The sequence below is a fragment of the Lycium barbarum genome, chromosome 11 (genome assembly GCF_019175385.1).
Source record: "Lycium barbarum isolate Lr01 chromosome 11, ASM1917538v2, whole genome shotgun sequence".
NCBI lineage: Eukaryota > Viridiplantae > Streptophyta > Magnoliopsida > Solanales > Solanaceae > Lycium > Lycium barbarum.
This window is the reverse complement of record NC_083347.1, coordinates 931,072-992,019: the sequence shown is the minus strand read 5'-3', so window position 1 is coordinate 992,019 and position 60,948 is coordinate 931,072. Positions and strand designations below refer to the sequence as shown.

At 34.5% G+C, this 60,948-nt stretch overlaps 8 protein-coding genes across 10 annotated transcripts; 3 read left to right on the top strand and 5 right to left on the bottom strand.

The window, feature by feature from the left end:
- The first annotated feature begins 3,683 nt into the window (after window positions 1-3,683).
- Window positions 3,684-6,501, top strand: LOC132617425 (uncharacterized). Its single transcript, XM_060332428.1, has 3 exons — window positions 3,684-5,486; window positions 5,670-6,220; window positions 6,323-6,501. The coding sequence occupies exons 1-3, from the start codon at window positions 4,834-4,836 to the stop codon at window positions 6,499-6,501; spliced, it is 1,383 nt and encodes a 460-aa protein (XP_060188411.1). The 5' UTR covers window positions 3,684-4,833.
- On the top strand, window positions 6,456-7,972 carry LOC132619056 (uncharacterized). Its single transcript, XM_060334033.1, has 2 exons — window positions 6,456-6,933; window positions 7,365-7,972. The coding sequence occupies exons 1-2, from the start codon at window positions 6,583-6,585 to the stop codon at window positions 7,803-7,805; spliced, it is 792 nt and encodes a 263-aa protein (XP_060190016.1). The 5' UTR covers window positions 6,456-6,582; the 3' UTR covers window positions 7,806-7,972.
- Window positions 7,973-9,851: 1,879 nt separating this feature from the next.
- Window positions 9,852-12,263, bottom strand: LOC132617415 (uncharacterized). Its single transcript, XM_060332416.1, has 4 exons — window positions 12,204-12,263; window positions 11,983-12,108; window positions 11,100-11,309; window positions 9,852-11,016 (listed from the first exon to the last, which is right to left on the bottom strand). The coding sequence occupies exons 1-4, from the start codon at window positions 12,261-12,263 to the stop codon at window positions 10,708-10,710; spliced, it is 705 nt and encodes a 234-aa protein (XP_060188399.1). The 3' UTR covers window positions 9,852-10,707.
- An 84-nt stretch (window positions 12,264-12,347) lies between these two features.
- LOC132617414 (uncharacterized) lies at window positions 12,348-15,695 on the bottom strand. The gene is made up of 5 exons (XM_060332415.1): window positions 15,411-15,695; window positions 15,256-15,320; window positions 14,963-15,174; window positions 13,225-14,052; window positions 12,348-12,857 (listed from the first exon to the last, which is right to left on the bottom strand). The coding sequence occupies exons 2-5, from the start codon at window positions 15,290-15,292 to the stop codon at window positions 12,348-12,350; spliced, it is 1,587 nt and encodes a 528-aa protein (XP_060188398.1). The 5' UTR covers window positions 15,293-15,320; window positions 15,411-15,695.
- An 8,196-nt stretch (window positions 15,696-23,891) lies between these two features.
- On the top strand, window positions 23,892-27,220 carry LOC132617412 (uncharacterized). Its single transcript, XM_060332412.1, has one exon. It carries the CDS (start codon window positions 23,892-23,894, stop codon window positions 26,817-26,819), a length of 2,928 nt encoding a protein of 975 aa, XP_060188395.1. The 3' UTR covers window positions 26,820-27,220.
- A 379-nt stretch (window positions 27,221-27,599) lies between these two features.
- LOC132617403 (PRA1 family protein G2-like) lies at window positions 27,600-28,007 on the bottom strand. Its single transcript, XM_060332395.1, has one exon. It carries the CDS (start codon window positions 28,005-28,007, stop codon window positions 27,600-27,602), a length of 408 nt encoding a protein of 135 aa, XP_060188378.1.
- Window positions 27,959-29,094, bottom strand: LOC132617711 (PRA1 family protein G2-like). Its single transcript, XM_060332784.1, has one exon. It carries the CDS (start codon window positions 28,958-28,960, stop codon window positions 28,376-28,378), a length of 585 nt encoding a protein of 194 aa, XP_060188767.1. The 5' UTR covers window positions 28,961-29,094; the 3' UTR covers window positions 27,959-28,375.
- A 10,948-nt stretch (window positions 29,095-40,042) lies between these two features.
- On the bottom strand, window positions 40,043-46,680 carry LOC132618428 (uncharacterized). 3 transcript variants are annotated; one of them, XM_060333483.1, is made up of 4 exons: window positions 46,546-46,680; window positions 45,215-45,592; window positions 43,674-44,736; window positions 40,043-43,168 (listed from the first exon to the last, which is right to left on the bottom strand). In XM_060333483.1, exons 2-4 carry the CDS (start codon window positions 45,370-45,372, stop codon window positions 40,364-40,366), a joined length of 4,026 nt encoding a protein of 1,341 aa, XP_060189466.1. In that variant the 5' UTR covers window positions 45,373-45,592; window positions 46,546-46,680; the 3' UTR covers window positions 40,043-40,363. The 3 variants fall into 3 exon arrangements, with proteins under 3 accessions (XP_060189466.1, XP_060189467.1, XP_060189465.1); XM_060333484.1 differs by having other exon boundaries at window positions 46,661-46,680; XM_060333482.1 differs by lacking the exon at window positions 46,546-46,680 and adding an exon at window positions 46,313-46,513.
- Window positions 46,681-60,948: the final 14,268 nt, after the last annotated feature.

Here is a 60,948-nt window from a genome sequence, read left to right as displayed (position 1 = left end):
CAAGTCGGGACAGGGCCCCCGACATACCCTTAACACAATTTATATATATATATATATATATATATATCTGTGTGTGTGTACCCAGACTCGCAATGCTCCAGGAAGAAGTGGAGCCACCACTCAAGACCAGTACCTGAAGGTAGCCTACAATGAAAGATCCTCGTCTAGTCTATCTACACCTGCGGGCATGAACGTAGCGTCCACAAGAAGGGACATTAGTACAAACAATGTACTGCGTATGTAAGGCATGAATAGTAACATGATATAAAAACGAAGATAGCAAAAGATAAGGTAAGTAATTATACCTCGTACACTTTCTCACACCTCTGTCACGTAAATTAACTTGTCTATGGGAAAGAAAAAAAAAACATTTCATACATATCAATACACAATATACACACATTTGCAGTTACATACATTTACTATACATACATTTGTCATATCCGTACCCGGCCCTGTCGAGACTCGGTGTCATCCGTACCCGGCCATTTCGGGATTCAGTGTCATCCGTACCCGGCCCTTTCGGGACTCGGTGTCATCCGTATCCGGCTCTTTCGGAACTCGGTGTAACACGCAACTGATCAGTGGGATGCAATGCATACATACATACATATACATAAGAATACATAAATAAAATCAACATCATCATTAGCATTAGCATTATCACTATATCATTCCTTGAAGGATCAACCATCGTAAGATGAAATAGATAATGTCATGAGAGTATCGAGAGCCATGAACTTAGATGGCATTAGAAATAGAATCGCCATCGCTATATCTCATCTCGAAAGAACAAGTATTATGAGGCAAGATCAATCACAAAAAATAGTCTCAAAGATCATGAATAAGCTCAATAATATCGTAAGGATCATGAGATTCATAGGCTTCTATCATTTGTGGAGGCAAGGATATTAGGGATATGGTACAAAGGTTTATATCATGCCTTTAGAAAGAAAGGGTTTAGCCATACATACTTTAACCTTGCTGCGTCCTTAATACTTCTTGAGCAATCCATCAAACTATCCAATTCCAATCTACACAACATAAGGAGGCTTCTAATCAAGGCTAAGTTTAACTCACATATTAAACTAGTAGCTTGTTTACGAGAATTCGAAAAGCATCTCCCTTGTAACATTCACTTCCACTCAAGTCAACTCAATCCAATACAACAACAGCACATCAATCCTAGTGCATATTCACGTTGCCACTAAGTTAAATCAAAAGTCATCTGAGAGATTCTTCCAAAACAACCCGTATGCATAACATCTTATTCTATATATATTCTATTTCAAGTTTACTTCCAAGTTATTCCATCAATCCAGCCATAAATTACCACAAGAACGCAACCCCAAAACAGTCCACAATATACACAATATTATCAACAGCCACAAGGACAATATACAATAATATAAGCAAGTGAAAATCTCTTCAAATTCAATCCAAAATCAATCCATAAGATAACCATACCAACAACTCACTTTATGTCTTGCAAAACATATTTTCTTCACCTTAAAACCAACAATTCTTTTACACACAACTTAATAACAAAGTTAAGATCATATTCTTACCTTGAACTCCTAAGACTTCCAGGAAAAATCCTCAGTTTTCAACTCAAATGAGTAGCCACACATCAATCATCACACTTACTATGTTACCCCTTATTAGTCTTTTGATTTTAGGATGGTTTCTTGTCAAACTTTGATGGAAATAAATTAGGGTCACTTAGAGAAGATTTGGAAGAGTCTAGAGAGAGTTTAGGGATGAGAGAGGCGTAGGAATAGTGGGAAAAAAATGCAGATTTTCCCCTTTTATTTTTCTGGTCGTCACTGTTCACCTGAGTATTGTTCACCCGTCAAACTTTTATACACTGATCTCTTTATTTGCATACTTGGATATAACCAAAATTCCATACAGTCTGTATAACTTGTTCAACATCCCAAAATTAACAAAACTTATGTTTTTTCTCCGATTCGTTTTAACCTCCAACCTTCACGACACTCGCTTATCTCTTGTTAAACATGACATAAACACGTATAACTTCAAACATAATCCTGTCCTTTGAGCCTATATGACTAACTTACGATGCAACTTAACGTACGAAAATACGGGATGTAACAACATAAGCTCCGTGCGACGAGCTCGACCCAGAAGGCAAATCCCCGGCTTTTTGTAGGTAGAGAGTTTCGAACCTGAAATCTCCATTATGGAAGTCTCATGCTCAACCAACTAAATCACCCTTGCGGGTAACTAATATTTGTAATTTTGCAAAGCTTAAACTGTGGTTAGCTAAAAATCATCCAAAGAAATCAAGTTCTTCTTAAAAGCTACACCAGATCAGAAATACCTTCAGTTCTCCGAATACAAAACGACCAAAAACATTTATGACAATGTTGTTATTATAAAAATAAGAAATCGGATTAATGAATATTGTTTAATCACATTAAGCAAGATGAGTTATTCTGTCAAAGACGAAAAATAAGAGGGAAAATGGAGAGGAAAAGGAAAAGAAAACAGGAAGAATAAAAGGAAAAGACAAAAGTTAAAGAACAGTAGACTTTTCAAACATATAATACTCAAGAAAAGTTACACCCTATCAACATTTTCTTTTTCTTCGTACAACTTTTTATTAAAAATTTGAAAAAACAAAGCTTTTCGTATGACCTCGCATGATTTTTCAATAAATACTAAACAAGTTACATTATTCAATGTGAAGTGGCAATCACGATGATAGGGAAAAGAATTAAGATACTTGTAAATTTAATTGTTAAATTACCAATAATTTGGACTAACAAAAAACTTTGACAAATGAAGGGCTTGAAGCACAAGGGTTAATTTGCACGATTGCCCTTCGTTGGGGGTGGTCTTTAGTTTTTGCCCTTAATTCTTGTCTTTCGCCTAAAATACCCCGAGGTTCTGGATTCGAACCCCGGCTTAGTCATAAAAATAAAATAAAAAATCGCAAAGCAAGACTTTGCAAAAAGTTCTACCTTATGCGACAAACTTTTCTTAAGGCATAACTAAAAGTCTGCCGGAGAGGGCCGAACTTTGTCTTATAAGGCAAACTTTTAGTTAATGCATGGGGCAGACTTTGCCTTAATGCATAACTAAAAGTTCTGTCTATGCCTTAAGGTAAAATTTGCCGCATAAGGCAGAACTTTTTGCAAAGCCTTGCCTTGCGAATTCTTTATTTTTTTATTGAGCGGGGGTTCAAACCCAGAATCTCAGGATATTTTTTGCTACCTTTTTAAGCGAAGGACAAAACTTAAAGACCAGCAATTTGAGGGGCTAAAATTCATGACCACCCCAAAAGAAGCGCAATCCGCGCAAAAAAAAAAAAAGGCAATCTTACAGGAATAGCTACCATAAGATTGGATGTAACCAAATATAGCTACCATTCCAATATTACAGCTCGTAGCTAATATTATGGCAAAAAACATATTAATTTTGGTGTATTTGGAATTCTTCAAATACACGGATATGTGGCATGTAACGTGTATGATAAAAAAAAATCCCTGGATATTAGGCACTAGTCATGCGTTTAATATGGAAAGGTGAAATTAAATATTTTACAATCTCTTCCAGCAAATTAAAATCCCATTAATCACACGTTTCTCCTTCTCTCTCTCCTTATTCTTCTTAGTAACGTAAAATCAATCTTCAAAAAAATTCAAAACAGAGGGAACTCAAAAAACAGAAGTTTTGATGACACAAAAGCAAATTTGGAGAAAATATTTTACAAATCAAACTCACTGTACAAACTGTTGAAGTACCGCTTTTGGTGAGTTATGGTTTTGTGGAATTTGATTTTCGTTTTTATGTTTTATTATCTCTATTGTTATGTTTTTATATTTTAGGCAGTGATTTGTTCATCTCTATATGTAGTGCCGTCAGTTCATCAATGTGAAAAAAAAAATACACAGACAGACGACTTCGTGTATTTTTTTTTTGTGAATCAGAGATGATCTACATATTTGTTTGAATGTTTTGTTACAGCTTTTTTTAAATGTTTTGTGAGCTTGTATTTGAACAAATGAAAACGGATTATCATTTCTGTGTTTTTTAACAAATGAAGAGATGATTATCATTAATGTGTATTTGAACAAATGAAGAACTGATTTTCAGGTATTTGAACAATTTTGGGTATGTGTTGTTACACCGAGGTGTGTATTTGAACAAAGGAAGAACTGATTTTGACGTTTCTGAACACTGGTTTTGTATTTTTTGTTACAACTAACTGTGTATTTGAACAAATGAATAACTGATTTATTTGAATTTGAATACTTTTGGGTATGTGCTGTTACACCTAGGTGTCTATTTGAACAAAGGAACAACTGTTACAGCTTTGTTTGAATGTTTTGTGAGATTGTATTTGAACAAATGAAGAACTGATTTTCATGTATTTGATCACTTTTGGGTATGTGCTGTTACACCTAGGTGTGTATTTGAACAAACGAAGAACTGATTTTCATGTATCTGAACACTGGTTTTGTATGTTTTTTTACAACTAACTGTGTATTTTGAACAAATGATGAACTGGTTTTCATGTATCTGAACACTGGTTTTATATGTTTTGTTACACCTAACTGTGTATTTTGAACACCTTTTTGGTATGTTTTGTTACACCTAACTACATACAAGTAAATACATATAAAGATTTGAGCGTATATGTATTGTCCTGACATATGTGTTAATGTATTTGAAGCACCAATGAACTGCGTGTCCAATAATACGCATATATTCAAATCTTTGTGTCATAATTTGTATATATTTTGTATGTGTTGATTTTATCCATTGTTAGTTGTTTTCTAGAATAATCCCATATTTTATTTGATAATGTATTTCAGGAATTTACCAAGCATATTGAATTCGGTTGCAGGAAAAATGTCGTATATCTCTTCGTTAATTAGACACTGTGGTACTTGGAATAATGAGAACCGTTATGTGAATTTTAAAATCGATGTTGTTGTTTTCAAGGAGTATTCAACATATATGGATTTGTTACAGACAATTGCAACACAGTTGAAGTTAGACACGTCCAGAACAGAAATATACATCAAATACATGGTGGAGGGTAGTAATATGCCGATGGAAATACACAATGATATGGGTGTCAGAGTTTACGTGGATTTGAAGAAAGAGAATAAACAGTTAGCAATGTATCCTTTGTGCATAACTTGTAATGATAAACGCCTTGACAACTGTGTATCTGATGAAAGTTGTATTCAAGGGGAGATTTTGCAACTTGGATACACAAGTCAGTTCGATTCTATGAAAACAGTCGGGTGTGTAGACTTTGCGTCTTCAAGTTATATCAAGGATGTTGCTATATTTGAAAAAGACACCAATCTAATTATCGAAGACAAAAATCAAAAAGAGGTTGTTGTTGATCAAGTCTACAAGGACAAAAATACATTAAAGGCTGTGATGGAAAATTATGCAATTTCACATAGGTTTAATTTTCGTACGGAGAGGTCTAATGCAATAAGGTACGGTAAAAGGTCTTATAGTGTGTATAATGTTATGTATTTATATTGTATAAGTTGATTTATTCAAATATTTTGTTTTATCCGAAATTGTGCTATGTATTTAACTGTTCTATCATATTATATGCCTTTTATTGACTGATGTTTTTTTACTTAATTTATTTATGTTGATCTGTGTATTTGTAGCTACACACTTGTGTGTGTGTCCGAAGAATGTAATTGGAAATTCAGGGCATCAAGTGTTGGGAAATCAGAAATGTTCTTAGTCAGGGAGTTCTGTGACAAGAATACATGTCCGCTAAAGGATAAAGTGTATTCGCAACGGCATGCCACAAGTTGGTTAATAGGAGGGATTGTTAAACCCAAAGTAGCCAACCATAAGAGGAAATACACACCTAATGACATAGTGGATGATGTATTGAAGGACTTTGGCATGGATGTGTCTTACATGGTCGCTTGGCGGGCTAAAGAGAGGGCTATGAAGGACTTAATGGGTGAGCCAGCAGAATCATACAATAAGTTACCCAGAAATCTATATATCATGGATAAAACATATCCTGGGTCGCATATACGAATGCGCAAGTCCCATGACAACGAGTTCCTTTATGTTTTTATAGCATTATATGCATTTATCAAGGGCTTTGAGTGTTGTAGACCCATTGTGATAGTAGACGGGAGCCACCTTAAAACAGCATACAACGGCACATTCGTTTCAGCAAGCACACTAGACGGTGCAGGTAAGCCAAAAACACATATATATTATGAAAATGAAATATTGTATTTATTAAATTTATAAATACATACTAATTTCTTTTGTTTAAACGCAACTGAATGTGCAGGCAATATACTTCCCTTAGCATATGGTGTGATAGATTCTGAGAATGACAAGTCTTGGACGTTGTTCTTTGAGCGGTTCAGAGAAGCCTATGGAGTTAGAGAGAATATGTGTATCGTATCTGATAGGAATGAAAGCATAAACCAAGCTGTATGTCTAACTTATCCAAATGTTCCGCATTAAGCGTGCATATGGCATTTGTGGGGTAACGTATGTAAGAATTACAAGAAGAGTAAAGATGTATTGAGTCCAGTGTTTTATGCAATGGCAAAGGCATACACACAGGATGAATTTGATGAGTTGATGGCGAAGGTTGTTAAGGCAGATATTCGGGTGGCAGAGTATTTGGATTTAGCTGGAAGAGAAAAGTGGGCTAGAGTGTATGCATCTGTTAACCGAGGGTGGACCATGACTTCGAACATAGCAGAGTGTATCAATCGTCACCTTGTAGCGGCAAGAGAACTGCCTATATTTGATTTTCTTGAAGAAGTTAGGAAGATGTATGGTAGATGGAATTACACTAACCGGAGGAACGGTACATACACGTTCACAACACTCTCTAAGAAGTTCCAGGAGAAGCTATCAATAAATGAGTATCTATGTTTACGTATGACGGTACGTTTAAATTAAATTCATTTAAAATATACTTTAATGACCTGCAGTTATCGTTAGCTGCGTGTGATTTATTTGGCTGTATTTGGATGCTCAAATTTTTTCATCGTATCTGTTCTATTATTCTGTAATTGTCGGTTGCAGGTTTGTCATGTATTTGATATGTTTTGGCTGTATTAGTCAGGTTCTATTTGTATATGTGTGCAAGCTATTCTTTATTTTTTTTCTTTTATTTATTACACATCCTATACTTTAAATACAATGTTAATGTAGCCTGCATCAAATGTTGAAATCTTAAGGTTGATTTGTCTTTGTTATTTTTAAAGTTCAAGCATGTTTGAGGATGTATTTGTATGTATTTGTGTAAAAGCATATTGATGTATTTGTATTTATTTTACTGCATACTCAACAAATACAACTAATGACTTTTGTAGGTGGAACCATCAACCGAATATGTGTACACAGTCCATGATGGAAGAAGGCGTTTTGTTGTTTGCTTGAAAAACAAAACTTGCAGTTGTCGTATGTTTCAAATAGATGAAATTCCTTGCCCACATGCTTGGGCTGTATTAAAAAAGAAAAATCTAAAAGCTGATGATTATTGCTCAGAATTGTTCAAACTGGAGACTGTGGTGAAAACATATGATATACCTGTGGATCCTCTCCCTGACGAGCGTGAATGGAAGATTCTCACATACATCTTGGAGGATGTAGTTTTGCCACCAAGATACAAGAGACCGCCCGGTAGGCCGAAGTTGAAGCGTGATAAGCCGTTAAGGGAATTGCTTATTGGTAAAAAAAGATATGCTTGCAGCACTTGTGGACAGCTGGGACACAATAGACGTTCATGTAGTTTTGAGCCTCGGAAGAAGTGATTTTTTTTTATTATTTATTTATTGCCATTTGCATTTGTTATTAAAAATACGTTGTTTTTTTTTTTTGCGATATTCGAATAAAGGTAGTTAGTTTAAATAGATTACTTAGTTCCGAATAATATAACTTACATGAAATACACACTCTGAATGATGACATAAGTTCATAATCCAACATAAGATATAAAAATACACATCTATCTCGTGTATTGTTATATATTTAAATGCAATAACATCTTGATATGTTCATAAGAAAAAACTGCACATGTATTTATCTATGTTGGAAAACTGTGTATTTGGATAAACTTAAAATATATTAAAAAATGCTCAACTTGATGGAATACATAGTGTGAATGATATAACAAAATGTGGTAATTTGAAACTTGAGTGTATTTGGATATACTTAAAATATATTTAAAAAAGCTCAACTTGATGTAATACACAGTGTGAATGATATAACAAAATGTGTTAATTACAAACTTGAATCCCACTAGATTGTTAGTTGGTAATCCAACGTATGATAAACTGCACATGTATGTTGTGTATTTGTATATATTTGAATGCAGTAACAACTTGGTAAGTTCATAATCCAACATAGATAAAACTGCAAAACATATATTGTGTGTTTGGTCAGCTGTGTATTTGAAAATAGACAAATATACTCAAATTACTCAACTTGATGTATTTTGAATGCAGTCATAATAGCTGAATATTGGTAAATTAAAAATTGAGTGACACCAAATTGTAAAATACTTCTAAAACCAAAAAATGCGTGCCAAACTAGGTTCACTTAAAACTAATCACAAATCCGGTATTGATCTAAAGTTATAAATCAGTACTAATCAAACATCGATTGCATCAACAGATGTGTAATCTATGGCTGGCCTAATTGGTCTTGGTGGCACCTCATTATCGCTCTCAGCGTCGTCCGCTACCTTTCGTTCTGCGTAGTCCCATAGGAGTGCACCATATCTAATACGCATCATGTTTGCATCAATTGTAGCTGGAACCACTCCACCCGAGCTCAAATACTCAGCAAATAATGCCACGTAAACACCACAATCCCTGGAAAAAAGATGTATGAGAAAAATTAAGAATACTGTACACTTTGATGAGGTAAAAAAATATTTATTAATAAGTACAAATACATATGTGCACATATGTATTTGAAAAGTGTTTGAGCTTGATTTTTAGTTTATCAATTGTTAGAAAATACATAAATACTTTTAAAAAAAAATACATGAACAACTTACATGCTGCCACTGGCCTGCTGAGGCAGATTTTCCGCATAGACTACTTCAAGACTATCATTTTGTGCCTTATCCGCATAAGCCGGGTTTTTGACCAAATCTATGCTTTTTTGGTCTACGAAGAATCCACCAATATGTAGGAAATGTGGTAGAAGTGTAGCAAGTTTTTGTACTTCATCCCTAACAACTGCATTATGCCCTGCTGCTTGATACGAGTCATACACGTAAAGACGCTTGTCCATAAAAAATAAGGATACCCAAAGACACAAAAATACGTGCTTAGAAAAAAGGTATCAAAATCTTCCTTCAAAATACAGCGAACACTTATCTTAACAAAATATATATATATATATATATATATATATATATTATATTAAATTACCTGTCCTTGAATGAAAGCACAACCAATATCCAGTGATTTTGTTCTTGTATGTTGATTGGAATCAACACATTGTCAACCGTATGCCACGGGACATTTGCAAGAATCCTGTGCCCCTTCACGTACTCGCATAACACTTGCTCTTCGTTGGCCACATTGGTTTGAGTTTCAAGATTGTGATAGGCGCTATAGACAACATCAACCTTCTGCCTGAATACACAGTCCACCGTGGTGAATTTGTAATTGATCCTATTGTCATACTTGTCTTTCTTTCGAAAGTAGTAGAAAATGACGTCAATGTGCTACAATCATAAAAATACAGTAGTTAAAAACACAAAAAAAAATACATGAACTATTTAAAAATAACTAAGTGTATAGTTCAGCTATATTGCACCTCATCATTCCATAGTTGGCAAGGCATTGATAAAAGGTAGAACCAATTTTTATCGGCGACAGTTGTGATGCCAAAATTGTACTCGACCCCATGCTAAAAAACTGCCATCTTCTTTTTGTAATGGTCTTCCTTATAGTTTCTATAAAAGAAAAATACATAAATACTCATCATCCATTATGTTTTGGGAGTATCTTGTTGTAGCTTCTGTGCAATATGAAAAACTGTTTGAAAAAACAAAATCCTCAAAAATTGTTTTCATCTCAAAAACACATACACATACAGAGACAAATGAAAATGGTATGTGTGAAAAAATAATAAATATGACAGTATAACACACATACAGAAAGATACATACACATAGAGCGAGACAAAAATAAAGCAGTATGTATGCCAAAAAAAATCAGTATGTATGCCAAACAAAAAATCAAGTTGAACATGAATGCAAAAAAAAAAAAAATAGAACAGGTCAAAAAAGATATACTAGTAAGTCTTACAAAGAACAAGATGACCAAAAAAAACAAAGAAAACTTATGTTATGATATCTCGAAAACACATACACATACACAGAGACAAAGAAAGGGGTGTGTATAGCAAAAACAAAAACAAGATGACCGGTATTGATAAAAAGAACAAAATGACCAAAAAAACAAAATCTGTACTTGTGGATAAAAAAACATACTTGTTATCGTGCCTAACAAGTAATCCGTGACGAAGCCACACACGGTATTGATCAAGAAGCTGTACATCAAGTGGACCGGTAATGGGATCTTGCTCAAATGGAAATTTTTTGTAAAAAATAGACACATGGATCTTCGACGAACTGCTTCCTGTGTAATGCATAATGAAGAAATAACATATGTTTACATAAATACGTGAAAAACGTTAATAAATGTGAATAAAATACATACCTGAAGCTGAACCAAAATCTGTCATGTATGGTGAACTCTTGTATCTACTGGGACGAGTGGCTCGAGACATTGATGGATGCAAAATCACTTGTTTTCCAGGAGTCTGGCTTGGTAAAAACTCGTCGGGCAACAACCACTGAGATAGAGGTTTTGCGTCTGTAACTGCAATATAGGGCTTCTCAGATACAATATGATCAATGTGTTCCCCGGCATCTTGTTCTTTAACTGATTGTGTAGCTATGTCTGAGGCAGCTATATCAGCTAGGACCTGTGCTATCATGCCCTGATTGAACAAAAAGGTACATTTTTTAAAGTCGCTTGTATTTTTCGTACACTAAAACATTTGATAAAATCCATATAACGTACCTCACTATTGTTCGATGAATCATCTTGTCGAGTGGCATCAGATTCATGGTTTCCTTCATCTTTATCTTTCCGTGATACATCACAAGGGAACTGGGCTGAGCTCTTAGGTTCTCCTGAAAGATCACCTCCGTCATTAATCTCTTCAGTCGAAGCTTTTAGTGTATCCCCACTCTCGTTGCAATGACCGACTCCAATATCTGGCACATCTCCCTATCCTGTCTCCACTCCCATAAAGATATTTTATAAAAAAGATAAAATACATAAATCAATTAATTCAAATAAAACCAAATGAATCGATAAAACCCGAACATTGTAACTGAAATATACAAAAATACATCACAATAAAAAAATAGTATAACAAGTTATGTGCCCAAATAAACAGTAACCCAATTAAAAACAAAAATTCTATAAATACATGCTCACCGATATTTAATCGTAACTGTGTACGTTCATGATACTTGTAACTATGTATTTGACCAAAAATGAAGAACTGATTTTCATGTATTGTTACACTTTTTTTTTAATGTTTTGTTACACATATTTTGCACAGAATTGTACGTTCATGCTACCCGTAACTGTGTATTTTGAACAAATGAATAACTGATTGTTATGTATTTGAACTCTTTTTTTGCATGTTTTGTTACAACTAACTGTGTATTTGAACAACTGAAAAACTGATTATCATATATCTTAACACTTTTTTTGTATGGTTTGTTACACCTAACTATGTATTTAAAAATCAAGCAACTACAATTTTATGTATTTGACAGACCAATTATATGCTTTGATTTCTATTTTCTACCCATATCAACTGCACATGTATATTGTTCCTTACAATATACTGGTGCACGTTATAATTTATCTGCAGATACATAAGACTTACAATTGCTGAATCTACATGGCCTGTATCCGTCTCCATTTGAATGTCATCCCCATGGTCCAAGTAGTCATCCGCTGGCTGATGTATGTCAGCATCGGGAAGATGAACCGGAGCTTCGCTGTCAGCACCCTAAGAACAAAAAGGTGTATTTGATAAATATATTCATGAATTGTGCGGATATACTAAAAAAACAATTGTCGACGTGTTGATTTTTTTTTCCAGACCTTTTCAAAAGTTTGATGCCCTTTGATAAGGTCAAAAACCCTGTCGAATTTTGCATCCATGGCTTTGCGAAGATCCTTTAATTCAGCATAAACCTATTTTTTCATAAAAAAAACCGTTAAAATGCATTGCTTATTAATACATAACTAAAATAACATAAGTAACATCATAAAAATACTTACATTGTTCTTAAACTCGTTAAGTTCCTGCCTCAAAGTTTTGATGTCATCTGATTTGCTGGTATTTGGAGCATCATCAGAAACACGGTCGGGATGGAGACGGGGGGCGCTTGGACATGACTTTTCCTTTTCCTTTGTTGCAACAGACTTGTTTGATGCCAAAATAGGACGTCTGGTAGATCGTCCACCCCTAGAATGAGTAACAGTACTTGGGATTGGAGTTGTTGTATTGTCCACTGTCTGTGGTACAGTTCGCATCTGTTTCGGCTTCTTGTGTGGTGGAGATTTTGATGCATCCTTCTTTTGAGGTTGTTTTGCAGCAGCCAAGTGGGGTGGTGTGGAACTGAAATCATCATAATCATCTGCAACCTCATGTGTGTTGGTGGTTGCTGCAGTTCTGTTGCTGAGATATGGACGTAGTCCAAGAGTCTCAACCTCAGAAATGACCGGCACAATATTATTATATGTAACATGGTCCTGCAAAAATGAACATATGTGAGTTGACCGTTACATATATTTTGTGTACAAATACATGCTTTAGTTAAAATATTATTGAAACTAGTACTTTCATGAATGTGACAGTGAAACTGATTTTGCATGTATTTGAACATAACAAAATACTTATAACTCATATGTTCAAATACATGATAATGATCATATGTACAAATACATAAAAAATATATATACAAATACATGATAATAAATGGTTCAAAGACTGTGTATTTGTGATAAAAAGGAACAAAGACTGTGTATTTGTGATAAAAAAGAACACCTATGATAATACAGTTCAAAAAACACATGTTTGCTAATGTATAAAGCCACTTCAGTTAGGATAGAGACCTACCTCAGATACGTCATCCTTGAACATCCCAGTCATCAGGTGGTTAAATGATGGTGTTGGGTCTACTGTCTTCCAATTTAAGATCCTGGGGAATCGGTCTCCATTTCTTACGGCTAAATCTGGGTCCACATTGGAACAACACTCATATAACCATGCTTGAATAGCAAATGGAAAACCCCGAAGACAGTAATACTGTTTCGGCTTGTCCATCTTATTGTGAATGTTTTTAATCAAATCAACAAATGCTTCCTTGCCCCATGTGTAGTCCTTGTACCGTCCACTGTCTACCAGGTCAAAATGAAGTCTTGGAATTACGACGTTCCTCTTCTCACCTGAAAGTATGTAGTTATGAATGAAATACAACACCACAATCTTTAAAGCGTCTTGATCTGCATCATCATCTACACCCCAATTCTTGTCATTGAAGCACTCATTTAGCTCCATCTTTTTAACGCTTTTTTTGGAACCACCAAAGTATTTTTCCAACAGTCCATTTTTACCCTCGTTAAAAACGATTTCTTCACCATAACACTTTAACCCGGACATTAATGCAAATTCAAATAGAGAAAATGTCAATTCAGTCCCATTAATGTTAATAACAAAAGCATCAGGTGTGCTTTTCTTCAGCTCTCTGACCATTAAACACCGGAACAGCTGCCCTTGGACTTCACAATGTTGCATCTGCAAGTATTTTCCAAATATAGTTTTAGAAAATAGTTGCTGCTGTCTTTCTGTAAGTTTGTCCTCCAAGTCCTTTTTTATATTGTAGTTCATGTACGAAGCATATCGTATAGGATGAGTTGGAGGAAATTTAACAAGGAATTTAGGGTCCTGAAAAAAAGTCATATGTAGATAAAAATGAGTATGTAATATAGGAAAAAAACAACAACATTATGGCAATGTATATGTAATCAAGTTTCTGTGTATTTTATGCTCGAATTGGCTCAGATACATGATAATCAGTTTTTCAGTCGTTCAAATACACAATTAGTTGTAACAAAACATGCAAAAAAATAGTTCAAATACATGATAATCAGTTATTCATTTGTTCAAATACACAGTTACAGGTAGCATGAACGTACAATTCTGTGCAAAAATATGTGTAACAAAACATTAAAAAAAAGTGTAACAATACATGAAAAACAGTTCTTCTTTTTAGTCAAATACATAGTTACAGGTATCATGAACGTACAAATCTGTGCAAATACATATAATTCATATGTTCAAATACATGATATTTAGTTAATCATTTGCTCAAAAACACATTTAGGTGTAACAGAACATATAAATGTTTATAAAAAATACATATGACACGTGTTCAAATACATGATTGTCAGTTAGGTGTAACAAAACATACAAAAAAAAGTGAAAAAATACATGAAAATCAGTTCTTCATTTGTTCAAATACACAGTTACCTTTACCATGAACATGGTAGTCTGTGCAAATGCATATAATTCATATGTTCAAATACATGATATTAAGTTACTCATTCCTTCAAATACACATTTATGGTGCAACAGAACATGCAAATTTATAACAAAAATACATTTAACACTTGTTCAAAATACATGATTGTCGTTCCTCGCTTGTTGAAGAACACATTTATATGTGCCAAAACACATGATTTGATAAAAAAATATCAAAGTCCCAGGAATTGAACATCAGTAATAGCAGAGATTGATGTACATTCTAGCTACACATACATTTTAACCAAAAAAACATATATATTAAAAGAAATACCTGTTTCTTCACAGGTAATTGATCTTCTTCTGCTTCAGCCTCTACGACTTGTTTCCCCTTGCTGGCCGGAACAACATCAGTAGTTTTTTTCCTCTTCGTCACTGTAGCCGCATCTATTTTGTTTGACGATTTAGCAATTGGTGGATTTGGAATTCTGCGAGGATCATGTATATTCTTGGAACGCCTTTCAGTAGCCATTTTATCGGCAGAGGCTGCAACAACATTATGTTGTTGTTGAGAAATTCCCAAATCAAACGAAGGAAAAACTATATTTTGAACTGTAAATGGTATACCTCGAGTAACCCTATTAGGTGTTGCTCCGTCTGCCATTAACAGGTGAGTTTAATTGCTCGAAAACCTAAACAAATAGAAGTTGAATACACTTCAAAATCTGAAAAATATGAAGTAGTCATGAGCAAAATACACTAATAGAATGTAAAATACTTACCCCAATATAACTTTCCCCAATTTTCGCATAAGCCGATTTGAAGCTGAAGAATCTTGAAGGAAGGTATTGGAGAAGAAAAAGGAAAGGATTGGAAGTTGAATACGGTTCACAATCTTTGAAAATATGAAATTATTCTGAACAAAAATACACCAATAGAATGTAAAAACCTATCCAAATACAACTACCCCAAATTTCGCAACTGTGGTTAGAACGTGGTGAAACGTGAAGGAAGCTAGGTGAGAAAAAAACGGCAAGGATTAAAGTGGCTGGAGAGAGAATCAGACTAATTAATTGAATAACCGTTAAACGTGGGATTTGGGGATGGGGGGGGGGGGAGTGTTTTACGTGTGTATTTGGCATAGTAACTAGAAGTTGCTGATATAGCTATGTGCAGTAATTTTAAAAAGTACTTTAGTTACTATTTATAAATAATTTAAAGGGTAGTTATTATTAATAAATATGTCTTAAGAGAAGCTACAACCAGTAAAAATTCCAAAAAAAAAAAGGAAGCACAAGGCCATAGCACATGAAAATGGGTAATTTAGCCATTCCTCTTCCCAAGCCCAATAAACACTTGTTTTGGGCCATAAATGGCAGAATCTAGCCCATATGCATAATTTTGATAGAAGCCTTTTTTAATGAGAAGGATACTTATATTAATGCGGAAAGAACGCTTGCGCCCTCTTAAACCAAAATAATTACCCGTTCATACCCTAATTACTTTCGTACCTCCAAAAAAAATCAAATCTATTTACCCGAGATGCCCCCAAAATTATGATATCAACGTGGTATATAAATATACTGAGATGGTATCATGGAAGACTGTTTCAATCCTTCTCTTAGTCCTCTATGATACCATCATGGCATATAAATATACTAAGATGGTATTATGGATGATCACCTTCATTTATTAAAAAAAGACACAGTTTTATAGGAAAAAAATCTCTATGATACCATCATCTTATATACATAAAATGTGATGGTATCACGGAGGACTGCTTCAGTCCTTCAATAAGACACTCCTCAGTACCATGGTACTATCGCGGTATATAAATATACTGAGATGGTGTCATGAGGACTGCTTCAGTCCTTCTCTTAGTCCTCCATGATACCATCCTGCTTCAGTCCATCTCTTAGTCCTCTATGATACCATCATGATATATAAATATACTGCGATGGTATCACAGAGGAAGGTTTGGACGAGAGGGTATGGCGGGTAAATATTTCTGGCCGACTGGGATAGAAGCGAAATTACTTTAGGAGAGGCATGGGGCGGGTAAATATTTTATATTATAGGGGTATTTGGTGTTGTTTTTCCTAGATTAATAACGAAAACTAATTAATTTGTATATCATTTAACTGTTCTTGAATTCGATATCGTATGTGTTTTCTACAAAACAAGAAATAACAAATGATGGTAATTTAGAATAAGTTTGGAGGCTCCCAAAAGGCTTTCATGCTTGCTTTATTTTTGGCCAAGTTATGTGACTTTTCTCATGTGTTGCACTTCATCTTCATGTACTCTTGTAGGAGAAGTCGAGTCATTCCTCCCTTGTGAGGCTCGAGTGAACTTATAATTTTTAGATCGACAAGCGAGAGAAATTGATCATTTACAAATTACAACAGAATTGGCTTCTCTAAATAGATGTCACACTTTCTATACTCTTGCGTTACTCATTATTGACACCTGCATTTATTAAGGAGATGAATGTAACATTCATTTCCATTGAACAACATACTAACCACTTCTTTGGAGTCTGACCCGATGATTAGAAGGTGAAGATTATACTACTACTGATTCACTTTTTAAAAAGTGCCTATTTATTATAGGAATAATTACGTCGCATAGCTATCGCTAAGAGGTAATTATTGATAATAACTACTTTTTAATTTATTTATATTTAATAGCTCAGCGATTTTGTAAATTATCATTCATAGCTATACCAAAATACATCAAGCGGTTGTGACTGAAGTGGTTATTGGGAGTGGGCTCTACCCCTGCACGCCCAGGTTTGAACCCAACCAACCACATTATTTGTCTTATATATTTTTCCTAGCTTCTTCGCCTTGTATCTGACGAATTGTAAATATAAAAAAGATAGTTATGAATGATTAATTGCTCCTAAAAGATAGTTATTTATATAAATTGTCCTTTGTAATACTATTTTTTGAGGTCGCACTTTAAATTCTGTCCCTGTTAGCCCAGTGAGATAATAGGAATATAGTATATGTTGAATACATTGTGAGGTCCAACGAGTAAGTCTTGATGGACTTACTTTTTGTCATAATCATATGCAGTAATTGCCTTCCATATATTTATAGTAGTATATGTATATTATTGCTACGTTTTTTATCAACAAGTGCCATGTGACATGACTACACCTTAACATAGAATTCAAAGTTATCACAAGTTACCAAATTTCACTATTGTATTATTACTTTCTTCAAATGAAAATGACCAGGAGATGTATATTTCTCCTCCACTTCCTTCTTTATTGGGCTTTACCAAGTGAAAAGATCAATGTACAAATTTGTGGATAAGCTTGTTACATTCAAGTAGACAGCAACACCCCCCCCCCCCCCCCCCCGGACTCCCCTCTCCCAAAAAAAAAAAAACAAAAAAAAAAAAACTGACAACCGCACTGAGAAATTTAAATGTCTTTTATTGGTTCAATGAATATAGTTGCAAAAAAGGAGCATATCATCATGGAACTATTCAACTATTTCAATCAAAATCATTTAGTTCCAATCAAACTAAAATAATCTGTCTGGTAGTGGAGAGACAATTCGTACCTTGCCATCCAATTAGATTCCAACAAAATGGAGATTCCATTTCTAATTACCCATAAAAAAAATTATGCCCTAGTTGAAAAAATTAATTTAATGGTTAATGCATGTTTACATACCCCAATTGCTTATATTAATGTGGTATTTAAGTGTGACACAGCTACTTAGAGTTCTTTTTTCACTTTAATCTTTTTTAAAAATTGTTTTTAAAGAGGGTTAGTGTTGTAAAATAGGGAAAGCGGAAGGTTCTTGATGATATTCAAACTCTATGCTAATTGATTCTTTATAGAAATCTATGGCAAAATGCAATACGTCGAGTTTAGTTTAAGATTTATCTTTTATTTTTTAAGCATAGCTTTATCTTACATCTATTTAATTAGTGAGACATTAGCCATAAGCAGAATTCATCAAAGGGATAAAACAAAAATAAATAAAAAAGAGAGATTTTTATTCCCTTTCAATCCAAATAGGAAAGCAAAGAAATCACTCAAAAATGAGCAACATATTAGACTGCAACCTTAATGTTGTGATAGTTTGATAGAAAAACACATAAAATATTTTGGCTAATGCACATGATTTTTTTTAATGATTCCATAATTACAAGAGAAAAGAAAAATCAGGTCAGAAGTATATTAAATTCCAAGACCAATTAAGAAGTGTTGAATGCACATGCAGCAGGCAGGTCGTAGGAATAAAAAATGTGAAAATGACAGCCCTTCATAACACTTCTCAAAAATCATAATAACATCATAATTCCTACTAATAATTTGATTACTCAAAAGTCAAAATGTAATTAAGCCAATAAAAATTAGTACATGTAAAGGAAAATAACACTAACTCAAAACTAAAGCTTCCAACTTGTTAACGTGCCGACAGAAGTTCAATGAGAGGGGTCACTATTTAAGTCAAAGAGCCTGTTTGGATGGGCTTATGCCTATAAGCTGTTTGCAGCTTATAAGCTAAAAAAAATAAGTTGAGGTAGTCTAACTTATTTTTTTTGGCTTATAAGCTGTTTTCAGTTTATAAGCTGCTTTAGATAAGCTAAGTCAAATGGGTCCAATTATTTTTTTGTGCTTATTTTAAGCACAAAATGACTTTAAGCTGGTCAGCCAAACACTCAAAAAAGTTGAAAACAGCTTATAAGTAACTTATAAGCAACTTATAAGCCAATCCAAACGGACTCAAAGTAGTTTTCTGAATCTGACACCTCAAGTTTTTTTTTTTTTTTTTTTTTTAAAATAATTGAGAAATTTTCGAGAACCAATAGTGTATTTTTTTTTAAAACTTAAAGGATATAAACTCATCTTTTTATTTTTCTTTACTTAAATAATTTCAGTAAGTCGTTGGGGAATATCGAATTTGAGCAAGGAGGGCCATAGCTTCTTGATATACATTGCTAGAAAACTCTTTATGTATTTTTTGTTGTAGAGCGCAAAGACTCATTGAGTCTCATTTTATAGTGTGCATAACAATTCTACAATGCAGTACGAATTGTATGACTGACACAATATGAGCATTATAACCACGCTCCCTGTACAAAAAAGACAGTTTGTAGAACCCTATAATTTCACCTAATTGATCGTGGTAATTTTCTGAATCGGGCACCATCATCCTCAAGCTTTTTCCATAATAGAGAAATTTTCAAGTGTCATTAATGTACACTTTGAAACTTGATAGATAATAAGTTCGTCTCTCTATTTTTTTTTTCCACATTAATACCAACCTTTTGTTTGTGACAGAATTCAAATCCGTAACGTGTGACTAACTCACACGAAGTGCTAGGGGCCATCATTCTACTCTAGCATCTTATAAAAGGGGAAGCTTTTATTGCACAAAAAGGTGGAATCCTTAATCTAATCCAACCATAAATTTCCTTTTTGAAGGCCAACTGGTAGCAAGGACCCATGATGAATCTGTTGCTGGCCTATTCTTTCTTCTATTTCCTTTTTCCAGTGCATGCATATTCCTGAACAATATCCTTTTCAATTATTTTTGTCTATATGTTAGTACTTCAAAATTGGTATTCTCATATTGTTTTTTAAATAAATTAGTTTATTTCACTTGGATAACACAGTTGCATCACCGACATGCATACATAACCAATAAAATCTTTTAAATGCGTGACATTAAACGATTAGTTGGGATACTAGTACACAAATGCTGATACAAAGAGTCTATTTACAAATTAAGAGAGGATGGAAAAGAAATTGGAAACACTAGGAAAATGAAAATGAAAAGCACTTGATTTCTTTACATCTGCATAAACTTTATTGGTGGAGTTACTTGATAGTCTATGTTGATAGAAGCAACATGTACCCGATGAATTAGTTGAGGTGCGAACAAACTTATTCAAATGCCACTATTGTTAGAAAATATATTGTATAAAGGCTTAATACCCAGATGGACCCTTAAACTTGACATGTTTTGTAAGATAGGCATATAAACTTATAAGGTGACCAGATAGACACTTAAACTTACTCAAAGTGTATTTTTCAAGTTTTTCAGTTGTTTTGAAAACAAAAACTATATTTTTCAAACACTCACAATTTTCATGGCCAAACAAGCCCTAAATATATCACAAAATATTTTTTTTAAAATGCAAAAATAAGGCAAACACATATACATGAGACTATAAATGTGCACTTAAACCAATAAATACTCGCTAATCTCAATTTTGCAGCTTTCAATTAACTCGGTTTTTTTTTACACTTGAATAATTAAAAAACAATAACTTTAACCAATAAAAATCCTTAAAAAAAGAAATTTCAAATTAAGAAATTTCTTTTTTTTTAAGGATTTTCTTCTCGGCTTTACAGTTTTCTTAATTTGAAATTTCTTTTACACTTGAAATACTGAACTTAGAAATTTCTTAATTTGAAATTTCTTTTTTTAAGGATTTTTATTGGTTAAAGTTATTGTTTTTTAATTATTCAAGTGTAAAAAAAAATCCGAGTTAATTGAAAGTTGCAAAATTGCGATTAGCAAGTATTTATTGGTTTAAGTGCACATTTATAGTCTCATGTATATGCGTTTGCCTTATTTTTGCATTTTAAAAAAAATATTTTGTGATATATTTAGGGCTTGTTTGGCCATGAAAATTGTGAATGTTTGAAAAATATAGTTTTTGTTTTCAAAACAACTGAAAAACTTGAAAAATACACATTGAGTAAGTTTAAGTGTCTATCTGGTCACCTTATAAGTTTATATGTCTATCTTACAAAACATGCCAAGTTTAAGGGTACATCTAGGTATTAAGCCTTGTATAAATACAGATATTAAAAGGAGGGAGGGGGGCGGAAAGTAGAGAGTAGTGCAAATGAATGTATGGAAGGGTGTTGGGGGCAATGTTATAGTTTTATGAGAATTCGACGTCCAATATTATTTATTATTTTTGAAGATTCGAACAACATAAGTTGGAATAAAAACCTGGAGTATGACCCCAGGGGAAAGAGGTGGAGCATTCAAATTATTGATGGTTTTACTGCTCAATGTTGGACTGGTCTTTGGTCCAATTCCCATAGCAAATAATGAAAACTGTGTCAGATGAATAGAGAGAGCAAACCTGCATTGCAAACAGCAATATTTGGTTTCATTCATTCAGAGAGACATTTCTATTTTCCCTTGCAAATTAGTGCCCCATTTCCACCAAGGTCACACACATGATAGTCTTTGGTTCCTCTCCCAATGCCTCTTTTTCCTTCTCTTTATTCATTCTGACCAACCTTTGGACTGTGTGACAGAGTGAAATAATAAACTATAGTAATGCATCAAAATTGCTTTTACTAAGTTCAAATATGCAATCTTACAACACATAAAACAAAAAGAATGGCTAAGCCCAAGATAAAGGGATTAAACTAAGCAGAGAAAAGGACCAAAATCATCCATAATGTTTGGGTTTGGATCAAAATCATACATATTCTTTCACATGGTGCACTAATAGTACATTATGTTTGCATAAGTGGTGCACTTTTAGTCACAATCCCAAATAAATTTAACGGAAAAGAACAAAAATGCCCCTGAACTTTTAGAAAAGGTATAAAAATACCCTTTATTCATCTATTTTGCTAAAACTACCCCTCAATTCAACTTTTTGAGAATTTATTCCCCTTGACTAACGGACAACACTAATTTTTTTTTTTTAAAAAAAAATTAAATTGCACATGACATTTTATTACTGAAAAATTGATTTATTCTTTTAAAAAGAAATCTGAAAAATCGTTATTTGTAGAATAAGGAAAAATAATTTTTCAACATCCATTTCTTTAAAAAAACAAATGTAGTAAGCCTTTTATATATATATATATATATATATATATATATATATATATATATATATATATATATATATAAAAAAAAACAGAATTGGATTTTCATTAAAACATGTGGAATTTTTTTAAGTTTGGAAAAAAAAATTTAACGGGTGGAAACCCCATTTTTTTTTTAGAAAATTCAATTTTTAAATCTGAAAAACTGATTGTTTTTTTAAGTAAAATGTGCAAAACTAATACTCCATAATTTTCTTCTAAATTTAAAAAAAGATAGTTTTCTGGTTTTTTTTTTAAACACAGTTTTTCCATAAAAAATTTAATTTTTTCAGATTTTTATAAAAATCCAATTTTTCACATTTTGAAAAGAAAAAAAATTAGTGTTGTCCGTTAGTCAAGGTTTTACTCGTTAAAAAAAAGTTTTCCAAATTTAAAAAAATTCCAAGGTTTCAGATTTCTTTTTAAAAGAATAAATCAATTTTTCAGTAATAAAATGTCATGTGCAATTTAATTTTTTTTTTTTTTTTTAAAATTAGTGTTGTCTGTTAGTCAAGGGGAATAAATGAGCCAAAAAGTTGAATTGAGGGGTAGTTTTAGCAAAATAGATGAATAGAGGGTATTTTTATACCTTTTCTAAAAGTTTAGGGGCATTTTTGTTCTTTTCCGTTAAATTTATTTGGGATTGTGACTAAAAGTGCACCACTTATGCAAACATAATGTACTATTAGTGCACCATGTGAAAGAATATGTATGATTTTGATCCAAACCCAAACATTATGGATGATTTTGGTCCTTTTCTCAACTAAGCACATAGAATATTACACCACTTAACCACTTACTATCTGCAGCTTCTTTTGAGAGCCATTTCTTGTAATATTTTATGTTCAAAACCTCACAGATCCAACCCATTTCACTAGATTCTCCATCTGTAAAGCTAGTTCATTAGAGAGAGAAAGAAGGGTCATGGAGATTGTATCCCTAGAGTAGCAAACTCAAATCAAATGAACCAAATCAAGGTAAAGTAAACAAAAAACAGTTTCTTTTTTTCTTTTGTATAATTTTCTACTATTTGTGCTACATGGATCAAATTAGGTAAAGACTTTCTTGTTTCCAATGTGGATGCACACCCTTTTAGCTATTCTTATTCAAGTTCTCCCCCAGTTGAAAGTGAGGGTCAGTTTCTGACTTAGGGAGGCCCACTGTTAAAAGATGATGAAAGTCTTTACTGTTGCATTCATCTGCTTCTTGAAAAAGTGTTTTGATCCCAACCACAAATTAATTGCAACTGATTAAGCTCCATACCAAGAATCCAGGACAACATCAGTTTCTTTTCCTTATTCCAATCTGGTAAATATGGTTCTTGTCAATTGAAAACTACTGAAATATAACCATTTTGTTACCTCCTCCATTCCTCCTCCTTTCTCTGAGAATGGATGAAGAGAAATCTCTTAAAGAGATCTCAACTGTTGATACTCAGTCCCTCACTATCAAGATTGCAAATTCAGGCAGCAAGAAACTGAGTAAGGACATTTTCTCCACTGTTCTTCCTTCAAGTCAGCAGAAACTGATAGCAAATTCAGCAACATCATCACCATATAACTCCCCTTCCCTCATCTCTCCTCCATCTTCTGCATTTGTTTCAGCATTACAATCACCTTACATTTCTCCAAGGGCCACTTTAGTTACAAATCCAACTCAAGAAAACCAACCAAAACAAGAAACTCCCATTGCTCCTACCTCAGTTACTCACCCATCCCCACCAGTCTCATACTGCGGTTCGCAGTCTGATGATGTCCCGAGCACCTCCTACACTCCACCACCAGAAAGATACGATTATTCCGATGACCCCACCGACACAAAGCTCAAAATTGTCACCTGTGTACCCGTTTCAGGACCGGAAACCGATCCTCGGATATCCTTTTCTTTCCCTGTCCCTCGAATTTCGTTTGCCAAAAGCTCCGTTTCGCCTGCTTCCAATGCCAAACTTAGGAGCTGTGATGTGTATATAGGATTCCATGGTCAGAACCCGAATTTATCGCGCTTCTGCAAGTGGCTCAAATCAGAACTTGAGCTTCAGGGTATTGCTTGTTTTATTGCTGATAGAGCAAAGTATGCAGATAATCAGAGCCATGAGATTGCTGACCGGGTTATATGCTCAGTAACCTATGGTGTCGTCGTTGTCACCGGTTGTAGCTTTTTCAACCATCTTAGCTTGGAGGAAATAAAATTCTTCGCGCAAAAGAAGAACTTGCTTCCTTTATTCTTTAACACGGATGCCAATGAAATCGCAAGTCTTTTTAACAGGAATCCTGATGCAAAGAAATGTAAAGAGGCACTGGATATAATACTAAAGTGCCATGAGTTTAGACTGGAAACAAATGAGAGTAATTGGAGAACCTGTGTGGAGAAAGCAGCTGGGATATTAAGGGCCAAGCTTGGCAGGAGAAGTGTTGTAGAAAAGATTTCAGAAGGCTTTGAAGAGTTGCCTTTTCCGAGGAATAAAAGCTTTGTGGGAAGAGAGAAAGAAATTATGGAAATAGAGTCTACTCTTTTTGGTTCTTTTGAGCAAGAAAGTGTCCAGGGAGGAACACCAGGACAATCTGAAGGTCTGGCTGATGATGAAAGTGAAGGAAAATATATAAATCTAGAGATAGGAAAGAACAAGGAAACCAATAAAGAAGCTTGGGTCGAACCTGGAAGAAATTCAATGAAGAGACCTAAGTACAGAAAATCAAGAAGTGGGAAGGATAAGAACTTGGGTATGAGTGTTGTATGCATAAATGGCTTGCCTGGTGTTGGAAAGACAGACCTTGCTTTGGAATTCGCTTATCGGTATTCACAGAGATACAGGATGGTCTTGTGGGTAGGGGGAGAAGCTCGTTACTTTCGACAGAACATATTGAACTTGTCTCTAAATTTGGGCTTGGATGTGAGTGCAGATGCAGAGAAGGAAAGAGGGAGGATAAGGAGTTTCGATGAGCAAGAATCGGAAGCGTTCAAGAGAGTTAAAAGGGAGATATTCCGCGACATGCCATATTTACTAATCATAGACAATTTAGAGACTGAGAAGGAGTGGTGGGAAGGGAAGGATCTTCATGATTTAATACCAACTAACACTGGTGGTACTCATGTCATTATCACAACACAACTCAACCGGGTAATGAACTTTGATCCCTCGCAGCTTCAGCCGTTGACTACGCCTGATACCATGATATTGATAAGGGGTCGAAGTAAAAAGGAGTATCCAGCTGGAGAGGTAGAATTCCTCCATAAGTTCGATGAAAAATTAGGAAGGTCTAGTTTTGGTCTGTGGGTGGTCGGGTCCCTTCTATCGGAGCTTGCAATTTTGCCATCTGCTTTATTCGAAGCTGTGAATCAGGTTCCAGTTGAAGAAGCCACAAGTTGCTCTAATCTGTCCAATCCATTTCTAATGAAAACATTGGTTTTCTGTACAGCCCTTTTGCAGCAAAGCAACAATAGTAGGGACTCGCTTGCCTCAAGAATGCTTCAGGTAGGGGCGTGGTTTGCTCCGGCACCCATCTCGGTGAATTTACTATCAGCAGCTGCAAAGAAAATACCTATAAACAGAAACAGGGTCAAAAAGTGGACTAAGCGTATGAAAGTTGCTCTATGCTTCTACTCGGGTCATTGCCTGACAAGCCAAACATGGAAGAGTGAACAAGAAGCAGCATTACTTCTAGTTAAACTCGGTTTGGCACGAAAAGCCAACAGGCCGACAGGTTGCTGGATCCAATTCCATCCCATCACACAGATTTTCGCTAAAAGGAAAGATGGACTAATTGCTGCTAAAGCCAATGTCCAAGGTGCAAGGAAACTTGGAAACCCGTTAACAGATTCCGACCATCTTTGGTCATGTGCTTTCCTTGTTTTCGGTTTCAAATCCGAACCACCAGTTGTTCAACTCAAGGCCATGGACATGGTTTTCTTCATTAGAAAAACAGCTCTTCCTTTGGCAATTAGCGCTTTCACAACGTTCTCAAGGTGCAACTCGGCCTTAGAACTCTTGAAGGTCTGCACAAACGTGCTCGAAGAAGCAGAAAAGTCATTTGTTTCTCAAATACAGGATTGGTGCCACGGATCTCTGTGCTGGAAAAAGAAGCTGCAATCGAACCAAAGAGTGGATGAGTATGTTTGGCAAGAAGTGACATTGTTAAAAGCTACCTTGCTGGAAACTAGAGCAAAACTGCTACTAAGAGGAGGCTATTTTGACAGCGGAGAGGATCTCTGCAGAACCTGCATTAGTATCCGAACCGTAATGCTGGGTCATAACCACGCTCAAACTTTGGCTGCCCAACAAATATTAGCCAAATTAGTAAGGATGAGGAGCAAAATATGATCCCAAAACTCCGCAAAAAACCACTTTTTTGGTGGCTCAGTTTTGTTTACAGCGACCATGTAATTCACTCTTTAGTTCATGTAACATAGAAATCATCCTTTATCAAGTACTTTTCACCACATCAGTTCAACTTATACGAAATGCATATCGCTTTCAGCAAATTATCGATTTTGTCGAGCAAATTTAAGTATTTAACCAATTGCACATGATCAACCTACAACATTTGAGTATCTTTCCTGCAAATAGTACATTGCATGTTTAGTGTTTTTCTAGTGGGATGAACCCATGTACCATGACATTTGGTTCATTCATTTACTACACATCAGTTCAATCTCATTAGGCCATTAAAAAGATTGTCTTTTTAGTTTATCTCACAACCAAGAAAAGCTTATCTTGGAAGGCAAAAGGCAAATCAACCATTAAAAAGATTGTCTTTTATTTATTTTCTCAATCAACAAAAGCTCATCTTAGGATAAAAAGCTCAAAATTGAACAAATTCATTGAAACAATCGTTAAATACAGCACAATAGTAGCTGCAGGTTTCCTGTAAATTTTTAGCTACCTTACACAAGAAAAACACACTGTAAATTCACTCACAATCAATAAGCCTAGCAACAACCAACAAAAATAATCTAGTCTTTCAGCATCTCTTCCTTTAATTCAGTAATAATTCACACCAAGAGGTATCTTATGAACACAACTCTCAAGTCAAACGTCAACCTTACACAATCAACAAAAAACACACAAAAAAAATAATCTTGACAAGTCAGTGAAATTTGCCTATCCTCTTTCACCATTTGAAATCAAGCCAGTAGAAACGGCATCATCTTCGTCCACAAACAAACCTTCTGGATTCCTCAAACCTCCATGAATCACTGAAACCAAAACACCAATCCGTAAACCAATCATCAACTTGTTTAAAATTCCCGTGAACCAAACAGCAATCACGGAAACCACCACGAAACCGGTAATTACAACTAGATCACTAACTTGATGCCCTAGAACAACCATAGGGTCCTCCAGTAGAATCAACCACATGCGATTATATGAAATGCATATCGGTTTCAGCAATTTATTGATCTTGTCAAGCAAATTTAAGTATTTAACCAATTGCCAGATAGACAGAATAGACATGCAAATTGTATAACTAGTGTTTTTCTGGTTGGATGAACTCATGTCCCATGGCATTTAGTTCTGTGTCATTAAGCCCTTAAAAAGATTGTCTTTTTGTTTATTTTTCTCAATCAACAAAAGCTCAAAACTGAACAAATTCATTGAAACAATAGTCAAATACATTACAAGACCAGTAGCAACAGATTTTCCTGTAAACTTTTGGAACCAGTAAACTACCTTACATACAAAACCAAAACACTCAGTAAATTCACTCACAATCAATAACAAACCAAAATAATCTAATCTTTCTCCTTGAATTCAGTAACAATGCACACCAAATGTATCTTATGAACACAACTCTCAAGTCAAATGTCAACCTTACACAACAAAACAAAAAACACACAAAAAAAAAGAATCAAATAATTTTGATTATTGGAATTGCCCTATCCTCTTTCAGAATTTGAAATCAATCCAGTAGAAACAGCCTCATTTTCATCAACAAACAATCCTTCTGTATTCCTCAAACCTCCATGAATCAAAGCCACCAAAAACCCTAACCCTAATCCAATCATCAAATTGTTCAAAATTCCAGTAAACCAAACAACACTCACAGAAACAATAACTAAACCGGAAATCACTACCAGATCGCTAATTTGATGCCCTAAAACAACCATAGGATCCTCGCGAAAGAACAATAGAATCAACCACAACGCAAAAATCAAACCGGTTAAAATCAAATAAACCGGCGATCCAATCAGTGAACCGGCTATACAAGCAGTGATAACAAAAGCATAGTTAACGGAGAAGTATTTAAAGTTCCGGCGAATGCGAATTGAAGCATCGGAGAAAGATGACGGAATGTTAACGGCGTTTGTGACGGTGAGAAATTCCGGCCAAGGTCGAGTACGGGAAAGGAAAGTGGAGAGATTTTGAATTGATCGGTTAATGACGTCATTGCCGGAAATTGGGATGGTTGTGTAGGTTGGAGTGACGTCATTTCCGGAAATGGGGATTGTTGCTGATGGCATATTTGTGAATAATTAGGTGAAAATGTGTGTAAGCTCGTATTAAAGACGTCAATTTCGCGTTTGAAGTATTAAAATAAAATATTAACGTAAGGTTTGAATAATACATCGGCGACGCTTAAATTTGCTAATTTGTACGCTTGAAAATTAGGTGTGCGCCTGAACACGTGATAAAGTCTTTTTATTAGACATTTTTAATTTTTTTTTAAATTGTGTGTATTTTTAAGTGTCCATTACATAGAATTAAAATATGTTACTTTTTTTAATTATACAACTTTAACATGTATTTTGATGCTCAATTAAAAAGATATCAATATATTAAGTCTGACTTTTTATGCTTAGATATTATTACTATATATAAGTGTCAATCTCAATTTTTGGTCGTCCTCACATTGCAAAAGATGAATTTTGATTGGTTGCTTACTTACACATGTCTGTTACTCCTTGCCTATTCCATTTTTGGCATACACATCTGTTTTTCTTCAGCCCATATGAGGTGGGCCCTGCAATATTTTTTCTATTTCGTTTTAGCCCCTTACTCCCTTTAATTTATATTATGAGTATCATATTTTTAACTTTTATATTTAGTTCAAAACAAATAGTAATTTTTACATAATCAAAAGAATATTAATGGAGTATGCTTTTTTCCTTCTTTCAAATTTACCCTTATTTAGATAAATAAATTTTAACATGATTAAGAAATTATATTAAATTGGTGCTATTTAATTAAGTATAATTTAGTGAAATCGTTCCTCACTCTCTCGGAATAAGTATTTATTTAAGGGGTGTGTCCTAGCTAATAACACCATATCATATGAACCGAGTGGAGTTTTAGTTTACCCTTTACATTATTTATCATTATACATTTTGGCAAAATTTAGTCAACTGTGGAGCCACATTTTGGTTTCTTACGGGAGCATTATTAGATCTTATTGATTACTCTCTCTTCAATTCAATTTATGTGGCACTTTTCATTTTTCAAGAGTTAATTTGACTAATCTTTGAAGCTAAATTAAATTACAGCCACCTCATACCCAAAATCAATTTAATATTTTACGTTAAACTAAGATATTTAAAAACTATACAAAAGTACTATAATTACAATTTTAACTGGTGATTAATATTTTTAAGTATAAACTATATATGGAGAACCAAATTGATTCTTGAGGTTCATTTAATGAATTTAATATTTTCCTTAATTTCATCTAACACTAAATTTAAATCACCACATTTAACTAACATAAACTCTTGCGGTATGAAATATCATGAGTGAAATTAAAACCTTATAAATACCAAAAAATCTATGTCAATCTATAAATAAGGAAATCATATAGCCAGAAATTCATAAAAACATCAAAAAATTCAATTGATGATTTTCATCAAGTTGTAATTATTGTATATAATTTAGATCATGTTACTTTACAAAATATTGAGTCGCTTGTATCTCTTTGATAATTCTCCTGCCACACTTCCTTCCCCGTAAAAGAAATTTTATTTAAAAATTGTCTAATTAAGAGAAACTTTAAAAATTTAAAAGACTTATCCACAATACATATTTAACATGCCACTGAATTATATGAATTATATTAAATATGCAGTAAAACAATATGACACAAATTATACTTTTTTTGAAAAAAAAAATTATTACTTTTATATTTTGAATTTGGGTCCGAGCTTAGCACGGGCCTCGTGTAACTAGTATTGGTAAAAATGCATACACATTTTGTCAATTATTTGGGCTTCAGCCCCAAGGTAATTTCATTTTTTTTTTTTTTGGGTCATTTGCACGCTAATCCTTCAAAGGCATTGGTCTTTACTTTTTGTCCCTCAAATCGGTGATCTTTAATTTTTACCTTTCGCTTAATACCATGAGGTTTGTGGTTCAAATCTCGGCTCAATTGAAAAAAATCACAAGGCAAAGTTTCGTAGCAAAGTTAGGCCTCAGGCAGAGTTTGAAATGCAAAACTCTACCCTAAAACTCTGCCTGAGGTAGAGTTACAAAACTTCTACCTTGCAGATTTTTTTTTCTTTTTTCTTTTCATTGAGCTGAAGTTCTAACCAGTATTTGGCGAAAAAAATTAAAGACCACCAATTTGAGGGACAAAAATTAAAGAACAACACAAAATAGGGCCAAATTACTCATCTGGACAATTTTCTTAAAGAAATGTTTTTTGGGAGAATATATGGGGAAAAACATGTAATGCTGGCAAACTTACTCAAATGACTACCTTATTGTAGCTTCCCTTTTAAATATTACCATTTGTAGCTATATTTTGGCAAAATAGTGTATGTTTTCGCGGGTATTTGTTGCCAACAAATACATGAGAACAAGGTTAAAAAAAAACATGATCCTTGATTTTAGCATTTAATGGTGGAGCTATTAAATTAGATATTAATACATATTGTTTTGATGTATTTTAGTGATTTTTTTTTTGATGTATTTCAGTGATTTTTTTTTTTTGGCCATAATGTATTTCCGTGTCTTTTTTTTTTTTTTTATGTATTTCAGTGATTTTTTTTTTATGTATTTTACTGATTTTTTCTTTTTTTGATGTATTTCAGTGGCTTTTTTTGATGTATTTTAAATACATTGTGTACATTCCAACTATTATGAAGCCAAATATATTCAAATTTTCGTGTATTTGAATGGATTTCAACATATACATTCAGATACAAGACCAAAAAATTCAAATACATGACAAATACATTCAAAAAAATAATGTGTTTGGCTATTAACAAAATACACTCAAAAATGCACTCAAAAATACAAAGACAAATACATTCAAAAACAGTGTATTTGTGAGATGTAGATTTTTGAATGTATTTGTATTTGGCTTTTAACAAATACACATGGCCAGATATGAGACACTACTACCACCAAAAAACCCTAATCTCTCCAACACCACCAAAATCCTAATTTGAGACACCACCACCACCAAAAACCCAAATCTGAGACACCACTACCACAAAAAAACCCTAATCTTTCCATCACCAACAAAACCCTAATCTCTCCACCTCTACGTCATTTTCTCCGCCGCCATCTCAAAATTAGTCCATCACCGTCGTCACCAACAATGCACACAGCCAGATCTGCAGAGTGAAAACAGAGAGAGAGGGGGGTGAGCACAGAGGGAGACGGAGAAGACAGAGAGGGGCGGCGGAGAGAGAGAGGGGTGAGCACAGAGGGAGAGGGAGAAGAGAGAGGGGGGCGGTGCGGCATTGGTGGTGGTGGTTGAGAGAAGGAGAGAGAGATTTTTTAGGGTTTTGAGAAATGAAAAATCTAAAATAGGTAGTGATTGAGAAAAAAGAAAGATATATGTGTTTGGGTATGTATTTTTTGATATAGCTATCATTTGTAATTTAGAAAAGTTAATTAGCTACTAAATATAATTAAATAAAAGGATAGTTAATATTAATAATTAGGTCTTAAAAGAAGTTACAATGAGTAAAATTCCTTTTTAGTAGAGTTTTCGAACATCAGAGGCTGTATATTAGATGGGCTTGGGTAATATAACCCAAATCTTATGGGCTATGTCCTAAATCATCCAAAATTTGCACAAATATGATACTTCATGGATTGTTGTTTAAATTTTGTCCTCGTTTAAGAAATTTGTACAAAACTGATCTCGGAGTTACAATATAGACACATTTTGTCAATCCGACAAGATTTGTGATTAATCTAACAAGATTTCTAGATCTCGGTGTTACAATATAGCCAAGGACAAAATCCTCATTTCAAAGAGTGGAATTTGTTTGGCCAAGTGAGGCATGATTTATAGGTGATCTGCAGAAATAGAATTATTTAATGTCCAACGTTTAACTTCTGTCCCCGTTTAAGAATGTTGTGCAAAATTGTCTCCAGCTTTATTGATCCAAAAAATGAAAAACTAAGTTATGGTGGGCGCATCATAACTTTAGTACAAATTTTCATTCTGCTATCTTGTTAAATTATTTTCAAGTCTTGCCGGATTGATAGAACTCCCAGCTATTCAATTGTTCACAAGTTATGACAAACGCATCATAATTTCAGTTTTACGAGGATCTGTATTTTAGAACGACGATTTCAACTATTAATAATTGAGTCCTAAACTTAATATTTATATATAATTTAATGAATTTCTTAACGCAATACACTATTTGAGAAAAAACTACTGGATTGACCTGAACCCGTAGTCGGGCTTCTAACTCCGCCCCTGAATAATTGCAGCTCTAGTTTAACACGAGAATCTGGATTAGAATGATAAGTGTACACATTAAAATGAGAAGCATTTTAACTATCTCAGCTGAAATTGATGTTTTTTAAATCTCGAGTTCTGGAAAGTAACATATGCTCCCTCCGTCCCAAAAAAATTGTCCTAGTTTGACTTGACACGAAGTTTAAGAAATAAAGGAACACTTTTGGAATGTGTGATCCAAAACAAATCTTAGATATTTGTGTGAGTATAAATCATTTTATAAAGTTAAATTATTTCTAAATGTAGAAAGGTGTCAATCTTTTTTGGACAAACTAATAAGAAAAATAGGACAATGTTTTTGGGACAAAGGGAGTAGGACGTACTCAAAGTAAAGGAAAAATGAGACAGAAAGTTGAACTGCCAAACTAGGAAATAATAACAAAAAATTAGAATATTGAGTGCTCACTTATGGCTTTATTTTTTCTTTTGACTTGCCTTAAACTGACATGTGTTTTATATTGTAATCAAAAGGAAAAATTAGTTGGCTCTTCAAGTAATATAGTGCCATTATTTTTCCGCATCTTCCATACAAACTATCATTGCATTAAAATAATATGCACTAAAGAACCCTGCCCTTGATGTTCCTTTTTGTTAATATCCAGTAACCAGTAATATGAATTTAATTTTCTAGTTTTCATTTCTAATTACATTTAATGACCACAGTTCCCCATTAACCAAGGGGAGATTCAATTTTATAGTTCATTACAAACTTTACTTTAATTATATAACCGTTTCCACTATAGATTAATAAAAACAACACATAAGGTTTGTAAAAATAACATAGTAGATTTTGTACGAAATCTTTTATATTCAAATTGCAAGTAGACATAGGAGCTTTTGATAGAGAGGTTTAGCTCATTAAATTTAAGTAGTGGCCTAAAGAAGGCCATTTATGCAAATGGTCCATTGGAGACGTAGAAAGGTGGTCCACATATGCCAAACTTTCTTAGTATACCACTATGAAATAAAGAATGGAAGATAACTCTGTGTGGCTTCAACTAGAATATAATTAGTTTATTTATGGACGGTTGGGCAAGAGAGGGACTTCTCATAAGTCATAATAAGTAGCAGTACCCTTAATAATTACTACTAGTAAATGGATTTCTTCTTCGTTTATATTATGTTATAATATAGAATGATTGATTGGGTCCATTATTTAAACGTCTCTAATTTAAAGAAACTTAATAGACCTCCACTCGATTAAAAAATACATAAACCTCCATCTTAAACAAAACTTTAACTTCGTCCAAATGGGATAAATTTTACAAATTGTCACTTTTCAACTCACATACTGGAAAATAGTCATTTTCATATAGTTTCAAATTGGACAGGTGGTCAGTGAACACTATTTTTACGTCAAAACGTATAATACTTTGACTAAAATACTTTTTTCTTTTCTTTTCAAATTACTCAATTGGAGGAGAAAAGGAAAAAGTGGGTTGGGGTAAAGGAAAAAAACCATCGTCAACCTTCGTCTTTTTCTTCCTTTTACGTAAATATACTAACATTGAAGGGAACCAGAAATTGTTCAGGCTAGCCAAGGCGAGGGAGAGAAAGGCACGTGATGTCGATCAAGTAAAGTGCATCAAGGACGAGCATGGCAAAGTATTGGTAGAGGAGACTCTCATTAGACGGAGATGACAGTCATACTTCTACAAACTCTTGAATGAAGAAGGGGACAGAGACATTGTGTTGGGAGATTTAGAACATACAGGAAGGCGGCGTGATTTTGGGTATTGCAGGAGTATTAAGGTTGAGGAGGTTAGGGGTGCTGTTCGTAGGATGCGCAGGGGAAGAGCGATCGGACCTGAAGGATTCCTGGGGAATTTTGGAAGAGCGCGGGGCCGGCAGGTTTGGAGTGGCTGACTAGGTTGTTTAATGTCATCTTTAAGACGACATTGATGCCCGAAGAATGGAGGGCGAGTGTAATGATCCCTCTGTACAAGAATAAGGGAGATATCCAGAGTTGTCACAACTATAGAGGTATCAAACTGCTAAGTTATACTATGAAAGTGTGGGAAAGGGTGGTGGAGATGAGGGTGAGGAGAGGTGTGTCTATTTCAGAGAACCAGTTCGGATTCATGCCGGGACGCTCAACTACAGAAGCCATCCATCTTGTGAGAAGATTGGTGGAGCAGTATAGGGAGAGGAAGAGAGACTTACACATGGTATTTATCGACCTAGAAAAGGCTTATGACAAAGTTCCAAGAGAGATCCTATGGAAATGCTTGGAGGCTAAAAGTGTACCTGTGGCGTACATTAGGGTGATCAAGGACATGTATGAGGGAGCCAAAACCAAAGTAAGGACAGTAGGAGGAGACTCAGAGCACTTTCCAGTTGTGATGGGGTTGCATCAAGGATCAGCTCTTAGTCCGTTTCTATTTGCCTTAGTGATGGATGGATTGACACGGCAAATTCAAGGTGAGGTGCCATGGTGTATGCTTTTCGCGGATGACATAGTCCTGATCGACGAGACTCGTAGCGGAGTTAACGCTAAGCTGGAGGATTGGAGACATACTTTGAAGGCTAAAGGGTTTAAGCTGAGTAGGACCAAGACATAGTACTTGGAGTGTAAGTTCAGTGAAGCACCTCAGGAGGCTGGCGTGGAAGTGAGGCTTGGTACCCAGGCCATCCAGAAGAAAAGTAGTTTTAAGTACCTTGGGTCTATTGTGCAAGGCAGCGGGGAGATTGACGATGATGTCACACATCGTATTGGGGCAGGGTGGATGAAATGGAGGCTTGCTTCCGGAGTGCTATGTGACAAGAAGGTGCCACCAAAACTTAAGGGCAAGTTCTATAAAGCGGTGGTTAGACCGACTATGTTGTATGGGGCGGAGTGCTGACCAGTTAAGATCTCTCACGTTCAAAAGATGAAAGTAGCCGAGATGATAAAATTTTGAGATAGATGTGTGGCCACACCAGGAGCGACAGGATTAAGAATGAGGATATTCGGGATAAGGTGGGGGTGGCCTCGGTGGAAGACAAGATGCGAGAAGCGAGATTGAGATGGTTTGGGCATGTGAAGAGGAGAGACAAAGATGCCCCAGTGCGGAGGTGTGAGAGGTTGGCCATGGATGGTTTCAGACGAAGTAGGGGTAGGCCGAAGAAGTATTGGGGAGAGGTAATTAGACACGACATGGCACAATTACAGCTTACCGAGGACATGACCTTAGATAGGAGGGTTTGGAGGACCCAAATTAGGGTAGAAGGCTAGTAGATAGTATCGTTATCTGTTCTTATTAGTAGTCGCAGTATCGCAATATAATTTCTTGTGCTCCGATTTGTGCTATTATCTGCTATTTCCTGTGCTTTGATTATCCTGTGGCATCTGTGTCGATTGCATTATTTTATTTTATATTATTGCTTTTCCATGTCGCTTTGAATTTTTTAGCCTTATCTGACTTTTTTTATGCTTTTATGCTTTTCTTGAGCCGAGGGTCTTTCGGAAACAGCCGTCCTACCTTGGTAGGAGTAAGGTCTGCGTACACTCTACCCTCCCCAGACCCCACGATGTGGAATTTCACTGGGTTGTTGTTGTTGATACTAACATTGAAGGGAAATATTAGAACAAAACATTAATCTTTAATGTGGAGATTAATAGATTATAGGTAGATGAATTAAGTCAAAGGAATAGGTCACACCAAACTATGTGGTACTAATTTAATATTAGTTGTTGCAAGTAGGTGTGGCATATTTTATAGTAATACAAGACACAATGTGCATTCAAGTGGTGTCATGACACAAGACTAGAATCTCTGATAGACACAATATTCTTCCCCAATTTTGTGGTTAGAGAAAAATATTTGATAGACATTCATTTTTTACTTGGTATATATAGAGAATTTGGGAGACAAGCAAAGTTAGTTTTTCTTTTCTTCCATTTATTGAAAACAAGTTAAAACCTCAACCACCAAATGCAAATAGTTTCTTTGATGATTCACAACATATGAGTAGTTGTATTAGAACTGAAGAGGTTCTTTCTCATTTAACTCTCTACTATGGCATCAACAAAGTTACGATCTGGTGAAGAGTCGGGGAACATTAAAAAAGAAGGCAAGTCATGACCAACTAGCTAGTTAAGTATATGCATATGTAACTTTTTTATAATCGTGATGTTCAGGTAAATTTATGCATCTCGACTAATTTCACAGATACCTATTGCCTCTCATCAACACAGATATATAGTACTTATCTACTGCTTACCTTCCAGAGAGGATTGGAGCTCAAGCTTTTAGATCATCTAGTTAATTTTTGTCACATTCCCAAATATTGTAAACATGCACTAGTTGTTTTAGGGTAATTCTTCTAGGATCAAATGCATATATACTTCAAGATTCATACGTTACAAGTTTTGAGTTAATAAAAAAGTAGTACTAGCTAGCTAGACTAGATTTCTACAATATATATATATATATATATATATATATATATATATATATATATATATATATATATATATATATATATATATATAACTCTCTGTATACTTCTTTTTTTTGTTGTATATAAATGTAGAACTCGACCCTAAAATACTGGATTTTTTAACGAACAAACCATTGTTTATATATCCGCCATTGTCAAATCCTCCAATGCTCTACTTTAGACACCATTGTTTCTACTTATAATAAAGTTTAGGCAGTAAGCGCATATATGTCATACTCGATAAATTAATAACGAGCAGCGACGGAACTACAATTCTAATTTTCGGCGAAACTCACTAATTTCGATCAAAACTCTATATTCGTGTTAAGAAACCAACATAATAATATAAATAAGTTATTCAAAACTCAATAATTTAAGTTGGTATTTTTAGAATCCAGACACTATAAACTTAGATTCGCCTCTAATTAGTGGCCTTCAACACAATTGTTTTTGGAGATTGTTAAGAAAACGTCAGCCAAAATCCTTAACCAACACAAAGTTAAAGTGCTAATTAGTCCTTAATTAGATTATGGATTCATCAGTCTAGTACTTCAATTTTCTTTATTAGTATTAGTAGGTGATATATATATCACACAGGACAACATGGCCATCTTCATATATTATTATTAATATAAATATTATTATTACTAGTAGCTATAGAGGGACCCATGTTTCCACCCAAAAACATGTTACACTAGTCATCTGTTTTGTCTTGTGTCTCTTTTGTTTTCACTTTTGACTAAGCCTTCCTTCCAGCAAAGTGTGTAAAGGACAACCACAAATTTGGTCGTACACTTGCTGATAACGTAATACTTCGACATAGTTTTCTTGCAAGGTTGTAAGTTGTAACGGCTATTTTTCTTGCTACTAGCTCATATTATTCCGTCCATTTCATATCTAACAAACCCTACGTAACTTAGGACTTTTCACACATACTTGGTTTATATGATTACAGTGCTAGTCACTATTATTTTCACGATACCAATATTATACATTTTTTAAGGAGAAAACATGAAATAGTTTTTTTTTCTTACATGAAAAAAGAAGCAAGGTTAACGAAAACTCACGTAGATTATATGCATTAGTATTAATTGGGAAGCCCTAGTAGTAGCTTTGGGATTATGGAACTCTTTCTCATAAATATAAATTTTAATGACTTATCAAATGCAGTAGTAAAAACAACTACCTAATATTAATTCAGGTATTTATACATTTAAGATCCGTGACGGATGGAGAAATGAGTAACGGATTCATATGAACCTTCATTTTCGACACGATTATTGAAATACAGATGAAAAATTACGAAATTTTAATAAATAATAGATTCTGAACCCATAGTCTCAAATCTATGACAAATGGAGCAGAAAGAATATAAAGATTGAACCATCGAATTATGAAATTAGCCTGCCTCTATTTATCTCATCTTAGAAACAGAAAAAGACATAAAGGAGCGTGTATGAGTTAAAACTTTTTTTCTCCTGCATGCAATAATACAATGCACCAGTACCGTACACCACTGCAAAATCAGCAAAGGACTATTATGCTCCACCACCCCCGCGCCCACCCCCAAAATAAAAATAAAAAACCCTCTTCCTCCAAGCATAAAAGTTAAAGAATATACAAAGACTAGTTATTTCATCTTTCTCCATGAACTCATTACTTTTAACCTATGTTGATCGGACTCTTCAAAAATGTTATCACATCCGTGTTGGATCCTTGAAAAATGCATAGCTTTTGGAGGATCCAACAGACACCGTCGATTTTTTAAAAGTATGAACAACATAGCTTTTAACCAACTCTTTACTTTCTCCTTTTTACCACATGAAATATAGAGATATCTAAACACCGTGAGAAAAATAATAACATGGATGATCAAAAAGCATAGATATTTGATGGTGCAGATGAAAGTAGAAACATGAAGCATGAGAATGGAGAAGATATATATATGTTGTTTCACCATCAAACATGCAAATGCTGAGAGAAGTGAAAGCAGTCACATCAAGATTATATATATAGCCATGCAAGGCAACTTATTATGAAGCCGCTGTCATTCCACTACTCCCACCACTGACTCATTTACAACCTGTAATGTTCTGTATGTATAGGGTTCTAGTTGATCTTTTTATTCACTACTCCCACCACTGACCTATGTACAGGATAATTTTCTATATACTCAGTATAATTTCCCATGAAAGGTGTTCAAACCTTCACTTCATGTGGCTACGCAATTGCGTCCAGCCTTTTCAATACTATCTAAAACCACTAGTATGACAATAGTTCTATCATACTGCGTTGTTCAGACTCTTCAATAATGTGTGTGTAGGATCCTTTAAAAGTAGTGCATTTTTTAAAGATCTGACATGGGTGCGACAACATTTTTGAAGAGTCCGAACAAGATAGCTGAAGGAGCAGCATTAGTATATGACCATTATATTAGAAGCAAAGCAATATCCTTTAAATAGGAAAAAGAAGTTATTCAGAAGAAAGAAACCAATTTGGAAGTTCAGATCCTCGGAACAACTCATTATTCGAAGACTTTTTTATACATTGGACACTCCAGGGAACTTTCAACTGGCCTAAGTAAACTGCTTTATATATCTATGGAACTTTCAGTTTTTCAAGTGAACATCAGACGCTATGAAAGCAAAACGCAATATAGAATAACTCATCTGCTCAACTTTGCCGGTGTTTTCTTTCAGGTTCTATTGTCAGTCGAGAGAAAATGGCCATGCAAAAGGCGACTTTTGGTTTATGAAAAGCCTGGAGAATAATATAAAGATGATCTAAAAGGACCTGCAGGTGATGAGGAAGCCGAGAAAGAGCTTGGATGAACTAAACTATTCCACTTCGCTGGAATCGCATTCACTTGAGTAGGCAAATTTGCATTCTGAGCTACTCCATGGGGTCTATTTTCACAGAGATCCACAAAACTTGAGGTATAGCCCGAGCTGATCTGCATTTGGATACCGGTTGATGACTTGCTTTTCCCCATGCCCCCCGTGGTGTATGCAGAATTAGCCTCGTTTTCTGGAGAATCATCAATTACAATAATTTCTCTGACGCCATTCCCAACTGAAGTTGCATTATTCTGCCAATGAGAGATGGGAGTTGCTACAAACTTCTTCGTATCACATGCCTCGTTTGGTCCATTTCGCACAGTATGTAAATTGCACCCACCTAAATAGTCTTGTCTGCCAAAGGAACCCATCATTCCACTGCCACTACTCTTACACAAAAACGAGGCTGGAGATGTAGGGGATGGCTGTTGTGGCCTTGAGTAACTCTCATGACTTTTGAAACCGTTCAACAATCTGACATCAAAATTCTTTACTGGATCACCACTTTCAGGGAAGTGTGAGACAAGACGATTATTCGCATCCACCTGACGGAAGGAGTTGAGATCCTCATTATGAACACCAGGAAGTCTAGTGTTTGTCAGGTCATTCATGGAATTTGAGTGGGACGATCTACTATTTAGTGGGGAATCTTCATCTTTGTTGATGACCATTAAGTCCTTTCCCATCAGCCTGAGAACTGGATTAGAAGCAGACGGACTAAAAGACTCGGAATCACGAGTTGGGAGCTTGAACTCAGAATCAGCAGAAATACCAAATTGAGAATGTCCCGTGGACGATCTAGTCGCATTTGTTTCAGGTCCTGAACTCGAGTCACTAAGAGAAAATGAATTGCTCTTCAATATGATATTAGGTCTCTTGAGTGAATCACGGCTCAACTGATTCTCACTGGCAGGAAAAGGGGTCCGTCGCTGTAACAATTGCGACTCTTCATGATTCAAAGCAAACCCTTGAGATGCTCCTTCTTTCCTGACACAACAACATGGCTTATCATTTGTAAATCTGAAATTTCCCTTTCCAGGAAACAACGTATTTGCATTTAATTTGTCCAGTCCATCCTTATTGTCTCCTGTATTTGCTGTCTGAAGCAGTGCGACAGAATTTTCCACCAGAAGATCAACAGTTTCTGATGAATCCCTTCCACCGACATATAAATTCTCTGAATATCTTGAGCCAGTTCTAGTCATAGTGGAGTTAGAAACTGTTGATGCAGCAGACGTAGGCGAACCGGAAGAATCCCGATCGACGAATTCGGGATGATCTGCAGAAGATTGAATTCTGCTGCTGGTTAATGATGAACTCCCATGAAGGTCTTCTGAGCTCATACGACCAGGACTAGGTAAAAAGGATCCGGGTGGCCCTGGTATGGGAATTGGATCAACCTGCAAAAAGTAATTCCCTTGGCCATCATTAGATCCTAATTCAGTGACATCATCAACATTGCCAGTTTCCACTGCACTAAGCATCCCTTCAACACCCAAAATAGGATCTTGTGAACATGTTGCAGCTTTGGTGCCAAGAAAAGATCCTTTGTACTCTTCACTAAACAATTGCGACTCGCAATGAGACCTAGCAGGATCAGATAACTCGTCCGATCCAGTGTCTACAGACTTGCTAAAACTCATAAAATTTCCACTCGCATCGAATTCAGAGGCAGCTGGATCCATACTCTCCTCATTCTGACTTTGATGATTCGCTTTCATAGATCCCATAGCATCAGATGCACCAGCTAAAATGCTGCCTGTTTCATTATCAGAATGGGTCTCAGCTGAGGATCGTGAGCTCTTCAAGTTCAGAGTACCTTCTTCCACATTAGAGGCCATAATTACCTCCCCATTTTTCCTGATGCTTAAAATTCTAGACCTTTTAACAATTACCCTCTCACAACTCTTGCTCCCTTGAACGTTTGTTTCACTGAGATTTCCTCTTAAACAATGTTTCTCTCCTTCAGTCTGGCAAACTTCAGGTTCTTCAGATTCTGAACTACAGCTCATACTAGACTTCTTAAGGGAAGCTGTTTTCCACTTCAAATTACATTTAACACCACGAGCAGGCCCTTCACTGACGGACGAAAGGTTCTTCCTCAATGATGACAACTTCCTCGCTTTCGAGGAGAATGATGGATGAGGGGTGGACTGTTCACAATTGATCTCAGAGTTATCTGCTCTCATATTTTTCACAGAAAGTGCATGATCTACTGTTATTTCCGGAGGATCCGCAGAGATATTGTTTACAGAACGGCCATCTACCTTCAAATGTTTTGTTTTGCACCTTTGTAACACTAGGGATCTCTTCTTGTTAGATGGGAGTGGAGATCGAGACAATGAAAAGTCCATTTTCTTTTGCAGAGAAGGCTCCCCACTTTGTTCATCTTGAGGCTCAAATGGCATATCCCTCGTTCTTTGGCTACTCTCAGGCAAACAAACAGCTGAACTAGGAGATTTCGGAAGACAGCTTCGCTTCATAAATGAATCAGTCTGAGGCAACACATCATTGTCACTTTGCACGCCAGAAAGCTGATGGTTGTCCTTATCACTGATCTTCCTTGTGAGGCCAGTTCTCTTCGAACATGCCCATTGTTTTATGGTTCCCAATCCATTTGATACCATCTGGTCCGGAGATCTGAGGTGCTTATTTAGGCAATCCTCTTTGTCAACATTTTCTCTGGGGGAAAAGGTGCTCTCTTGACCAATCTTGATCTGTTCATAAAATATTTAGCAACTTAGTTCTAAGCAAATTATTACTATTACATAGTAGGACTGCTAACTGGTAAAAGCAAAATAATTTTGATCAAAAAGATAAATGCAGTAAGATATATAGAAACTTGTAAACCCCGAAATTTAAACTACTATGGTTTAGTTCTCAAGGCATGCAAACCCCCACCTGCCCCCGCCCATGTTTCAAGCAAACTCATCCTCTTCACCAAAACAACAATGAAATTAAGCGAACAAGAAGGCTAAAGTATCAGAAAAGACATGTAACATTGTTCTCCCAATATTCTTTTGTTGTCCACTCCTCAAAAGTTTGCAGCTTCTTTACTGCACTATATTACTAAAGTTTAGGAAGGATTGAGATTTCTAAAGATGGCATGTAATATACTTGATTACAAAAAGGGTTTCAAGAACAAGGCCAAAGCTGAGGAAACTTCTACAAATCCAGGATGGCAAAAGAAACACAGCAGATTTTTTTTGAAAAAAAACATACCTTGGGACGGTGATCAGGCTTGGACAAGCAAAAACTTTTTGTATGAGAAGTAGATTTCAGAAGCTTGTGATGTTTCTCGATATGATTCTTCTTCTTTCTCTTCTTTGTCAAACTGAATTTGCTTCTTTTATCTCCATCTACCAATTTTTTCTCGAGAGAATCATTAACCGGCTTTGATGATGGTGGCTCATCATTGAACTTGGACAGAATTCGAACCTTCGTGCCATTAGCGTCAATATAAACAGCACCTTCATTAACAGAAGGTTTTTCCAGTTTCTGAACAGCAGGTGTTACCTCAGTCTCTCGAACGGATAAACTCGGGTTTGAGGCCCAGTTAGAACCATTCCTCCTATCGAGATCCTCCAATGTACAGCTCTTAGCCGTTGCATAGATATCCACCATCGATCTTGTTTTTTTTGGCTTTATCTTGTAGTGCTTAATCACCTTAGGACTTGCTGTCCACTTGACTGTTGATGACTCTCCAGAGAGACATTGATCAATGTGAGCATTCAAGGTCGTGTTCGATGAGGATGTGAATGTCTTGCAAACTGGACATACTTTTGAAGCCATTGCCTCAGAAACCATGAAACTGTTTGTGGTAGTGTCCTCTTCTACGTTTCTATCTCCAAATTTGACTATTAATTTGCACTTTTTTGCTGGTGGTTGTACTGTGCTCCCACTCTTGTTTGACATAGAAGGTAACAGACCCTTTCCCGAACAACGGTTTCTTTCAGCTGATTCAGAACAAGACTGACTGGTTATCGTTGACCGAAACACCTTCTCTCTATCAGATCCACTTGAATTGATATTTCTATAATCCACAGCTAGTTTTGGCAGACTGGTGGACACAGGATCATCATCTAGCTTAACATGTTCCTTCGCGTGAGAAGTGACTATATTGTCCTTGTCAGTCGAACGATTATCTACAGCACATCCCTTAACAGATTCATGAAAAGGAGGTAACAAATCAGTGGCGCCATGCTTCAAACAAAGCTGCAAATTTTCCTGAGAAAATGGCCAATTGGTCTTGATGTCCTTTCTCCGGGTTCTGAAAACATAATCCCTGCAAGATAATACAAAATTATTTCAAACATCCATATCATATGTCAATATCTTCAAAGCAAAAATTACCATGAGAATTTACATAAGAAACCCCCACAACAAAGAAAACAACAGTCTTTAAATGCTTATATCATATGAAAAGGAACCCCCATATAACTCATCTCATACACATCAACATAAATATAGTTACATGAAATCTCAACCAAGAATACTGGACTATGACAGAAAAAGACAACAAGCTAAAAAAGACTAAATTTTTTTTTTTTGGTTTCCCAAAATAAGAACCAAAGGATATCAGATAGAAACAGTGGATCTGACCAACAAAAAGAAAAAGAACCCCAGATGACTAAAAAACCCTTTCAACAGTAGAACATTGAAGAGGTGATGAAAAACAAGAAGAGCTTCAAAAGATCCAAAAAGAAACTAAAATCCAAGTATACATACACAAGGCAGAAGCATAGGGGGTAAATGTTTTTTACCTTATGGAGAATTTGTTGTTGTTGTTGTTGTCATCAAGGTCAGAATTGGACAGATCTACTAACTTATTAACAGAAGAAGGCCTTTCATCACTGCTACTACTTTTCAGTAGAGAGATATGTGAAGGATCTGATGGAATGTTTTCAATGGAAGATAACATCTGCTGATAAGCTTCTCCCTAATTCTTCTTCTACTTGTGTTGCTGCAGTAGTAGCTATATTTTTCAAGACTACTACTTAGTCTTATCTCCTTATTATACTTAGCCCTCAGCATAACAGTAGCCTAAAGGCCTCACCACATACAAAAAATAATATTACTGTTTACAACACAACCCCACCACCACCAACAAGATTTACCCTTTCTTCATAAAAATCATCAGCCTGCAAAATAAAGAGAAATTAAAACATGAGATCAAGAGTTTAATTCAACAAAGACTAAACGGTAAAAAAAAAAAAAAAAAAAACAAGTAGACTATTTTATTTTATGTGCTAATTAAAAGGAGTAAATCTGAAGCATCTAATTTATGTTGAATCATCTTTAAAAGACTGATTTAACAAGGAAAGAACCAATTTTGGGTAAGAAAGAAACCAACAAGCAAAGATGTGAAGGTAGATCAAGGCTTATGAAACGTTATTTTATGTGGACAAAAACCAAGAAAAGGTACATAAAATTTCTCAAGCTTTGTTTGTTGGAGAACAACTAAGCACTAATACCACTTCAAAAATCAAGACCAAACAAAGTAAATCTAGATGGTTTTAATCTTAACAACAAAGGGATAATTATTTTAAAAGCTTTGGTATATACAATGAACCATAAAACTCCAAGTATTTGGTCAAGGGTATAGTAGAAAAATGAACAAGAAATCAAAAGGACATTGGAGTCAGATAGAAATGAAGAAACCCCATAAATCAAAATCAAAATCAAATCTTTAGTTGGTCTCAATGAACAGTAGATTTTGTGACCAAAGTTTTAAACTTTAGGCAAAGACCAGATTTGTTTCATTTGATCAAAGAAAATTTCAAAAGAGTTAAAGACCCTTAAAATATTGAAGCAAACCTCAAACAAGATCATGAAATCACAAGAAATCTAAGTATTCAAACCTCATCTAACTAGTAAAAACCAGACCAGCTCTAAATAATATTCAAATTCAAGCAAACCCCAGATGCAAAAAGATCACCCAAGAGAGGAAACAAACAAATAATGGGGAAAAAAACCCATCAAAGAGAGAAAAATAGAGTCTTTTTGTTGGTTTTTAAGACTAAAAATGACAACTTCAAGAAGATAATGAGTTGATGAATGGAAAAAAGAAAGAAAAATAAGTAACAAGATATACCAAAAAGTATTAGCAGAAGTAGTAGTAGTAATACTGGGCTGAATAGATGAAAGAAGGAAGAAGAATAGTGTAGAGATATATGAGAATTGATGAGAAAAGAGCACCACCCACTTACACATCAAAAGAGGGCATCAGGTTCTTTTTCTCCACCAAAAAGCAGATTTGTACAATTAATCACCCACCCCCATCCCTCTTTTACCCCCACCCCTACCTTACCCCACGCCTCTTTTACCCACCCCCCACACCAAGCTGTGAATTAGCGTGACGGATAAATTAAAAGAAAGATAAAAAGGGTGGATATTTCTTTCTTATTTCTCTTTAGTTTCATTTTATATAGTTTGATTTAATACAATATTACCAACACAAAAAAATTGACACATACTACTGGTAAAAAATTATCGGCAATCAATATTTATATCAAACTAATATGTATTATCCAACCTTCGTTAGTTAATAAATATTTATACTTCATTAAATCACTTAAGCATAACTAAGTTTCATTTATTAATTTGGTGTAAACGACTCATATGAGTAAGTCTTTACCTACTAATAAGTAACTTTAAGAGTAATTTAGTTGATTATCTTCTATAATAAAGTATAAAATTCTTCATAAAATGATACAATATTTGGTTAATAACATAATGCAGCATATTGGTTAGTTATATCAAATAATACATACATTAAGAATACGTAAATAGTCACGCGGGGAAAACTATTTAAAATGTTATTAAACTGAGAATTTATATATATAACAAAAGCTCATTCTTTATTAATTACTACGGAATAAAATCTGTATTATTAATCACTTCATAACATTCACTTCACCACTCAAATAATCCATGCACTATTAATACCAACAGGACAACCTGGTGCACTAAGCTCCTATTATGCATAGGATCTGGGGAAGGGTCGGGTCACAAAGGTCTATTATACGCAGTCTTACCTCGCATAAATGCACTCAGCTCTCGCTATGCGCGGGATTAAGAGAAAGGCCTAACCACAACGGTGTATTTTATGCAGTCTTACCTTGCATTTCTGGAAGAGACTGACCTCCTGATCGCATGACAACAACTTTATCAGTTACGACAAGGCTCTCCTTTCACAATTCATACACTATAAGTGTGGTGTAACTAAAATGTGAACCAAACGATACAGTTGTGATATTAGATACGGAAAATGCTCAAATATGCCATCGAACTATCGAAAATAGCTCGTTTATGCCACTCATCAATAGTTTGGCTTATTTATGCCATCGAACTATCGGAAATGGTTCATTTATGCCATTGCTCATTACCAAAATGACTCATCCATGCCATTTTTCATTTACGCCGATTTTCTAATATCATATATGACACGTGGCCTCCAATTGGAGGTCTACGTCATTTAATTAAACCAGCCTAATTTTAAATCCCAAATTAATAAAAGATCCAACTCATACACCCTACCCTCCCACAACTATAATTTAGTTGGAGGCCACGTGTTATATCTAGTATTGTAAAACCGACGTTAATGAAAAATGGTGTGGATGAGTCATTTTGGTAATGGTCGATGACTTAAATAAGCTAAACTATTGACGAGTGCCATAAATAAGCAATCTCCAATAGTTCAATGGTATAAATGAGCTATTTTTTATAGTTCGATGGCATATTTGAACCTTTTCCGTATTAGATATGATGAGTTATAAAAAGAATATCACTAAGATAGAAATGAGTTTGTTAAAATATTTTAAAATAAAAATGTATAATTCTTTTATGATAAAAGCGGCACTGTTAAAAATTAGAAGAAGAGAAATGGAAAGAAAGAAAAAAAAAAAAAAGGAGATGGTGGTGTTACTCTACAAAGCTGTCCTATCCGATACCTACCCTCTGGGGTGTCGGGGGGGGTCATCTTTGAAAATTAATTTGTGTATTGTTTATTATTGATTTTTTTCTCGTCATGTTTGTGCTAGAATGTCAGTTTCGGCCCCACATATTTTGAGAAATTACACACCGCTACGCTTCTTTTCCAATTGCCCCCTTAGCTACGCGACAACCTCTCTCTCTCTCTCTCTCTCTTATTTGGGTTTGATGATGACAACGATAACTGCGGTCGAGATTCAACTTGTACTAGTAGTCTTGCTGTTGTTGTTGTTTTTTTTTTTCAATTTTCTATTACCTCACTTTTACCCTTATTTTCTCTTAATTACCTTCTTACTTTACTTTGGGTAAGATCTTCTCTCCATCCAGAATTTACTTCAAAAACTATACTTCTCTCTCCGTCCAATCTATATGAGAGCGTTTAACTTGAATGAAGTTTAAAAAAAAAATGAAGATTTTTGAATCATGTAGTCTAAAATAAGTCAAATAATTTTTTGTGACTATAAATTATTTCATTAAGTGTAAAATGAGAATTTTAGAGTTAAATTGTTGCTAAATATAGAAATGTATCATTCATTTTGGGAGCTCAAACGGAAAAAATGACATAAATTCGGACAGAGGAAGTAAATTATATTATACTCGTAAGTTATAATAAAGAATAAAATATTATTAATTAAATATATAATAATGATTTAATGATAAAAGTGTATGTAAAGATAATAATATGTAAAAATCATCAGTGGCTATTTCTCACTGAATGTCGGTGGGAAAAATAAAAAAAAAATAGTGTTTTCATATGAAAAAATTAGAAAAAATTTCAGCGTTTCAATGTGAACCTGTTTTCCACCATGCACTTTTCCAGTGAGCTAGATCGGTGAAAATGAAGTGGGAAAATCATATTTCGCATCCCACTGAATGTCGGTAGGCAAAACCTCTATTTCTAGTAGTGACGTTCCTTTAGGGGCCTTTGGGTTGGATTAGAGGAGATTAGATCTCCACAAAGTCACATTAATTTGTACCCTCTTTGTTCCAATGTAAGTAGGCGTTTGGCCACGAAAACCAAATATTTTTCACTTTATTTGGTATTTTGGAGTTGGAGTTGAAGATGGAGTTGTGTTTGGTTATAGTTTTTGCAAAGAATATTTGGTTGTTTGAATGTATTGAAAGTGAAAAAAAGTTTTTTGGTGTTTTCCAAATTCCAAAAGTTGTATTTGGAATTTTCATGGCCAAACGTTGATTGAAAGGACATATATATTACACACATTTTTAATTTAAAACCATAAGATTGAAAAGTCTTCGTATATTTCTTATGTCACTACCCAAATCGAAGGGCCATGACGGGCACCCGGGCCCTATCTGTCGAGCACCGCTAAACATGCTTTCATATCATAATCATAAACAAGGGTAGACCACGAGGGTTATCGGATGGAAATCTGCTAGATCATAAGAGAAATATGCTGAAAATGGATGAGCCCGAAAAGACATACTATAAAACAAAATGTAGGCCGAGGAGCCACACAACATTTGACTATACCATATTGTCTACAAGCCTCTACTGGAGTATATGACATAACAAGGTCAGGACAGAGCCCCGCCGTACCCATATTTACACAAAAGTATCACGTACCAAAACACAACAGAAACTCCGGAACAAGGGGACTGCTCCAATATGAGTTGATTAGCAACCTACAGGGGCGGATCGTCAACCTGTCTACCTGAACTTGCGGGCATAAAACGCAGCGCGCTAGAAAAGGGACATCAGTACTGAGTATATAAGGCATGAAAGAGACATAAAAGTACGTAGGATAAAGGAATACAACCTGTATGTCTGAACTGCCTCTGAGGGCCAATGATATGAATAAATAATTGCACATTATTTATGCATATCATTGGCCCTCAGAGGCAGTTCAGACATTGTCAAGCCTCTGTGGGCATCCCATTGTATCATATCGACCTCTGTAGGCGTCATCATCATGTGACCAGTTGACCAGGTGGTAGTGCGTATATAACACTGTCACCTTTCCCATAGCCCATATAGATAATGCAATGCATGAATATGATAAGAGTACATATCGGATCTGTCGGAGTGACGTAAAGTCGTTACACCTCCGAACCTCGTTATGAGATAGCATTTTCATCCACAAGTGACTCTATGGATCATACTGAATCTGAAAAAGGACTTATCGAAAACAACAGTCTAGAACATGGAACATTCGTAGCTTCTAAGAATAGAATCATAAGTAGCTTCTAAGAATAGAATCATATATTGTTTTCTCATGAATAATATATGCATAACTTATTTAGGAATTTATGTATTATTCTAGACTAGAATAACAACAACAACATGTCCAGTGTAATTTCATAAGTGGAGTCTAGGAAGGATGATGTGTACGTAGCCTTACCTTGTGAAGGTAGAGAGCATGTTTCTAATAGACCCACGGCTCAAGTAATTAAGCATATCAAAATCAAGTAAGGAAAGAAAAGTAGTGAAGAAGCCATTTTAAAAATAAAGGAGAAGCGAACAGTAACAACTACAAATAATACGGTAACAGAAATAAAAGAAAAAAAATCTTATAATAAAATCGAAGAATAAGGCTAGAATGTGGAACACAAATGAGAGTATTAGAAATACGTAAGCAAACAACTCTCATGATAGTAAGAATATTTTTTATTGAGAATACAAATATTTCAAATTAAAATCGTGTATTGATATGTAATATATCAATCGTTGAACAAGAAATAATTTATGTGTTATTAATTCATATATTACTAATGTCTATATTACCTTTTAAATTACTAATTTTCGCATTATTAATTATAATATTACTAATTTCTGCATGCATAACTTGTCAATCAGCAAACGACCCCCTAGTGCTAGTAATTGCTCTCATTGCTTGGTAGTTTCCTTGAAATATTATAAGGCATTCATACAAGCCAGCACTATTTTGTTGTTTTTGTTTGTTTTTAGAGTTTCTAGTTATTAAGAATCAAGCAAATTGCAGTTAAGGTTCTAGGATAATTACATAAGATATTATATATATATATATATATATATATATATATATATATATATATATATACTAGTTATGTGAGGCCCGTGCTAAGTCCGGGCTCAAACTCAAGATATAAAAGTAGATATTTTAACTAAAGAAATATAATTTGTGTTAGTACAAGTGTACAACAACAACCATATACCCATTGTAGTCCCACAAGTGGGTAGTTATTTGAAAGCAAAATTCATTCCACTCCTTTAACATTTTAACTTCCATTTTGATGAAATTATTTACTTCAAATCAAATGTGGAGCCAGAATTTGACATTTATAACTTATATATCCTAATTTTCTGAAGTTATTTAGTTCTAAATAAATAATTTATACATAGTTAATGAACTTTTAAGACAAATACATAATTTAACTTGTGCAGCGGATGGAGCTGCTCCTCTCTTAATTAGGGATTAGGGGTTCAAACATGGATATGGAAAAAATCTTTGGAGGAAGCGCTCCCCCCGAATAGGCGCGATACAGTGCGAATTATCTGGATTAATTGGGCTCAAATGCGGATATCGAGCACCAACCAGAAAACTAAAGAACATGAAAAATGAGGTAGGAGGTTCGATAGCTTTTCAAAAGTAGACCTTAAAAATAAAAAACAAAAAAATTGACTTAAATAAATAAAATTAGGACCTAAAAGTAATTAATTAAAAAGTTTTAAAAAAAATTGGAAATTATTGTGAGGACTACAAAAGTCCCCAGGTTCGATAGCTTTTGAAAAGTAGACCTTAAAAACAAAAAACAAAAAAATTGACTTAAATAAATAAGATTAGGACCTAAAAGTAATTAATTAAAAAGTTTTAAAAAAATTGGGAAATTATTGTGAGGACTACAAAAGTCCCCACATTTGCTCTTATATATATATATATATATATATATATATATATATATATATATATATATATATGGCCGGAAGATCATAGCTCTATGCGTATATCTCGCACATGATAATCACAAAGAGTTTCTTCAGTAACGTGTAATCAATTTTAGTAAGCAACTAAATCTTGAATTCTTGATTAATTAGCCAATGCCTTTTTTTGTACATGCGATACTAGACAAACTTTTAAAAACCATATTATATAGTGTGGTGCACGTATAATATTTGACGTTCAATTTTATTAAGTAGAAAATTAAAGGTACGTCATCTTTTCCTTAATTATATTTCGTGCAAATTAAAGCTTCGGTCTAGTCCTTCCTCGGCGTACTTGTTCTCCTTTGTTAAATAAATGTATTCACTGCTTGATGGTTTATTAAGAAAGAAAGAAAAAAAAGGGTGAATTCTGGTGAATTCTTTGGTGTACATACCTCATACGAGAGTTTTTACTGAGTCGTTTTCTCATCATATACCTCAGAATTATAAAGTACTTAATTGTAAGTTGCTCTATAATTCCATCATAGCAAGTACGCATCAATCGTTATCAGGTATTGGATATAGGCATAAGATTTATTTTCATAAGAGGAGAACCACATATATCTCCAAAATAAAAGAAAGCCCTAATAGTTGTAACTTGTACACAATTTATGTGAGAGAGAGAGAGATTGATAATTTCCAATTTGTAGTTACAAGCATTTAAAAGGTATAACATTTTTGTTTCCGTGGGAAGTTAGCTTACAACATATTTTGCCTGAAAATGACTTTAACAGCTATACTTGAGATAGTATCGGATTAATTCCATCTCATTATAATTGTTAATCTTAATTAAACAATGTCATTGATCATATACAATCATTAATTAGCTAGCTTTTAGAAATGTAATGAATTCATGGCGCATACATCTAACTATTGAAATATCTTGTCCTGAAAAAAAAAAAAAAAGGAAGCTATTGTATCAGCGTGTCAATAACAAAAGTAACTATCAAGTACAGTACTTAAAGAATGCCCACAACTTGCATTACAAAAAATATAGTGTATTAATCATATATACCCTCAAATATACCAAACTTTGTCAACATGTCGAAATAATAATCATAACAAAAGAAAAGCCTACGGAATTCGGAGAGAGCCTTTTTTTTTTCTTTTTTACGATTCTAGTAAACACATACCTTTATATTATAAAATAATAGCAAGAAGAAGAAGAAGAATTCATATATAACTGAGATACCAAGTTTAAGAAAATTTGTCCATTATTAGGATTTCTTCGCATAAACACTATTACAATTAAAAAATATGCTAAAGGAAGCAGGTGTATGTCTTTCGGCTTTTAAGGTTTTCAACTACTTATATGTACTCTAATTCTTTTAACAAAACATTGTTGCTCCTAACATTCTATGTAGCTAAATCTTATATAGAAAAGTTAAGTTTTATACAGCATTTAAAAGAGAAATTAATGAGGATCTCTAATTCTCCATTACGCCAAAAACTAAAGGTATCCAAGTTTGATATTGGATTGAGAAATTCATGAGGATCTCCATTTATAGTCAGAAATTGTGATAAAGTGATAAGTACTTTTTCATTTTTAATTAGAGATTTTGAGTTCTAATCATGAAAATGGAATCGTTCTTAACAAATTTTTACCCTAAATTGAAATATCTCGACGCGAATTCGAACAAATCGACCCCAAAGCAAATCTCAGGCATTTGGAGAAAAGTAAAATAAAAACGAGAATCTCCATTTTATGATTCACGAGTTTGTATAAAAGAACTTGTGGGTACTCTATGCACAAGTTTTGAGAGCGCAGTGGGCATCATGCAAATTGGACCCTGAAGAAGGGATTTTACACAAAAATCGAGGGTCGATTTTTTTAATTTTTTGCAGCACCGCCATATGCACAAGAAAAATAAAAATAAAATAGAAAATGATGAAACATGGATGGCTTAACAACTTTAACGCACAAGAAAAGTCCATATACAGCTGAACCTCCAAATTAATTAATCCAAAATATAAGGAAAAGAAGAAGAAAAAACATGAAATGAGATTTTGAAAAGCGTGCATGTGGCAGAATTTTTTTTAGGGCATATTAAGTGTATTGGTGGCTTTGGTTAAAATAAAGTAGGGTTTCTTTGGCTGCCATAGGAGACCCCACAAAGAAAAAAATCCATGGCAATGACAATTGACAATATTTGCCAATATAACGTCCTGCCCCATCATACAAGTAATGTTAAAGACTTTTGCTTATACCAATGGATCTTTCTGTCTCTACTTTTCAACCTCTCTCTCCAAATTCTAATTCAGCATATACCTTAGGGATGAAGATTAATCACTTGAAATGTGATATGAAATTATGATTTTAAATTTTAAATTATGATTTATTTATGCAATTTATATAAAATTTCAACTTTAACTGCATATCATGATTTTAAATATCAGATTATTCAAAAAAGTATGATTTGGGATTCCAAATTATGATTTCAAAATTTTTTTAATGTAAAACTTGACCCATAAATTTATAATTTGTCAAAAAAAATTCATAAGTTGGTAGATATATTTACCAACTATTTATATCAACTACTATATTTACTTCTTTTTATTGAATTAAAGTTCGATCAATAGATGTTGTATTTTTTAAAAAGGTCGTCTAGTAGCGTATTGATTTTCTTATGAACTATGATTTGCCTATTTGATAAGATTGTATAAGAATTGAGAAAGTTTTGATGATTTTCACAACTTATGGAGTTTCTATGTTTACGAGGAAAAATACAACCTAAGAAATCCAAATTGCATGTCCAAACAAAATTTCAACTTCAAATCATGTCCAAACGACTCCTATGAAAAGTTGTGATGGAATGATTAGTATCCTTCATTCTTAATTAAAGATTTAAATTATGTTCAGGGTGGGAGGCACAATAAAAATTACGATTCGACATACTTCGTAATTTTGGCTAAATCTTATATTTGTAATAAGAAATTCAGTTAATATTTATAAATACTTAGAATATGTCCAGAATTCAATAAGCAAAACAATTGCATTCATAATTCATAAACTTAAGATTCTGAATCCACCTCTATTAGTACAGAACATTTTGATCAACAAAGTGGAATTTTTCAGCGCAACCATGTGTGGAGCCAACATTGTGGTTACATATTCGTCAATTTCAGTACCTTAAGTTCAACCTCTATATTTATGTTAGAAGTTTCATTTAACATGTATAACTAATGTATCCACAATACAATAAGCAATAAGAATAGTGATTCAGAACTTATAAACTAATAATCTTAACTCCACCTTTAAGCACGAATCTGCAAAAAATCGGGTCTCACAGAATACATCCGACTCCAAATGGAAAACCAAAAGAATATACAATGTGATGAAAGCCACTCAAAAATAGCCAAAACCAGCCCCACACATGGCTTAATCAAAAGAAATGGTATCCTCTTGATCACCCACACAAATGGAAAGGATAAAGCGTTAAGGAATTTTACGAAAGTGGGTGCATGTCAAATACTACCGCACTAACCACTACTATTTGTGGACTCGAGTTGAAAAAATTATCGGCATATTGCACGCCAATAATATAATGTTGGTTATGTTTTATCAAACTTTGTAATGCTAATAATGCTAAATAAAATTACGAGAGAATATGTAATTTATTGGTACATTGGAAACCAAAAAAAAAAATTCTAATAGCGTTCATAAGCTACGTGGCTTAAATCTGCTAGGAGAAGAAACTCCTCATTTTTGAGCGCGTCTTTTCGGATTAATTAATAAATCTGTTATATGTTTGTAGCCTTCATTCACCAAAAAATCTACACATTATCTGCCTTCGTTCACCAAAAAATCTACACATTATATGTGCTAGTGGCATTGTTCATTTCCAGCAAATATCAACAATCTTCATTAACGGCCCTAAGAGGATGACATTGTATATCCTCCTCTATGATAAGTTTGACAGTAAGTAAATAGTAAGTCTCGACTTCTAATACTTGATAACCCCTTTATTTTGCTAATTTTTTACCTTATTTGATGCTCCATAGTTCTGTGTAAGACTTGATGCAGGCTTTAACTTATCAGAATATCCCCAAATCCACTTTCCTTGGTCATCCCTAAAGATCCCTCCAAAAACATGTCACGACCCAACCGAAGGGCCGCGACGGGCACCCGGTGCTAACCCACCCGGGCACCTCTTATCATACTTTCACATTTACATCTAGGTGAGTCACATAGCTAAATCATATTTTTCATCCATTATTCATACTAATCCCATTGGGCAACGATACATATATATAAATATCACCATCAATAACAATGCCCATATCAATGTACATAAGCCGACGAGGCTAACAAAATGATGTACACAAGACTAGCCGACAAGGCCAAATACATCTAACCATATACACATGTCTACGAGCCTCTAAGGAGAGTATGTCATATCATATAGGCGGGTCAGGACCCCGCTATGCCTATAAATATGTACACAAAAGAATAAGTACCAAAAGTTGTAACTCCGAATGAAATGGAGCTCCGCTATGTAGTCCCCGAGTAATAAAGCTATGGATCAAGTCTGTCTCCCTGGCCACCTGCGGGCATGACGCAACTTCCACAAACAAAAGGACGCCAGTACAAAGAATGTACTGAGTATGTAAAGCATGATCAATATCATTATGAAAGCATAATAGACAACATAAGAAATAACATAGGATGGGATCGTCACAAACACTTACTTGCTTTTCAAAGGGACTTTCCATTTCTAATGCGTGATTGTGTACATACATCCATATCCGTATCCGTATTCATATCCGTACTCATTTCCGTATTCATATACATATTCATATACATATCATTTACATAGCATACCCGGCCATGAAGGTTCGGTGGTTTTACATACCCGGCCATGACAAGGCTCGGTGTCATACATACCTGGCCCTAACAAGGCTCAGGGTCATACATACCTGGCCCTACCAAGGCTCAGGGTTGTCCGTACCCAACTGCAGTGGTGCGCGCGCAATATATATATATATTCTACCCGGCCATATAAGCTCGGGGTTTCATAATAGCCATACATAGGCACATATACATAAAAGCTCATAAGCGTCTTTAGCATCATTACTATCGTCGTTTATTACATCTATCCCTAGAGGATTACTCATCATAGGAGGGATTTAGTACAATCGTAACATATCGAGAATCATGAGCTTAGTAGCTTTTAAAGATAGAATCATTTAGAGGACATCATAGGCTCATAGAATATTAGATATTTGGCCAAAGAACCATGCCTAAAGAAAGGTTAGCCTTACATACCTTTCCGTTCAACTATTCTATCACTTGCACGTTCTCCTTCAATGCTCACGTTTCTACCTTCATTAGAGTTATACTATCATTAGAAAATCGATAACTTAGCATACATGACTTAAAGCTAGAGAAAATTGGACAACATCTCCTTTATTTATACGACTTCCTCCATATCATATATCAACTCCCAAACATCAATAATACATTCACAACATCATAACAATAGTCTTTATTTACCTACATTATCCTTACTTCTCAATTCACTTCCAATCATCCATGGTCATAGCACACTATTACCTTCGCTCATATACAATGTTTATCCCATGTTCTCAATATCATTTATAACATGATTATAATCATAACATATCAAGAATCACTACTCAACCCAAGCTACTACTCACAAATGACACTATTCCCACATTCATGACCCATTTTCTATATTTTTCTACAATCCAAGTGTTTCAACTTCTCAATACCTTAAACAACATGGAAATACCATAAAACTTACCTTAGATGTTGTAGGAATAAGCCTTGGGTGGAAATACTTCACTTGAGCCAAAACCCTAGTTCACCTCCAATGAAATTTCTTGACTTGGATGATCTTTAATGAGTTTCTTACACTTGGTTTTCTTAGTTTGATGAAGTTGATCATAAATTTCCCTTGTGTTCTTATGGATGAAGAGTGAAGAGGGTTCTAGAGAGAGTTCTTGAAGTGTTGGGTGAAAATGAAATGAAATAATGAACTTGGTCCCATTTTAATAACTTAGAAATCTGATCTGTCGGGAAATTATACGGACACTTATACGGTCCGTATAAACTTATACGGTCCGTATAAACTTATACGGTCCGTATAAGTGACCGTGAAATTGCCCCTTCACCATCTCGCTTCTGTGACCATTATACGGCACATTATACGGCTCGTATAATTTTATACAGTCCGTATAAGTGACCGTGAAATTGCCCCTTCAACATCTCGCTTCTGTGACCATTATACGGCACATTATACAGCCTGTATAATTTTATACGATCCGTATAAGTGACCCTATAATCTCACCAGTGAGGGACTTCACTGTGACGATTCTGCGGACCATTATACGGACCGTATAATCGGCCGTGGAACCCATCTTTTCTCTGATCTTGTTCTCGTCACTTCGTTTGATCTCCAATCCTTATGGAACCTTCTTGATACTTGTTTAACACCTCATTACCGATCTAAGGGACGTTATAATTCTTTTCCAAGACACTATTAAATCATCATTAACTTGTTACTCGCAAATCCTTTCCGATACACATCGTATGCCTTGCCCTTTCTTGGCAAACTTTCTCCTCTTACTCCGAATGTCTATGCAAATCTCAATTAGGGTCATCAAATGTCATTCCTTACTTATTGAAATACCATATACTTCGTGCTCTTCATTAGTCTATTCACTGTGCATCAAAGAGAAATTTTACGAGGTGTAACAAAACAACTCTTTCAATTTGAGTCTTCACGCTATTATCAATATTAAGTTTCATCTTTCCTGCCCAAGGAGGCAACCACACTGTATATTGTATTGTTATTTGTTATTCTTTTTCTTTTTATATAATATGTGATTTATTATCTTATTTATGGTATCACGGTTCAGTTGCGGTCCAATTACTTGATATGGTTGAACTAGTATCCTTGACATGGTAAATTTTCAATTAGTTGTCCGGTCCGAGTTTAAGAAACATTGAAAAATCTAGATAGTACATTATTAAGCAACCGACCTGCTAGGTTGCGTTTGCAGATACCTAAATTATATGATTCAAGTGCTATACGTGGCATGTTCCTAGCCAGATGTATTTATTAACCTAGTAGTGGTATGAGCGTGAGCTATGTTTATTAAATTAAAATTGAATACTTGTTAGGCACATTGTTTTAAAAGGCAGTGTCAGGACTCGCCCCGAGGCTCGCCTCGGGGCAGGACAGTGGCAAAACGCCCTGAGGCTAACGTGCGAGGCTTAGTTCCTGTGAGGCTTACGCCCTAAGCGCCTAACTGTACGCCCTAAACACGCCTAACGCCCAATGCCCAGGGCTCGCCTAACAGTTCTTACACAAATTATATTTTAAATTCCTTAATTAAAATCATTCGCCCTCATAATTGTTTAACAAAATAATGATACTTAATAGTTTTTCATCCATAGAAATAGAAGATTGGGTGTAACTCATTTAACAAGTCGTAGTATTGGATATTTACTATTTGAGAACGTCGCGAGGGTGAATATCACTTAATTTTTTTAAAAACAACACATAGCAGAATTGTACATTTTCACTTGTCATTGGTCATAAGTCCTATGTATCATAATTATCATATAATTTTATTTTTTGTTCATGAAGAATTTATGTTTTAATTGTAATATTGATAAATTTTGTTGATTATTTGCTTATAGGGAGATAAAATGAATAGTATGATAGTAATAGTGTTTTAAGAAACTGTGTTTTTTTCCGTGTTTGAAAGTTAAAATGTTAGAATTGTTTTGCATTTCATAATAGCTTTTGTTTCATTGTATTGTTTATACTTGTAAAATTATGTTATATATAATTACAAGTTATAAGCGGTGTATAATGAATTGCTTTGATCATTTTTTTGTGAGGATCAAGCGCGCTCGCGCGCGCTCACACACACACATATACATACATACACACACACACACACACACACACACACACACACACATATATATATATATATATATATATATATATATATATTTCATTTATTTATAGTTTCCTTTTATTTTTTTATGTAACTTTACCTATTTAAAAATATTTATTGTAATTATATTATTTTAAGAAATACTAAAAATTAAATACTCATGGGGCTTACCCCCGTGCCTCGAGGCTTACGCCTCGTCGAGGCGTATGTAAAATGTCCCGCCTTTTAAAACACTAGTTAGGCATTAGGAATGAGGAAATATCACTCCCTGCATCTCACTTTAAGTGGTTTAAAATTTAATTACTATGCCCAATTTGGTTAATCTTTACATACTCAGTTAATCAAGACTTGAAACAACTAATGGATATTTATCAAATTACACATGCATATAGACGATAAACTGATGGCATTTTTGTTCAAAATCAAAGACTTGGAAATTAAGAACAATTTGATTAGTCAAACTTCTAAATTTTGACCCCCAAGTCAACAGAACAAAATAATAATAAAAAAAAGGACAATGGAAATTACTAGTAAAAAGATTTAAATTACTTAAACGGAAAGTGATAATTTTATATTTATCAACATAATGTGTTTTTATGTGCTATACGTGTTATTTAATTTAACTTACTGTTTAATCAGTCTACCAAATTA

Coding starts and splice junctions, on each gene's coding strand:
- LOC132619056 (XM_060334033.1), top strand. CDS start 6,583: ATGGCAAAGGCATACACACAGGATGAATTTGATGAGTTGATGGCGAAG. Junction 6,934..7,364: donor ATCTATGTTTACGTATGACG/GTACGTTTAAAT, acceptor TGACTTTTGTAG/GTGGAACCATCAACCGAATA.
- LOC132617711 (XM_060332784.1), bottom strand. CDS start 28,960: ATGCCATCAGCAACAATCCCCATTTCCGGAAATGACGTCACTCCAACC.
- LOC132617403 (XM_060332395.1), bottom strand. CDS start 28,007: ATGCCATGGGACATGAGTTCATCCAACCAGAAAAACACTAGTTATACA.
- LOC132617415 (XM_060332416.1), bottom strand. CDS start 12,263: ATGGATGCAAAATTCGACAGGGTTTTTGACCTTATCAAAGGGCATCAA. Junction 11,310..11,982: donor GCCATGTAGATTCAGCAATT/GTAAGTCTTATG, acceptor GAGACAGGATAG/GGAGATGTGCCAGATATTGG. Junction 11,017..11,099: donor ATTCATCGAACAATAGTGAG/GTACGTTATATG, acceptor TTGTTCAATCAG/GGCATGATAGCACAGGTCCT.
- LOC132617425 (XM_060332428.1), top strand. CDS start 4,834: ATGTATTTCAGGAATTTACCAAGCATATTGAATTCGGTTGCAGGAAAA. Junction 5,487..5,669: donor GAGAGGTCTAATGCAATAAG/GTACGGTAAAAG, acceptor GTGTATTTGTAG/CTACACACTTGTGTGTGTGT. Junction 6,221..6,322: donor AAGCACACTAGACGGTGCAG/GTAAGCCAAAAA, acceptor CTGAATGTGCAG/GCAATATACTTCCCTTAGCA.
- LOC132617414 (XM_060332415.1), bottom strand. CDS start 15,292: ATGGCAGACGGAGCAACACCTAATAGGGTTACTCGAG. Junction 15,175..15,255: donor ACCTAATAGGGTTACTCGAG/GTATACCATTTA, acceptor ATGTTGTTGCAG/CCTCTGCCGATAAAATGGCT. Junction 14,053..14,962: donor AATTACCTGTGAAGAAACAG/GTATTTCTTTTA, acceptor ACTTTTTTTCAG/GACCCTAAATTCCTTGTTAA.
- LOC132618428 (XM_060333483.1), bottom strand. CDS start 45,372: ATGTTATCTTCCATTGAAAACATTCCATCAGATCCTTCACATATCTCT. Junction 44,737..45,214: donor AACAACAAATTCTCCATAAG/GTAAAAAACATT, acceptor ATTATCTTGCAG/GGATTATGTTTTCAGAACCC. Junction 43,169..43,673: donor AGCCTGATCACCGTCCCAAG/GTATGTTTTTTT, acceptor TTTTATGAACAG/ATCAAGATTGGTCAAGAGAG.
- LOC132617412 (XM_060332412.1), top strand. CDS start 23,892: ATGGATGAAGAGAAATCTCTTAAAGAGATCTCAACTGTTGATACTCAG.